The 72,089-nt window shown below is 40.6% G+C and overlaps 4 protein-coding genes across 4 annotated transcripts in view; 2 read left to right on the forward strand and 2 right to left on the reverse strand.

The window, feature by feature from the left end:
• Nucleotides 1-400: 400 nt before the first annotated feature.
• LOC128369717 (epimerase family protein SDR39U1-like) lies at nt 401-1,045 on the forward strand. The gene has a single exon (XM_053330795.1). The coding sequence runs from the start codon at nt 401-403 to the stop codon at nt 797-799; it is 399 nt and encodes a 132-aa protein (XP_053186770.1). The 3' UTR covers nt 800-1,045.
• Nucleotides 1,046-20,169: 19,124 nt separating this feature from the next.
• LOC128368601 (methyltransferase-like protein 17, mitochondrial) lies at nt 20,170-23,246 on the reverse strand. The gene is made up of 6 exons (XM_053329452.1): nt 23,099-23,246; nt 22,890-22,958; nt 22,734-22,784; nt 22,543-22,635; nt 21,118-21,314; nt 20,170-20,644 (listed from the first exon to the last, which is right to left on the reverse strand). The coding sequence occupies exons 1-6, from the start codon at nt 23,243-23,245 to the stop codon at nt 20,551-20,553; spliced, it is 651 nt and encodes a 216-aa protein (XP_053185427.1). The 5' UTR covers nt 23,246; the 3' UTR covers nt 20,170-20,550.
• A 33,640-nt stretch (nt 23,247-56,886) lies between these two features.
• Nucleotides 56,887-58,431, forward strand: LOC128369718 (epimerase family protein SDR39U1-like). The gene is made up of 2 exons (XM_053330796.1): nt 56,887-56,904; nt 58,003-58,431. Exons 1-2 carry the CDS (start codon nt 56,887-56,889, stop codon nt 58,429-58,431), a joined length of 447 nt encoding a protein of 148 aa, XP_053186771.1.
• Nucleotides 58,432-68,785: 10,354 nt separating this feature from the next.
• LOC128368600 (methyltransferase-like protein 17, mitochondrial) overlaps nt 68,786-72,089 on the reverse strand; it is a 7,529-nt gene continuing 4,225 nt past the window's right edge. The window contains exons 9-14 of the mRNA XM_053329451.1: nt 71,704-71,811; nt 71,495-71,563; nt 71,339-71,389; nt 71,148-71,240; nt 69,720-69,916; nt 68,786-69,188 (exon numbers count right to left, since the gene is read on the reverse strand). Of these exons, the coding sequence (XP_053185426.1) occupies nt 69,095-69,188; nt 69,720-69,916; nt 71,148-71,240; nt 71,339-71,389; nt 71,495-71,563; nt 71,704-71,811 (612 nt within the window). The 3' untranslated portion in view covers nt 68,786-69,094. The remainder of the gene's footprint in view (nt 69,189-69,719; nt 69,917-71,147; nt 71,241-71,338; nt 71,390-71,494; nt 71,564-71,703; nt 71,812-72,089) is intronic.

A 72,089-nucleotide genomic window follows, 5' to 3' on the forward strand; every position in this document is an offset into this window, starting at 1 on the left:
GCATTACTGAAAGTAAACAGACACACCACACAATAACCATAATGCAGTCGTGTAATTACTCACAGAAAGATTTTACTAGCGCTGTATTGAAGCAGTGTCGCTTTCTGTGCCGTTACCGGTTGTTGCTTGAATCGGTCCGTCCCTCAAACGGGTCCGACTAAAAACTAAACACTATAAGAAATGGTAAATGGTAAATCCTTTTTTCCTCCTTTATTCCCATCCACCTCATTTACACACATTTAAAAAGTGCAGTGGATGAGAAGAAAATGGAAGATTGATTACAACAAGTATCCACAACAACAAAAAAGTAAAACTAAATATATCAGTAAACTTTTATATCTTCATTGTCTGTCATTAAAAAGAAAAAGCAGGGGGGAGTGTTGGGTCGTGACGGTGTGCCATGAAGCAAATGCTGCTGCCCTTCTGGCTCGGCCTCGGGGGCACCCTGGGGTCCGGGACACAGCCTTTCCCCTGGATCCACGTCTCAGATTTAGCAGGGATCATCGCCCACGCCCTGGAGCCCCCTGCAGACACCCCCTCCCCTTCAGCACAGGTGTTAAACGGAGTTGCACCCGCCCTGAACACCAACTATGAGTTCACTAAAGAACTGGGACGGCTCCTGAGGCGGCCCACTATATTTCCTGTACCCGGCTTCGTTATGAATGCATTGTTGGGCTCGGAGAGGACTGTGGTCCTCACACAGGGCCAGAAAGTAATACCCAAGAGGACTTTAGAGGCCGGATTTCAGTACAAGTATCCAGACTTGACCTCGGCCCTGAAAGAGATCGTTGGGAGTTAACAGATGTTGAAATAATGTGACTTAAAATTTACTGTAATTATGTTTTTCTGTGTTACAAGAATATAAACGACAATGATAAATCAAATCCATCTACTGGTTGATGATATAAGTCCCAGATTTCTCAGATATTAATGAGTGTTTCATATCATATAAAACCAGTTTCTGAATTGGGTTTTAAAACCTGCAGATGTTTTTCACTGAAGGTCTTTTCATACTTAGCTTTAAAATAAATCTGAGCACCAGATATGCAACAAACAAGGTGTGATGGCATCCTTGCATACATTTAGTATCACATTGTACAAGCTGACTCAACAAGGACTTAATAGTTTTGAAGTCTATATCAGGGTAGTCCACTTCTCTCGCTGTATGGTGAATCACAGATGTGGATTTTCTTCTGTTTAGGGACGAGTTCACAATTTTTCAAGTCTTAAACAACATTCAGGAGCCAAAAATGAACATTGAAACAGCTTTTTCTTGCTGTAATCATGCCTGCTGTTCATATTGACCATTAGAAGATCCCTTCATAATGCACTTATAATGTACATGATGGAGGACTAAATCCACAAGAATGTATTTAAATCAAGTAGATATCTTTATCTCCTAAGTTGCAGTCTTTTTAAGTGCCAAAGTCCCTCTTTTTGTTACTATACTTCCACCACAGCTCAACAGGGAAACTGTCAAAACACAAGGAAATGGCAAAAATGTGTCTTTCATATGATCTCAACCTTAGAGCACCACCTTTATGAAGTTAGCTTTTGTATTCTGGTTCTATACCTGATTGAAATCCTGTTATCTGTTTGCCTGTGTTGTTAATTTCATGTTATCTATTTAAAAAAAAAAAAATTAATCACAAATAGCCATTATTTTTTTTATTTTTTATGCTTATTCATATTTTTAGTCCAATTTTTAGATGTGTTCAGCTGTACCCATAGACATATACAGTATACGTGAATAAGTGTCTATGGTTGTACCCCCCAAAAAACAGCAGAGGGCGCCCTGCTCCTCTCTGATTGTCTCTGCCCTCAAGGACAAAGGTTTCGCCTTCAGACAGCTGGAATTGTTTTGTTAAAGGATTGTGAAACACATATACATATATAAAATATAACACCAGACACACAGACAGTCATTATGAGCCACAGAAAGTTATGGGGTTTTAATTTCTCTTCACATATTAGTAAATTACGTCCAGGTCACCTTTTTTGGGGGGGGGGGGGGGTTGACCTTAAACAATTGTTAACCCTCAGCCTGCCTTGAAAATACCCGATCATATTTATCAAGGTTTTTTTTGTCTTTTTCCTCAGACATTATGATAAAGAGTAACGTTTAAACAGTGATGACTGACTCAGGCAATACTGTCAAAATATGCTCAATAATACTAGACTATTAATAAAATCAAACATTTGGTTCATTTCAGAGCAAAATTATAAACAATTTGCAGACTTCAGACAGACTTTTCACAGCTCATTGTTCACTGGGTTGGATTACCTATCAGGATCATTGATTACAGTTAATGATCAGGATGGACAGTTGTGCTGTCATCACCGGTTGAAAAGACACAGAAAAGTAATAACTTATCTTATAAAAGTACAAATTTATTTACAATATATACATATTATAAACTGTACACTAGGAAATATCATTCATTGCATAAATAAGATTTTAGGAAACCTTCCAAGTCATTAGCACAATAAGCTGCAGTGGACAGCCGTGTTGCCTGGAAACAGTCTTCAACAGCTCAGGCTGAACTTCATCATGCAGGTCAGCTGGCAGCATGAAGCTCGGTGGTCTCTCAAAACTCTCAATAACAAACAAACAGCTGAATCTTTGACTATCAGACAGGCGAGGTTTCTTCGCTCAGATAAAACCGGTGAATGTTGCTTTTAACGAAGCAAGAAGATGAGTCACATGACGATAAATGGAGGCAGACACACTGCTCAGAAGGTGACTGTTCAGATGTCTTTGGAAGTAATTTTTCTAAAACCGTCATTGTTTGTTACTTTTTTGTGGCAAAAATGGAGCATCCAGAACAAACATGTACATTGAAACATTATTAACAATATTATTTATATCCACCCTGGCAGAAAAGGGGGACACTTCAGAGTCCTGTTAGTCCTGATGGGTGTAATCAGATGTTGCTCTCCTCTCTCTCTCTCATCCTGCTGGGTTCTCCCAAAAGGTCAGAGGTCAGCTTGGATGTGCAGAGAAACATAACTTTCATACCTCTATATGCACTGTGGCCCGTTCCCATTTAATTGATTTACTTGAAGAGGAATGTGATCCAAGACCAAGTCCTGGCTTATCACAACATTTAGTAAAACGACGTCTGAAGGCAAAGTAGAGTCCAGCACAGACAGCGAGTCCAGCTGTCAGTCCAACGTAGAGGCCGATCCTTCTCTGAGTCTCTGGTTGTGGTCTCACAGTAGGTTTCTGAGGTTCTGGCTGATCAACAGCTGCTGTAAAGGACAGAGAAATGATAATAATTGTAGTTTTATTCCACATGTTCTGTTATACCAACATTCAACTCTCCAAACTGTCCAAAATTCAAGTCTGGACTGTTTGGGTTTGAACTTGGTGATGTTTGGGTTCACATACAGCATATTGTTAACAATACAAGGGCTGCTGAGTGCAACCACACCCAGTCTGTACATCACTGATAACATGCATTAAAAAGACTTTCTGACTTTCACTGAATCATCTTACCAGTGACATTGAGGCAGCATCTGTCAGAGCTCAAACTATAATCCGTGACCACCTGACACTCGTACCATCCCGAGTCTTCAGTCCTGAGTCTGGACACATGAAGTCTGATTCGTCCTTCTCTGAGAGCGTCTTTGTCACACTGAACTCGTCCTGCAAACTCTTCATCCTGAGACGCTGGGACCTCAACACCTTCATCTAAACGATACAGGACTGAGTCCTTCTGATCAGTGAACATGTAACAGTAGATGATCAGTGAGGTTGAGGATCTGTCAGGTTTGGTTGTAAACGTCCACTCCAGTGTGATGTTGTGGTTCTCCTCTGCCTGATAGGAGCTCTGTGTCACTTTCACTTCAAATGTTCCTGTTGTTGTTCTCAGAGAGGGAAAGCCTTTAAAAATAAGTTAAAGTAAAAAAGGTCATGCTTGATACCAATAATAAATACAATCTAAGCAATAATTTGTGTACAGATCATCTTCCAAATGTGATATATTTTAAAACTAAAGTCATCAAATCTTTTGACTTTTCTCTTGTTGGATGAGGAAGTGAGGAAGTAAACTAACCAGAGACACAGGACATCAGACTGATGAGCTGAAGGATCCTGCAGATCATCTTCTCCCTGTGAGAGGAGACAGAGGAGAGGAGTCATGAACACATGAGGTCATAAGTGGTTAGAGTACATGCCATATACGCAGCTGACCCTGTTTCGAATCCCGATAGGACGTTTTTTGCTGCATGTCACCCCCCCTCTCTCTCCCATGTTTCCTGTATGTCTACTGCTTAATAAAGGCGTCTATGCCAACAAAATCTTTCAAAAAAAAAAGTTCAGTCATCACAGATGTGAGAAGGAAAATCTACAACATCAAACCTCGATTCTCATATCAGAAACAATGTGGACTACAATCAGAGAGACTGCAGGCCAGTGAACATCAGGGCCCAGCCTCTATCAGACTAGTGGCACAGGACACCAGGGAGGGAAGAAACTACCTCAAGCCATAACTCATTTCACACTATCACAAAACGGACAATGTGCAATAAGTGTTTTGTACTCATAATGTGTCTTTTATTCATTTGTTGTGTTTTATTATTTATTTGTATTTATAATGTGACTAAGTGTCTATTTTATTAACCTCTGGGTTTGTTTTTAATGAAGCTAGGTCTGCTTGACTCGAGGAAACACACAAGTATTACAGTGTTCCCGTACTGTGATGTACCTGCATGTGCAAATGGCCATAAAACTCTAATCGCTAATATTTAATCTTGCCTTTGCTGTTTGTTTCATTCCCTGATGAGTGAAGAAAGAAAGTTTTGAGATAATTAAATCCGTTTTTTCATGTTTTACATTATCATTCCTTTCTTACCATTGTGTCTTTATTTTCTCCTCCTCCTTTTTAAAATATATTTGTGTCGGTTTCACCGGAAAATGTGTCGTTAGCAATAGAAGAAAATGTGCTTAGTATGATGATTTTATTTGATACATTTACTGTCCCCATCAAGCAGTTTTATGTATTAGTTTGTTGTGTTTTGCATTATAGTCTAACATCCTGATGCTGTTAATATTTTCTCTGTAATAAAAGTGTAAAACAATCACAACACAAAACTTTCTTTCTTCACGCATCAGGTTGGGAACTCAGCCCAACTATCACCAAAAACACCATTGTGTTCTTTTATTTCCTCCTTGTAGGATTACATTTAACTGACAGAAATACATTATATATATATTTTAAAAATGTAATCATACAAGGATTAAATAATAAAAACACAATGGAATGAAAGGAATGATAATGGAAAACCCCAAAAACTGATTTAATTATCTTAAAACTTTCTGAATACATATTGTAGTGTGTTGGAGATAGTTGGGCTGAGTTCCCAGCATGCCTTGAGACAATGTGTTTACAGACATAAGTTAAAATAAATGTTACAAGTCACCACAGATGTTATCTCATACACAATGATTAATGCTATTGTTCTTCACTAACTCTACACTCTTTATAATAGTTTACAGTTCGACATGATAGAAGAAAACATGCTGCACCCTGACTGAAGTTATTTTGGACCTTCCTTACATAACTGTGCGGTTGCTGTCTTTCATGAAACAGATTGTTGATGTGGTTTCAGATTGACAGTTTGAATGTGGTTAAGTCTCAACCTATTTTAGGACCTTGCAGCTTTCCCGGTAAAATACTGAACAGCTTCGATGAATGTGTCTCCTAACACAGCAATAATCTGTTTCATTTCTTTCTTTATAAACGATGCATCAACTTCAGATTTGTACTAAACCTCAACATATAACAATAATTAAGCCGTTATTCTCGAAAATAGGATTTTATTTTAAACTGGTGAATCACAAATGTGATTTTATAATTTAATGTCTGACCAAATCCCATGCTATATGATGATAGTGTAGGAAAGTAAAGATGCACATTAAAATATGATTTTTACATTGATGTACAACTGGTACTTTAACTTAAGTAAACGTAAGGATGTGAATATAAATCGTCCATATAAAGTCTTACCTTTGCTGTTTGTTTCATTCCCTGATGAGTGAAGAAAGTCCCAAACTCAAAGTGATCTTGTCCAGCTTTAAATCCTTTAGAGCTCTTATTAATATGCGACTAAAACCTGTTGACAGATCTGTTAAACTCGTTCACAACATGACAAACTACTTCAGCCTTAATGGTGTAGTTAGGATCACAATCCAATACACGTTTCTGTTACAATAATCTAATATCTCCTCACTGTCTGCAAACTGACGCATCTGAGCTCACTCTGCTGTGATCTGTGATACATCCCTAATCACTCCGATGTGTACGCAGATCCTTGTCTGATCAAAGTCTAGTCCTTCTACTTTTATTTTATATTCCTCTAACCCGCTCCTCTCTGGCTGTTTCTCTGCTTTCCTCCTGCTGTTACTGCCAACTCCTCTGGCTGGAGACGACTATCCTATAGACTGTATGGAGACGACACGCCCCCAAAACACGTAACCCCGCCCCATGAACTCCGCTTCATTCATTCAGTGCCATTTCCCCAAAGAGGTGAGTGCTGTTACTTGTGGGTTTATCAAGGCAAAAAAACCGACGTCATAAATATTAAAATCAAATCACATTTTCTGTGAAAGTTCCATATTATAAGGTTTCTTTCTGATTATTCATTCCTTGATGTGTTGCTGTATAAAAACAAAAACAGAGTGAGCACCACTTCTCTCTGTTCTCTTCTCTCCTATCTGCACTCTTACCTGGGGGAACAAAACAAAGGTTTCTGTTCTGTTATCCCTGTCGCCTTATTCCTTGCCCCCCTGACTAGGCCTATAGCTGTGTCCCTATTCGATGCAGTCCCTGGTCCTAGAGAAAAGTGAAGGTACTAAGATATACAGCCTATGTGTTTTTGCTATGTGTTCTTTATGAAGATTGAACATTTTCCACGTGTTTAATCAGGTGTAAGTTTTATTTTACTGATTGTTTATCAGATGAATCCAAGTGATTGTTTACTCTGATGTCCCCTTAATGGTATTAAACCCAATTATTCTCACTGTACCTGTTTGTTGAAATTTCACAATAAAATACTCTTCGCCGTGTAGGGAGTCAAATATAATCTCTTATCTCATCTCTGTGAGTGCTACTGGCTTTACCTTACCTGCTGGCTCCACAATCCTCCATCTGTCTACTCCGCTGCCTGCTGCTCTCCAACGAAATCTGTCAAGTACGTGTTCAGTTACCTTGCTGAGATTATTAATAAAGCTCATTACAAACTGCTTCTCTGGTGTGTTGTGCTGCAATTGGCGCCTCCGACCACCTCCAGTTTCTTCAATATGCTAATGTTGGAGAGCAGAAAACAGATTTTACATGTTTAATCACACACTTTAGAAAAATGTGACTTGAAATTTCAGTAGGCTAAATTTTTTGTATTACAGTAAAGAAATCAGTAAAGTCTATCTGAAAAATCCCCATCTTCAGTTTGAAAGTTTCATTTTTGGTTTCTCTTTTCACTATAGAGGTGGAAGACATCTGTGCTTTGAGTTACTTTTAATCTTCAGTCTCAAGAGAAGACGACTTCGTGTTGACACGTTTACCATTTCCTCACTGTGTCACAACCAGCAATGGCTCACATCGTGCTTCTAGCTGTTGTTTGTGTGCTACAGTCATTGGAAACACAAGGTAAAACCTTCTTTAAAATATATTTTCTGTTGTTGGTTGACTGTCTGGTTGTTGTAGTGAGGCACTGGTGGAAGTTGTTTTTGAAATAGACATTATTGATGCAATATACTGTAAATATGTACTGAAAATGTATATAATATAGTATAAAACCATGTGTTCAGTGATAATTTGAAAAAAAAGATATTTTTGGGCACTTTTGCCTCTATATGAAAGTAGATGGTATAGTGGCCAACAGGTAAAAGTGGGTGAGGGAGAGAGGAGAATGCGGCATGTGTGATCTCGAATACCAAAGTGCAACTAATTTAAACAGTTTTAGATGTTGACATTTATTACTCCATCCCTATTCATATGGGGTGCCGTTTGTAAAGCGGCTAACACTGAAAATAACAGCAACATTTTGTCACATTTAGCTTCAAACAATGTTTAAAAAACTGGTGAGAATTTTTGAGTCACTTTTTTGCACATTTACAACAATATTTGTCAACTTAGAGATATTTTAAATATTTAAATGCAAATGTTAAATGTTACATGTAAATGCTAAATCTAAATCTAAATGTTAAATCTAAATCTAAATGTTAAATCTAAATCTAAATGTTAAATGTAAATCTAAATCTAAATGTTAAATCTAAATGTTTTAGTCCAATTCCTTTGATGTGTTCAGCTATATAAAAACAAAAACAGAGTGAGCCTTACTTCTCTATATTTTCTTCTCTCCTATCTGTACTCTTACCTGAGGGAACAAAACAAAGGTTTCTGTTCCAGTATCCCTGTCGCCCCCCCCCCCCCCCCCGTTGTGGTCGGTAGCTCCAAATATAATCTCTTATCTTGCATGAAATCTGGAAATATTGTACTCGAATTTTGACTTTATGGTCAAAACCAACTCAAAAGATCTATATGTTATTCTGACTTTGACCTTTCACCGAACTAATTCCTTCATAGGTTAGTTCATCATTGTCTTTGCATCTTCTTCCTGATGTCTTACTCTATCACAGGTACACGTTTGGTTACATTTCATTGCACCAATGTGGATAAATCTCACCTCAAAAATCCACATAACATGGTTCTTGAGTATCAAAAGGAAGTTTGGGGAAAGAGCTTATAACCAGAGTTGGGAAGCTTACTTTAGAAATGTAATAGATTACAGATTACTAGTTACCTTATTTAAAATGTAATAAGTAATGTAACTATTTCAATTGATTACTTTTCTATTTTTCTATCAAATGTTTTCAACTGTACCAAAATCTTAGTTCAGGTGTTTTTCATGGAATAACTCAGTACTATTTCAGTAAGAGAACAAAGATATTCTGCTTCAGAGGGGGGTCTTATCACAGTTTCAGGGCGTTGCCATTGTTTCAAAAGTCTACAGAATGACTTCTTACTCGCTGAATCATCACTCCAAATTAGGCTAGTGACAATGCCCCCAAAATCTTGACATACCCCAACCGGAGGTAGAACTAAATGCAACATTGTTTTTCCTCATCACTAAGGTCTCCCATATATGAAATGGGTTCTTGGACAAAAATATTGTCCTGCGAAGATGGTTAAATTGATTGTTATATACCTCAAAACTAAAAAAGGGCTAAAACACAACTTGTCTGTATGGGGGCTAAGGCTAACACACATAAACTGATGTAGATTAATGACACAAGCTCTGAGAGCTTTAAGAATTGACATGTATGTAGTCAGGCTGTTGCTGTACCTACTAAAAAAGTAAGGTGTGAATATCATGAAGTGTGTGGGAGATAGAGGCCTTGGAACACACTCCTAAAATAGGTGGATATGAAAAAAATCATATTTGTGCTGAATGTTTACATTTAGTTTGTAACTGCTTTGCCATGGATTGTCATAGAAACACATATGATGCCTTGTTAGAAAGGTGAGGTTGTGCCGAATCCGGCAATACCAAATATGTGAATGTAGCATGCATAATCAGGGTGCAACATCATTCCATGTGGTGTCCCAAATGAAAGAAAGTGAATCATACTCATTGTTCACTGGGTTGGATTACCTATCAGGATCATTGATTACTGTCAATAATCAGGATGGACAGTTGTGCTGTTATCATCGGTTGAAAAGACACAGAAAAGTCATAATTTATCTCATAAAAGTACAGATTTATTTACAATATATACACATTATAAACATGTACATGTACATGAGTTGCATAAATAAGATTTTAGAAAACCTTCCAAGTCATTAGCACAATAAGCTGCAGCGGACGGCCGTGTTGTCTGGAAACAGAACAAACACGCCTTCTCAGACATCCAGACATTGTTTGTCATAGGCTGAAATGGTGACAGAGTATTTTGAGTATTACAGCGGCACTGGTAACCACACTAGTTCCTGTTTCGAACAGTGAATCTTCTCACAGTTTCCTGAAATGTGAGTTTCATGGTTTGGGTTACATGGGTTAGCCCACAAATGTTTTTGTGTGTTAACGCAAACTGAGATAGCTTGCATGCTTGCAATGAACAATCACAATTCCTCTCTACTCAACGTGTTGCACCTTTTTGAGACTTATGTAAAGTTTTTGGCAATAATCCACCAATCACATTTGTGTCTGAGTGTTTTGAGCGTGTGTGTGTTCATGTGTGTGCTGGCTGTCTTTATGGAGAGATGGTGCAATCGAATAAAATTAATATCCTTTTTGTCTGAGTGACATGTGTTGAAGTTTCTTCGCCTTTAATGTTATCGGAAAACGGGTGCATCATTCACCATTCTGGCATCATGCTGTAACCTTCCTGTTCAGCCTAAACAGAAACATGTGAGAACTGCATTAACATTGTCTCTCCATCTCTGCATCTCTCTTTTGTGCTTCGTCTATAATCAGCTCAGCAGCGTGGACCTCACACAGGCTCAAGATAGAGATACCACATCTTGTCTTTGCTGAGGCACATGCTGAATTTTGTCTTTCATATCAGGGATTAAAAGAAACACATGTACACCAGTTGTGTATATAATGTGTGTGTCTGAGTGAGCCAAGGGTCCTGCCGGGCCCTAATGTGTTTTTGCAGACTATGAGGTCGACTAAGATTTATATTCATCTGGCATTTTAACATAATAATACCGCTGTTGCTGGTATTTAAAAATGCCGGGTTTGATTCTTGTGTGGGACGGCTCATGACTCTTCTAGCGACAACTCTTCTGACCAATCAGCAGTCGGCAGTCTGTTGACGTCACATTTTGTATCGGCTCGGCTCGCTTGGAACCTCAGCAGAGCAGGTACTAAAAAAAGTAGCAGGTACCAGATACTATCCCTAGTGGAAACACAAAAAAAAACCGAGTCGAGTTGTGCTGGAACTGTGTAGTGCCACTAGAAACATTGTAATGTTGAAACATAGAAGATGAAAATTTGACTCATTTATACAGCAAGAAATGTTTTCATTATTAGCACAATAAGCTGCAGCGGACGGCCGTGTTGTCTGGAAACAGTCTTCAACAGCTCAGGCTGAACTTCATCATGCAGGTCAGAAAACAACAAACACGCCTTCTCAGACATCCAGACATCGTTTGTCATTGGCTGAAAGGTTGACAGAGTATTTTGCATATTACAGCTGGTAACTGCACTTCCTGTTACAGTGAATCTTCTCACAGTTTCCTGAAATGTGTCTGTCAAGTGTGTGTGCGCGTGTGGGGCAATACCAAATATGGGATGTAGCATACATAATCAGGGTGCAACGTCATTCCATGTGGTGTCCCAAATGAAAGAAAGTGAAACATTGGTATGAGTGTTTTGAGTGTTTTGAGCGTGTGTGTGTTCATGTGTGTATGTGTGCTGGTTGTCTCTTTTGTGCTTCGTCTATACTGTTTGTTTCATTCCCTGATGAGTGAAGAAAGTCCCAAACTCAAAGTTATCTTGTCCAGCTTTAAATCCTTTAGACTAGAGCTCTTATTAATATGCGACTAAAACCTGTTGACAGATCTGTTAAACTCGTTCACAACACGACAAACTACCTCAGCCTTAATGATATAGTTAGGATCACAATCTGTACCAAAAGGGCCGTCAGATCAGAGGCAGATACGCATAACAGTTACGCGCGGCGCATCGGGAGCGCGCACACGCGAGCCTGAAGACGAAAAGTGCAGAGTGGAGAGAGAGAGAGAGCTGACGCTGCCAGTCAGAAGCTGCCAGCCAGAGACTACGTGATTTAATTGATAATTGTGTGCGTGCGTCCATGAGACCTGTAAGTCGTATTATTTATGTTGCTAGTTCACTATCATTTGTTTTCATAAGTTGTTAATTATAGCCACCTAGCTTGGAGCTGCTTGCTACCATGAAAACATGTGGTTGTTAATTGATTAGCTAGGATGTGTAGCTATGTATTTTTCTGTAATAAGTTAGCAAGCGCACTGTTCATGCTAATTAGTTACACTGCTTATAATATGCAGAAAGGTGCGTTTATTACAATTATTAAAGGTGCATTATTTCAATATATTTTGTGTATGTAATGTGGGTCAGATAATATGTTTCTTTCTTTTTCTGGACAGAACCACTCACACAAACTATGCCCATGTTCTGTACTGTTGCTTGAGCTTAATTAAACAGTCAAACTAAAGAAGAGTTGTCAGCATCTGTGTTTTGACGGACACACCTGGGGCGAAGCTAGAGATCAGAATCAGCCAAACAGCAATTTATACAGTCCTTTATTATCACTCAGTAACATTGAGGTCCTTCGAGCCGGATTTCTGACCTTTACTCCAGGATAAGGATGCAACAGTACAGCAGTGGAGCCCGCCCTAAGAGGGATAGACATCCACCACGTCATCTAGATGATTACGAACTGGACTATCCAAGGGGTAAACCACGAAATACACATTACTCAAGCACAGTACCGTATGAACATGGGCATGAAGAGGATGAGTATCATCACCTGGAGGGAGCAGCCAAGATGACCTCTCTCACTCCTCCTAACCACTCACCTTATCACATCCGAGGTAAGAGAGATCAAGAAGAGCAGTATAGCTCCTTCGGCTTTTACCAGGAGCTGGAGACGATAAGGGAGGAGAACACACGGCTTCGTGAAGCTCAGTTGGCCATTCATAGGGATTTCGGGCAGCTTCACTCACTCAGAAAGGACATGAGGTCGCTTGTTGACTCAGTTCGCAGCCTCCAAGAAGCACAGGCAGCAACAGTAAGCCATGCCCCCATAAGGCCCCTCGATCTACAGCCAGGTTCAGGTGAGTGGCCTGACTACATACCCCCACCTGTCCAAGCTCCGCCCTCAGCAGGAGAACAATATGAAGAAGATGAATGGCCAGAACCCCCACCACCATGGCCGGAGCCTGAGGAGCAGCCACAGAGGAATAAGGTGGCACACATCCTGGACCAGGTGATGCATGAGCTCCAGGAAATCAGATTCAATACCCCCTCTGCCACTGCGACCCACAACAGACCGGCAGCGGTGAGTGCTCTTCCTCCAGACAGGGGACATCCATATCAGGTGAATCTGCTCCCTAAGCAGCTGGGTTATGGAGGCCCTCAGCGGCATCCTCCACAGTCCAGCTCCACCCCAATCCAGCGCCAGCCAGGCCTGCAGGCTGATACACCAGCAGCACAATGGGCCCCTCCTCAACCAGCGCTCCCTAGGCCAGGCACACCTGCACCTCAGCTAAGGCCGGCAGAGCCTTCCTACGGACAGTCCTACAGGGACCCCCCTCGAGCAGAGTCATCTTACAGGGGACCCAGGCCCACTGTACCAGACTTCAGCCAGCGAGACCCAAGTCAGTTCGCTCGATTGAAGATTGCGCTAGAGAACCTGTTACCAGCTGATGCAACAGAGCTCTTTAAATATCAGATCTTAACAGACCACCTAAAGCTGGAAGAGGCGTGCCTAGTGGCAGATTCATACCTCCATTCTCCCACTCCGTATTCAGACACCATGGCTGCTCTGAATGAGAAGTTTGGGCAGCCGTACCAGGTCGCATTAAAGAGGATAGACAGTGTTATGACCTCACCTGATGTCTGTCGTGGTGACACCGCCGCCTTCGAGAGGTTCGCCTTACAGGTTCAGTCTCTGGTGGGAATGCTGAAGACTCTGGGTCCTGCAGGTGAGATTGAACTGCGATGTGGATCGCATGTGGCGCGCCTGCTCAGTAAGCTGCCGCTGGAAATGAGATCAGACTTTCGACGCTGTATGTTTCGCAGTCCAGGAACCACATACACACTCCAGGACTTTGCAGATTGGCTCCAGTACGAGACATGGTGTCAAGACTTTGATGGCAATTCACCTAACAAAGGGCAGAAAGGAAACCAGGGACGGAGGTCAGAGGGTCGTTATGTAAATCGTATGACGTCTGTCTTCCATGGGGCTAAGGATGCAGTGGGAAGGGGAATCACCCCCTCCGCCCCTTCAGATAAGAGGAGGCCTAAAGCAAAGGCATATTGTCCTTATTGTGACAATGAAGCCCATTACCTCAATCAGTGCTCAGCCATCCAGAAGCTCACCAAAGCCCAGATCACTGAGTGGATACGGTCCAACAACAAATGCTGGCGCTGCGGAAGGTCCCATCAAGCCGCACAGTGTACCCTTAAGAAGCTCTGTGGCCTCTGCCAAGGCAAGCACTTGCAAGTACTCCATGAAGTTAACAGCAGAGCGCCTAAGGAGGAGTCAGAGACAAGTTGCCTTGTGAACACCTCCACCGAGGTACTCTACCTGGATCGACCAACGGACTGCAACCGTGTGCTGCTGAAAGTGATTAAGGTGATCCTGCGTAACGGTAAGCGCACCATGGACACTTACGCCATACTGGATGATGGGTCCGAGCGCACGATGCTCCTTTCCGCTGCTGCAGAGAAGCTGGGTCTGGAGGGGACGCCAGAAGACCTCGCTCTTCGAACCATCCGTCAGGACGTCCAGATCCTCCGGGGGGCGGCTGTATCATTCAGTGTATCTCCCGCCTCACAGCCCAAGAAGAGATTCTGCATTAACAGAGCCTTTACAGCTGCTCGCTTGGGTTTGTCTGACCACTCCTATCCGGTAGCTAGTCTGCAGAAAAGGTACAGACACCTAGCAGGTCTCTCCCTCCAGCAGTTTGAGAACGCCAGACCACTAATCCTCATTGGTGCGGATCACCCACATCTCATCACCCCCATCGAGCCAGTGAAGTTGGGTCCGCCGGGTGGACCAGCCGCCATCCGGACTAGACTGGGTTGGACGCTGCAGGGCCCGGCACGGCTTGTGGAGCAACAACTACGGCCGCAGCAGTGTCTCCTGACGTCCACAGTCCCTGCCAACACGGAGCTCTTCCGAAATGTTGAGAAGCTGTGGCAGCTCGATATACTGCCATATAGGAAGGAGAAAGTAGTGACCCGGTCTAGACAGGACCAAGAGGCGGTCAATCTACTGGAAATGAAGACCACCCGTGTGGATGTGAACGGAGTCCTGCGCTATGCCACACCACTTCTCCGTAAGAAGGACATGCCACACTTCCATGCCGCCAAGGAGGCAGTCATGCCAAGCCTTCGGAGCACAGAGAGGAGGTTGGCCAAGGATCCAGAGAGGACCACAGATTACAAAGCTGAGATACGGAAGCTGGTCGATGCGGGCTCAGTCCTCAAACTGGAGCCTGATGCACTCAGCGGAGAGGGGGAATCGTGGTACCTCCCGCACCACATGGTGACCCACAATGGAAAAAACCGCATTGTGTTTAACTGCTCGTACCAGTTTAAAGGCCTGAACCTCAACGAGTCTCTCCTGCCCGGACCGACGCTAGGCGCATCACTCCTGGGGGTACTGCTTCGTTTCAGGGAACATCCCGTGGCCATCAGCAGCGACATTAAAGGGATGTTCCACCAGGTTCGCCTCTTACCAGAAGATAGGCCTCTACTGCGGTTTCTGTGGCGTGACATGAGAAGAGACGACCCTCCAGATGTCTTTGAGTGGCAGGTACTACCATTCGGTACGACATGTAGTCCATGCTGCGCGATCTATGCTGTTCAGAAGCACGTTTTGGACCACAGTGAGCCTGGAGACAGTGTCCGGTCCTCAGTGGAACGATGTTTTTACGTGGACAACTGCCTCCAGAGCCTACCAACAATAGTGGAAGCCAGGGAGCTCGTGGACAGGCTGAGGACCCTCCTAGCCTCCGGCGGTTTCGAGCTGCGTCAGTGGGCCAGCAATAACCCCGACGTCGTTGGTCACCTGCCAAAGGAGGCCCGATCAGATAGCCTGGAGCTCTGGCTCACCCAGGATAGTGCAGAGGTCCCTGAATCGACGCTCGGGCTCAGTTGGCACTTCCAGTCAGACAGCCTAGGGTACAAGCAGCGGCCTGTGGAGTGCGAGGTGCCGACCATGCGGAACGTGTATAAAGTCCTGGCAAGCCAGTACGACCCTCTCGGGTACATCTTGCCTTATACAACCAGAGCCAAGGTTCTGGTCCAGCGACTCTGGGACAAGAACAGAGAATGGGATGACCCCCTCCTCCCCCAAGAGCTCCTAGATGCCTGGAACGAGTGGGTAGAGGAACTACATGTCCTACCATCCATCAGCCTGCCAAGGTGCTACACCCCTGAAGCAGTGGACAGTGCCAGCGTCACTCGGGAGGTCCACATATTCTGTGACGCCTCCGAGAAGGCATATGGGGCTGTGGCATACCTGCGGACAGAGGACAGTCAGGGCAACACCTACCTGGCGTTCCTCATGGCCAGATCGAGAGTGGCACCCAAACGTCTCCTGTCCATGCCAAGACTGGAACTGTGCGCAGCGGTGGTAGGAGCGCAGATAGCCACAGTGATTCAGCAGGAGCTCACCCTGAAGATCAGTGGCATCACTCTGTGGACTGATTCCACAACTGTACTGATGTGGTTGCAGTCCGATTCCTGCCGCTTTAAAGTTTTCGTTGGAACAAGGGTGGCTGAAATCCAGGAGCTCACAGATCTCCGGACGTGGCGCTACGTGGATTCAGCAAGGAATCCCGCAGATGATATCACCAGAGGAAAGACCCTGAGAGATCTGGCAGAGCCTAATAGGTGGAGTCAGGGGCCACCATTCCTCCTCCGAGCCCGGGAAGAGTGGCCAGGAAACCCTCCCCTTCCTGCCCAGGAAGAGGTAGCGGAACTCAGGAAGTCGACCTTCTGCGGAGTCACATCTACAGTGGGGGAGCCCCGAACCCAAGACGCAAGTAAGTGCAGCACATGGAGGGAGCTCGTAGAGATGACTGCGAAGGAGCTTCACGGGGCGGCAGATCAGCACAGCGGTCCTACATCTGCAGATTACCAGGAAGCAGAGACCCTCATCTTCCAACGAGCCCAACAGGACAGCTTTCCAGATGAGATGCGCCTTTTGAGAGCTGGTAAGCCTGTTCTGTCTAGTAGCCGCTTACTTACCTTGTCCCCAGAGTTCGACGAGTCAGATAAAGTCATCCGGGTTGGTGGGAGATTACGGAGATCGGCAGAGCTCGACTACGCTACCCTGCATCCTATCGTTCTGGACCCCAGCCACCCTGCCGTCAAACTCCTGATACAGGATTATGACAGCCGTTTGCGTCACCCTGGGCCGGAGCGGGTGTTCGCCGAAATTCGGCGTACTCTGTGGATCCTCAGGGGGCGTGAAGCTATCCGTCGCCAACAGCACACGTGCGCCGAGTGCCATCGGTGGAAGTCCAGACCTGTGGTCCCCAAGATGGCTGACCTACCAACCGCTCGCCTTCGCCTCTTCAAGCCAGTCTTCCACTCCACGGGTATGGACTGCTTTGGGCCGTTCCAGGTGAAGGTGGGCCGTCGACTCGAAAAGAGATGGGGGATCATCTTTAAGTGCCTCACCACGCAGGCCGTGCACTTAGATCTCCTTACCAACATTGACGCCGACTCCTTTTTGATGGCTCTGAGAAGGTTCGTTGCTCGCCGGGGGACCCCAGCAGAGCTATTCTCAGATCAAGGAACGAACTTCCGAGGCGGGGAGAAGGAGCTACGGGAGGCATTTGGAGCACTGTCGCCGGAACTACAACAGAGTCTTGCCAAGCAGAAGATAGCCTTCCATTTCAACCCACCTGCGGCTCCTCACTTTGGAGGAGTGTGGGAGAGGGAGATACGCTCGGTCAAACAGGCACTCTACACGACCGTTGGGGCTCAGGCACAGGCTGAGGAGGTGCTTAGGACGGTGCTAATAGAAGTGGAGGGCCTTCTGAACTCTAAGCCGTTGGGATACGTATCGTCCAGCGTTGCTGATCCGGACCCTGTGACCCCAAGTCTCTTATTGATGGGGCGGCGAGATGGTTCTCTTCCGCAGGTAGTGTATCCAGCTACCGAGCTCTTAAGCAGACGCAGATGGAGACACTCTCAGATCCTGACAGACCATTTCTGGTCAAGTTTCATCAGGTACTACCTCCCTGGTATGCAAGCTCGCCAGAAGTGGCACGCCATCCGAGTCAACCTCGCTGAGGACAAGGTTGTCATGCTGGTAGACCCCCAGCTACCAAGGGCACTCTGGCCTATTGGACGGGTAATCAAGGTGCATACCAGTGCAGATGGTCATGTGAGATCTGCTGACGTGAAGATAAAGGACAAGGTCTACACCAGGCCTGTCGCCCGCCTGGTCATCCTCCCAGCCATACCAGATGATAAAGATCAACCCACACCCTCCCAGGATGATTAGCCTTTCGTTGGTGCAAACAGCTACCGCTGTTTGGGGGCGGCTGTACAAAAGGGCCGTCAGATCAGAGGCAGATACGCATAACAGTTACGCGCGGCGCATCGGGAGCGCGCACACGCGAGCCTGAAGACGAAAAGTGCAGAGTGGAGAGAGAGAGAGAGCTGACGCTGCCAGTCAGAAGCTGCCAGCCAGAGACTACGTGATTTAATTGATAATTGTGTGCGTGCGTCCATGAGACCTGTAAGTCGTATTATTTATGTTGCTAGTTCACTATCATTTGTTTTCATAAGTTGTTAATTATAGCCACCTAGCTTGGAGCTGCTTGCTACCATGAAAACATGTGGTTGTTAATTGATTAGCTAGGATGTGTAGCTATGTATTTTTCTGTAATAAGTTAGCAAGCGCACTGTTCATGCTAATTAGTTACACTGCTTATAATATGCAGAAAGGTGCGTTTATTACAATTATTAAAGGTGCATTATTTCAATATATTTTGTGTATGTAATGTGGGTCAGATAATATGTTTCTTTCTTTTTCTGGACAGAACCACTCACACAAACTATGCCCATGTTCTGTACTGTTGCTTGAGCTTAATTAAACAGTCAAACTAAAGAAGAGTTGTCAGCATCTGTGTTTTGACGGACACACCTGGGGCGAAGCTAGAGATCAGAATCAGCCAAACAGCAATTTATACAGTCCTTTATTATCACTCAGTAACACAATCCAATACACTTTTCTGTTAAAAGCTGAGCGCACTCTGCTGTGCTCTGTCTCACAACACTAATCACTCCGATGTGTACACAGATCCTTGTCTGATCAAAGTCTAGTCCTTCTACTTTTATTTTACATTCCTCTGACCCGCTCCTCTCTGGCTGTTTCTCTGCTCTCCTCCTGCTGTTACTTTGCCATCGCCTCTGGCTCGAGACGCCCCCAACACGACCATAGACCGTAGACGCCGCATTGAATGTGCAGAGGCATGCCTAAAGCTTAATGTTAACGTTGCATGGATTTAACTTCAACATTATGAAAACAAATGTGAATATTACGTTTTTGTGTGTGTGTGACACACACACACACTCACAATGGGACTGAATAATGCCTAAGATTGAATTGAGTTCTCAGATTAAATAAAACGAGAACTAATAAAATATTTTAACAACCAAAGCATTTTCAGATTAGGCAGCAGTTGCAATATGCACTCACAGTGCATATCAAATGTCATACTTACTTTCACATGAATATTAATTTATCAATACTTAATATTTAATGTAATTTAATACGGTGCAATATCATTTCTCTCATTGTCCATTACTAACTGCATTATCACCATTATCAGTCATCTTTGCCAAAATGTAATACATTTATTTAAACTTATGTCTGTAAACACATTGTCTCAAGGCATGCTGGGAACTCAGCCCAACTATCTCCAACACACTATAATATGTATTCAGAAAGTTTTGAGATAATTAAAAAATGTGTTTTGGTTTTTCCATTATCAATCCTTTCTTTCCATTGTGTTTTTATTATTTCCTTCTTGTATGATTAATTTTTTGTATGCATCTCTGTCAGTTTCACCTGCTAATGTGTTTTTAGCAATAGAAGAACATGTGCTTAGTATGACAATAACTCAGAATGGGTTCAAACTAGGCAGCATGTTTGTATGAGAACTTAAAGTAGGGAATGGGTGGAGGCTTCGAGGTCAGACGTCAGTCTTTACAGCAGAGCTGTTTGCCATCCTCTGTGCTCTTAGTAGTGACTCTATCAGTGTTACAGTCTATAGAAAACCGAAAGTCAACAGAAATAACAGAAATAATGCTGACTAAGAATTCAGTGGGAGGCAGTGTGTGCAACCCAGAAGGAAAAGATTCAAATCTCTATTGGGCTCGGGGTAATGGAGGAAACAGTCATGGCAGCAGGGTGGGATAGGGAACAAAAAGGAAGACACTTTTATTCAATACAACCATCCGTAACTCATGGGGCTCCGAAAACAAGTGGGGGGAAAGGAGGATGAGGTCAAGCTATTGAGGCTAAGACTTGGACACTGCAGGGTAAAGAGTGGGCTGGCACTGATCAGGAAGCATCCAGACAGGAAGTGTCAGTGTGGACAGATGGAAACAGTTAAACATGATCTGTCGGACATTGGAGAATCAAAACTGAATATGTCAACCATACTATAGCCAGTGGAGATCTGGAGAAAATGAGAAAAACTGGTCTGCTTCAGACGGGGGTCTTATCAGAGTTTCAGGGCGTTGCCATGGTTTCAATAGTCTACAGAGTGATTTGTGTCTGTTTCTTTCTTCCTCGCTGAATCATCACTCCGAATCACTTTGGATGTCTTCCTCAACTTGCTGAGGTATCGGCAGCTGATCTCCCCAGTCGCTGTTCCGGGCGCAGCGGTACACGTCTCTGAATGAAGACCGGGAAACACAAAAGTCGTGATCAGAAAACACAAAAGTTGGAAAACAGATGGAGATAGTTCAGTGACGGATTTAAGCGTAACAGTAACATGACTACAGATCTGTGTAACGCTCAACAAACAGAAACATGTCGAGTATCAGAAACCACGAATCCAAAGCTGGTGTGATTTTTAACCGTATTGACTTATTCTTTGATTAGATAGTTCCTCTGGTTTATTTTGTTAAATGAAAAAAGGTATTTTATTGGCACCAGTACGAAAATAATCCAATATTCAGCTCAGGATAGAGTCTGAAAAACTGTCACAGGCCAAGTGCTGGTAAGAATTTGACTCAGTTACACACATTTCTTTCTGGAAAGTGATTAATGTTTGCACTTCATGCAAAAATGATACTAAAAGTAGGCTGTATCATTCTGACTTGTGGTTATTAGTTTTTAGTATTTGTGTGTTGCAGGAGCCTCACCTGCTGTGTTTTCGGGCCGTCACCACCAGGTGTTGTATTTGTCCGTCTGGGCAGCACATCCTGCAGTGGACGTGTCTTGTTCTGCGCTGCACCGGAGCTACAATCCTCGCCCAGTCCACGTCGTCTGTCTCTGCCTCTGTCGGGTCTGTCCGAGCCATAATCAGGTAGCTGAACTTCTCCGTCTGACGGTCGTTGTGCTAAAAAAAGAAAAACAAGTCCAGGAGATGCGTCTTTAAAATAGACCTAAAAACTTATCTCTTTACTAAAGCATTTTGCTAAGTGTCTTTTATATGTTCATCGTTTTTTGCTCTGTAGCACTTTGATATTGTTGAAATGTAAAGTGCAATACAAATTAAATTTATTATTATTATTATTATTGAAACACTGTGAATAGACACAAGACGATATTGTAAGTGTTACTTACAGAGTCACATTCAGAATCAGAAAGGTGGAGGAGCTAGGAGCTAAGTGTCGTCTATAAATGCCAGATTCTCACGCATGTAACCGAGGAGCCACATTTTGTGAATCTTAGTTTCAAAGTCTGATTCTTTTTTAGTCTGACTGTCTGCTGACTAATTTATGTAGAAATTGAAAGTACTGAAAGAAAATATGAGGGAGTAGAGAACAGAGAACAAAGAACGATATTGGAGCACACAGATAAATTCCCAGCCTTTTTTTTTGCTGTTTTGTTGAGTTTTGCATCAACGGCTGTGAATTGATCCGCTACGTACTCAAACTGAGAAGAGTCAGCTGCTTTTTTAATAGATGCACAGGGAACCAAACTAAAACTGAAGGACAGTGACACCTGCTGGAGAAAGTTGGTACACACGTTATATTCATGTGAAAAGAATGAACAGTTGTGGGAAGGGGTTACTACTCTCCTAAATAAATTGTTTATAATAATTGTTTAGTAGAGAACATTTCACTAAGTCCCCATCTTTATGTATTCTGGGTGTGTTACCACTCTGACTGGAAGACAAAGGAAACGTTTGGCAACTACAACAGGATGTAGAATAATACTGAGACACTGGAAGTTGTTTAGACAGTGTTGTTTTAAGGAATGGATCAAACGTACAGAGTGATCAAGTCTGGGTCTTTTTTTTGATATTAATAGAGAGGATGTCTGATTAAGTAAGGGGCACATGATGTAAAAGATGCAACCAATTGGTCAACTCATAGGTCAAATGTAAATTATAGATGTAAGGCACTTATTTTGTTTTTTATTGATCTGTTTTCTGGTTTTTAATGTATATGTTTTTATTCAAAAGAGGACAGTGACCATTATATATGTTTGCATTTTTGTATGATGATGATGTTATTTATGTTTATTCTACTGTCTGTCAAACATATTAATAAAAAAAGGGAAAGGATTTAAAGTTATATTCCAAAAATCAAGTCCAATAAATAAGAGAATTTCCGTCTTACCCCCGAGAGAGGCAGAGGATGGTACAGCTGGTTGAAGTTGCAGGGGTTGGTGGTCTCTCTGGTCATCTTCGGACACTTCAGCTCATGCGGACACTAAAAAAAACACAAAATGGTAAAAGAGAAATATAAAAGATGAATGTGACGCTGCTTTTTTAATAAACAATTTTTAACCAGCTGGGATTTAAACGTACCGGCGCGAACACTGAAGCCGGTCTGGTGTCGAGGACGGTCTTCTCTCGTTTCTGGAATTAGAGATTATAAATCATCAATCTGCTTTTAATTAAGTGTTTAAAACTATTCACATGATAGTTTTAATAGGTGCTATCTCCTCTGCTGTATTTAAATACCTTCAGTAAAGTGTCTCTGGCCTCCATAAGCATCTGATGTCCTTCTTTGGTCCCATTTTCCACCAACACCTAGAATAAGAAATATAAAAAGCATCATTAACTAAATTTTCTGTAATTTGGCAGAAGGACAATAATATCATACACTTCACTAAAGATATATTTAAGTATAAGACTTCTATAATTATTGTTAAGTCATTATTTCAACCCACCAGATAGGAGCTTGTTTTCCTCCACAGAGTCATCACCGCCTCTTCTCGCTCCTTCGCATGAGGAAGCTCTGACAGTGTGAACGCTGCGACCACCAAGTCAAACTGCACCTGAGAGAAGAAACACACAACTGTCAGAGCTTCATGCATTTGAGAATTTGAGAGAACAGAAAGGATCCTTATTTCATTGCATGTGGGAATGCCCTCTTATACTCTCTTTTTGGAAGAAAGTGCTGAACTTGTCCAGTCAAATTTTATTCTTTTATTATTTATTATTATTCTTTTATTCTCCATTTTATTCTATTTATTCATTTTTGAGTGTGTTTGTTTTTATTTTATTTATTTTATATTTATTTATCCTTTTTATGTGTTTTTAAATAATTTTTTTTTAACTTTTACTATCTTTTTTTTGTTGTTGTTAATTTTATTTATTCATTTATTTATTCACAGTTAATTGTATTTATTTTTATCTACTGTATTTCTATTTGATTATCATTATTATTGCTATTATAATTACCTGTATGTGCCTTGTTCTGTATTGTTCTCTGTAAAACAAAATGTAATAAACAGATGTTTAAAAAAAAAGAAAAAGTGTGTCTTACTTTAGGAGAGACGGGGAGGAACTGTCGGAAATAGACTTGTTTGATGTGCGGTTCGCCTCTTTCATCATCACCTGCTCGACAAAGAACCAAAACAAGTGTTTAGACGTCCTGATGAAGCAACTGAGAAAAACTCTAAACTAGCAAAGTCAAAATGAAAACAAAGATTTGCACCTTTGAGAAGTTGCTCTGCCAGAACGTTCATCGGCCCCGAGCTGTCCACACACACCATCTCCTTCAGAGAGTCGCCCCAACACGAGTGAGACGCCCTGCAGGAAGAAAACACACAAGAATCAACTTTTACACTCGTCTCGTCATTAATATGAAAACTCTTGTAAACTTGGACCACTGTCGTCAACTAACCAGACGACCGATCCAAGCCCAGAACCAAAATCCAGGAGAGTCTGAGGGGCGAAAGAGGGTTTTCTCTTCTTTATCTGAAATAACAGAAAAAATCATTTAGATCTCCAACACACTTTAATAATTCTCTTCTTTTCCAAGCTTTACTGTTATAAGAGTGGCTAGATGAAGTGACTCACATACCCCTTTTCCACCGAGCTGGAGCTGGTGCTGGTTCGGAGCCAGAGCCTGGCTAAGCACCGGTTCTTTGCTTTTCCACCTCCGAGTCTCAGAACGGTGCCAGAGCAAGCACCAACTCTGTGCTGGTCAAGAACCGATTACATCAGCGGACTGGGAGCGAGGCTAACGTTTATTAGCCGGCTAGTGGGGCTAACGCGGGCTAACGTTTATTAGCCTGCTAGTGGGCTAACGTTTATTAGGCGGCTAGCATAGCATTTACAGAGGGTTAAAGATTTGTTTATTAAAAGTACTATTTTTATCATTTTTTTGCCAGAGCTGTCTTCTTCTTCTTCTTCGTTTCTGGCAGGCTAGATGCCTTACGCCATGTTGCTGCCTCTCACTGATGAATCATGGAAGTTCTTCAAAGGCGCGCACTGGCTACGTTATACAGTGACGTAATAACGTGGCTCCTTGTCGGTGGGAAAAGCAACAGGTTTGTAAGAGGTGCTTGGATTAGCACCAACTGAGCACTGGCTCTAGCACTAGCTCCGAACCAGCACTGGCTCCAGCTCGGTGGAAAAGGGGTAATAGAGGAAAGTCCTGGTATAATCAGTTAAATCAGAAGAAATATCTGAGGCACTAAATTAGGTGATAAATTTAAAAAGCCTTCATCACTATTAGTCATAGTATAAAATATGCCAACATGTTTCAGCCATTAAAGCCTAAAATACAAAATGTTAATGCCTTTAGTCTGCTTCTGTGGCAAGTAATGACATCATCATTATGGACAAGTGTCACATGATTAATGAAGACACGTTAAGTCTCAGTTCAGCGGAGGAAACCACACATTAAAACATTTACATAATATCAAAGCACTTTACCTCGTTTAGAGCTCTCCTCACCGCCGCGTAGCCTCCGGCCAGCCGAGAAGCCATGTACACCACACCTAACTCTTCATCATACCTGGAGAAACAGAGAGTGAGCTGCATGTAGCATCGTCTTCATCACACACAGTCACACAGGAGACTTCATCAGCTGTAGAAACTCCGTCTTTCCACTTCTGGGTTTGTTCAGAGTTTGATTTACTGAAGTGACTCAGCTTTTTATAGCAATATTGTCAGCATGAAAATTCAAAGTGTATAGAATAATAATGTAATAAGTTAAAAAAATGTCAGCACTGGAACAAATAAGACTTGTATCTTGTATCATTGTTAGAAATGTGTATAATTAATTTAGAGCATATCTGAAAACACCCATCATTTGAAAGAAAGTGTAGATAAAAGTCGTTGTTACTTCATGGGAGTCCAGTGATATGTTGTTTTTTTGAGCTCTGAGACGACTTTCCTCTTGATGCGGTCGTCCAGCGCCTGCTCATCGATGTCTGAAATATAAAACACACTTTTATTTATCTTCAGCACACAAACACTTCTATAATATAATTCATGTTAATTTAATATTCATTCTCTACCCACCTCCTCTCTTCTCCATCTCTTTCTCCCAGAGCTTCTTCTCCAGACTCATAGCTTTCTGTCTCAGAGTTGAATCCTCCACCGCTCGTTTCCTGCTCCACAGGAAGTTGGTGAGGCTGAGAACGCGAGCAGGAAGCCGCGACACCTGAGCTTCTGCAGGTGGAGAGATTCACAGCATTGTGACTGATTTCAGGACCTTTAACACCACAGAAACATTTAGTATATGAACTCATGGCTGCAACTAAGGATTGTTTGTGTTAGAAATTGATCTATTGATTATTTGTTTGATTAATCAATGAGTTGTTTGGCCTATGAAATTCAGAAAATGGTAAAAAAAAAAAAAAATGCCAATTACTGTTTTCTGAAGCTCAAAATGCAGCCTGAGATGTGTTGAACTCTCACACATGAGTAAATTAAGCAGAAAATATTCAGTTAAGAAGCTTGAACCAGACAAATTTGGCTTTTCTTTCGAAAATTACTCAAAACAATTAATCAGTTTTCAAAATATTAGTAATTACATTTCTGTCAGTCGAGTACTTGAATTAAACTATATTATACTTGTTGTAAAGCACTTTGAGCTGCATTTCTTATATTAACCACTTAACATACGTTGTTCCGTCTACGGGACGGGACGGATGTTAGGAGGTAGCCACACGTTCTTCTGAATGTTTTAAACACCAACCCTTAAGCATATATACTCATGCCGTACATTGTTGGAAAGCTTAGATTGTTCTGATTCATTCAAGACCACTCACGACTTATATGGTTGCTCACAGCCGTAATAGTATTAGCGATTAGCTCGGCTAGCCACTCAGCTAAGTAAGAAAAGCTATAATGCTACATACCTTCAAAGTCTTCCCTTTATCCACAACGATCATCTTATGACTCAGGACTTTCTGTACAGCTCGCCAAGTATCCATTCTTGTGAAATATGAAATCCGTTTCCATAAAACCGGAATACTTTCCTCAATATGTCCATGAATTTAGTCCAACACGTAACGTAATAACACAAATAACAAACCATACGGTCCGTTTACGTCATTTCCTGACCTGCACGTCCATCTCAGAGTACACGTGACTAGATGTTTACGACCGTGAGCCTCTCCTGCTTCTGACGACACCACACACAAACTAATCGGTGTTTAGGATTAGGCAGTACACGTCTCCAAAGCCAATGAGGACATGTGACCGACATGGCTTTGATTGACTGCTGTTCTAGCCTATGGAAATATTCGGTGAAATGAAGTTGATAACCTTTTAGCCAATAGTCTGAGGTTTCCAACGGTGTATGACACTAAGCTATTCAGTTTGGCTGTCCATAAACAAACTCCAAGCGTAACCGGCGTGCGCCCTGTGCTTAAAAGAGTTGAACCATATATCATTACGCACTCGGCATTTTGGTACAAGGTTGGTTCATCTTCGACTTGACATATGACTTATACCAAAATAAACAGATAGATAGATAGATAGATATGGCCAAACAAAAAAAAATATGGTTATATGTATTAATAATAATAATAATAATAATAATATGGTGTCAGCTTTCATTAGAGACCAAGATTTTGACTGTAGGCAAAGGGGATGTGAAGTTATAGGTGTTTGATTGCGGTTATACAGCTTTGGTAACCATGGTAACCAAGTGTCCATTTGGAGTCTCCAAAAAGGACCTGAGGAAAACGCATGGACATACCTGTTGAAAAATAATTCTGAAAAATTCATCTTTTGGTCTTTTGACTCCAAATTTGGACTGCATGAAGCCAAGACCTGTGGCTGTGGCCTCATTGTGTCTATATCTCGCTGAGAGGTCCCTGAACTGTACACATGTCATTATAAAGGCAAACCTATGGGCGAGTAAACAACCCCATCATTGTAACCTCTGCCACTCTTTGTCAGTAAGTCACAGAATCACACAGACACTTTTACAAGAATCCCGAGAGTGTTTCCTTTCCAATGATACCAGACACATCTCTGAGTCTCAAACTATGTGGGATCTGTGCTGCTCACGTTTAGGCTAACAGCATAAAAAACAGGGGCGTGTGTTAAGTGGTTAATATGAGGCAAAAGGGCAGGGGCTCAAGCACTCCTAGGGCCCTATGTGTGCACGTGCCTGTCGGAGAGGGCTGTGGTCCTCACACAGAGCCAGAAAGTCATACCCAAGAGGACTTTAGAGGCCGGATTTCAGTACAAGTATCCAGACTTGACCTCGGCCCTGAAAGAGATCGTTGGGAGTTTACAGATGTTGAAATAATGTGACTTAAAATTTACTGTAATTATGTTTTCCTGTGTTACAAGAATATAAACGACAATGATCAAATCCATCTACTGGTTGATGATATAAGTCCCAGATTTCTCAGATATTAATGAGTGTTTCATATCATATAAAACCAGTTTCTGAATTGGGTTTTAAAACCTGCAGATGTTTTTTCACTGAAGGTCTTTTCATACTGAGCTTTAAAATAAATCTGAGCACCAGATATACAACAAACAAGGTGTGATGGCATCCTTGCATACATTTAGTATCAAATTGTATAAGCTGACTCAACAAGGACTTAATAGTTTTGAAGTCTATATCAGGGTAGTCCACTTCTCTCGCTGTATGGTGAATCACAGATGTGGATTTTCTTCTGTTTAGGGACGGGTTCACAATTTTTCAAGTCTAAAACAACATTCAGGAGCCAAAAATGAACATTGAAAGAGCTTTTTCTTGCTGTAATCATGCCTGCTGTTCATATTGACCATTAGAAGATCCCTTCATAATGCACTTATAATGTACATGATGGAGGACTAAATCCACTAGAATGTATTTAAATCAAGTAGATATCTTTATCTCCTAAGTTGCAGTCTTTTTAGGGTCAAAGTCCGTTTTTTTGTTACTATACTTCCACCACAGCTCAACAGGGAAACTGTCAAGTCACAAGGAAATGGCAAAAATGTGTCTTTCATATGATCTAAACCTTAGAGCACCACCTTTATGAAGTTAGCTTTTGTATTCTGGTTCTATACCTGATTGAAATCCTGTTTTCTGTTTGCCTGTGTTGTAAATTTCATGTTATCTATTTAAAAAATTAATTAATTAATCACAAATAGCCTTTTTTATTATTATTCATGCTTTATTCATTTTAGTCCAATTCTTAGATGTGTTCAGCTGTACCCATAGACATATACAGTATACGTGAATAAGTGTCTATGGTTGTACCCCCCAAAAACAGCAGAGGGCGCCCTGCTCCTCTCTGATCGTCTCTGCCCTCAAGGACAAAGGTTTCGCCTTAACAGAAAGCTGGAATTATTGTTAAAGGATTGTGAAACACATATACATATATGAAATATAACAGTTGTGCTGTCATCACCGGTTGAAAAAACCCAGAAAAGTCATAACTTATCTTACAGTACAGATGTATTTACATTATATACACATTATAAACTGTACATGAGGAAAGACCATTCATCACATAAATAAGATTTTAGAAAACCTTGCAAGTCATTAGCACAATAAGCTGCAGCGGACGGCCGTGTTGACTAGAAACACTCTTCAACAGCTCAGGCTGAACTTCATCATGCAGGTCAGCTGGCAGCATGAAGCTCGGTGGTCTCTCAAAACTCTCAATAACAAACAAACCGCTGAATCTTTGACTATCAGACAGGCGAACTCCTCGCTCAGATAAAACCGGTGAATGTTGCTTTTAACGAAGCAAGAAGATGAGTCACATGACGATAAATGGAGGCAGACGCACTGCTCAGAAGGTGACTATTCAGATGTCTTTGGAAGTAATTTTTCTAAAACCGTCATTGTTTGTTACTTTTTTGTGGCAAACATGGAGTATCCAGAACAAACGAACAAACATTTACAGCGAAAAATTATTAACAATATTTACATCCACTGACAGAAAAGGGGGATACTTCAGAGTCCTGTTAGTCCTGATGGGTGTCATCAGATGTTGCTCTCCTCTCTCACTCTCATCCTGCTGGGTTCTCCCAAAAGGTCAGAGGTCAGCTTGGATGTGCAGAGAAACATAACTTTCATACCTCCATATGCACTGAGGCCCGTTCCCATTTAATTGATTTACTTGAAGAGGAATGTGATCCAAGCCCAAGTCATGTCTTATCACAATATTTAGTAAAACGACGTCTGAAGGCGAAGTAGAGTCCAGCACAGACAGAGAATCCAGCTGTCAGTCCAACGTAGAGGCCGATCCTTCCCTGAGTCTCTGGTTGTGGTCTCACAGTAGGTTTCTGAGTCTCTGGTTGTGGACTCACAGTAGGTTTCTGAGGTTCTGGCTGATCAACAGCTGCTGTAAAGGACAGAGAAAAGATAATAATTGTACTTTTATTCCACAAATTCTGTTATCCCAACATTCAACTCTCTGACTTGTGACACTTCACACTGTTCATGTCCAAAATTCAAGTCTGGACTGTTTGGGTTTGAACTTGGTGATGTTTGTGTTCACATACAGCATATTGTTAACAATACAATGGCTGCTGAGTGCAACCACACTCAGTCCAGTCTGTACATCACTGATAACATGCATTAAAAAGACTCTCTGAGTTTTACTGAATCATCTTACCAGTGACATTGAGGCGGCATCTGTCAGAGCTCAAACTATTATCCGTGAGCACCTCACACTCGTACCAACCCGAGTCTTCAGTCCTGAGTCTGGATACATGAAGTCTGAGTCGTCCTTCTCTGAGAGCGTCTTTGTCACACTGAACTCGTCCTGCAAACTCTTCATCCTGAGACGCTGGGACCTCAACACCTTTATCTACATGATACAGGACTGAGACCTTGTGATCAGTGATCAGTAGACAGTAGATGTAATGTGAGGATCTGTCAGGGTCGGTTGTAAACGTCCACTCCAGTGTGATGTTGTGGTTCTCCTCTGCCTGATAGGAGCTCTGTGTCACTTTCATTTCAAATGTTCCTGTTGTTGTTCTCAGAGAGGGAAAGCCTTTAAAAATCAGTTAAAGTAAAAAAGGTCATGCTTGATACCAATAATAAATACAATATAAGCAATAATTGAATAGAGATCATCTTCCAAATGTAATGAAGAGTTTCTACTCGCTTCGATAGACTTTTCTCTTTTTGGATGAGGAAGTGAGGAAGTAAACTAACCAGAGACACAGGACATCAGGCTGATGAGCTGAAGGATCCTGTAGATCATCTTCTCCTTGTGAGAGGAGACAGAGGAGAGGAGTCATGAACACATGAGGTCAAAGTTCAGTCATCACAGATGTGAGAAGGAAAATCTACAACATCAAACCTCGATTCTCATATCAGAAACATTGTGGACTACAATCAGAGCGACTGCAGGCCAGTGAAGTCTCTGTGATGTACCTGCATGTGCAAATGGCAATAAAACTCTAATCTAATCGCCAAAATTAAGTCTTACCATTGCTGTGACTGTCCCCATCAAGTAGTTGTAGGTATTAGTATGTTATGTTTTGCATTATATTCTAACATCCTGATGATGTTATAATATTAATATTAATAATATTTTCTCTGTAATAAAAGTGTAAAAAAATCACAACACACCTGTTTGTTAGATTTCAACTATGTAAGTTTTAAGAAGAGAAGTAGTGTTAACATGCAGAAAACACAACTGTGTAGTGAGAGGATTTACTTCAGAGTTGAGTTTTGAAGAAATGAACAAGAAAATATCTCAGTAGTTTGATGTGATTTTAGCTCTCCATTCAGAAGTTGATGTTATAATGTGTGTATCACTCTCTCTGATACACACAGACTTGAGGATAACCTAATCTGTTGACCCACATGAAGCTTATTTCATCGTTGTTGGTGTTGTTGAGTTATATTTTATTAATTAGCCTATCTGAATACATATTGTAGTGTGTTGGAAATAGTGGGGCTGATTTCCCAGCATGCCTTGAGACAATGTGTTTACAGACATAAGTTAAAATAAATGTTATAAGTCACCACAGATGTTATCTAATACACAATGATTAATGCTACTGTTCTTCACTAACTCTACAATCTTTATAGTAGTTTACAGTTTAACATTATAGAAGAAGACATGTTGCACCGTGACTGGAGGTATTTGGGACCTTCCTCAAATAATCACTTCCGCAGCCGACAATCAGTGCCTTAATCATTCCACTTCAACACTGACTTTGCTATTCCGCCTTTAAAGGGCGGGGCTTATTAAACTGTGAGTCAGTTAGTGTGGCTATGAGTGCTTGTCAGAAAGTTAATGGAAATTGTTCCATAGTTTTTCACCATGCCACTGTCACTTTGGCTGCTGCTATAATGATACTAAGATCTGACTAGAAATTGATCAAATAAGTAGCGTACTGTAAAAGTCTCTTAAGAATAGTGTGTCCCACGCAGAACCCCACTGCTCTGTTCACCGTTAATAAACAAATATTGACAGCAGTAGTCTATTTCTTTTCTTTGTTTGCTTGTTTTTAAACAATGCATCACCTTGAGATTTGTACCAAACCTCAACATATAACAATGATGACATCGTTATTTTCGAAAATAGGATTTTATTTTAAACTGGTGAATCAGTAATGTGATTTTATAATTTAATGTCTGACCAAATCCCATGCTATATGATGACAGTGTAGGAAAGTAAAGATGTACATTAAATATGATTTTTACATTGATGTACAACTGGTACTTTAACTTAAGTAAATGTAAGGATGTGAATATACATCGTGCATATAAAGTCTTACCTTTGCTGTTTGTTTCATTCCCTGATGAGTAAAGAAAGTCCCAAACTCAAAGTTATCTTGTCCAGCTTTAAATCCTTTAGAGCTCTTATTAATATGCGACTAAAACCTGTTGACAGATCTGTTAAACTCGTTCACAACACGACAAACTACTTCAGCCTTGATGGTATAGTTAGGATCACAATCCAATACACTTTTCTGTTAAAATAATCTAATATCTCCTCACTGTCTGCAAACTGTCGCATCTGAGAACACTCTGCTGTGATCTCTGCATAGACTGTATGGATCCCTGTCACAAACTCACAACACTAATCAGTCCGAGCAGCCGTCCTATCAGCAACGAGCCGCCTCGCAAACCGCGCCCACTCCATAGACTACATGACAGTATGTTCCTGGAAATCACTTGTGTCAATATGGCGAGTCGGCAGCCCAACAGAAAACCAAAACAGGACTCAGGGCCGGCTCTTGGCATAGTAGATATAGGTGGGTGGTCGCCTAGGACGCTAAATGCTGGAGGGGCGCCGGTGGGAGCTCACACGCACTCACGCCACGCTGCTATTTCTCACTCTTTCTTTTACCATGTCAAAAATCAGTACAGCAGTCTATCCACTCAGCGCTGTTTTCAGTATTGAATCCGTTCCGCTTGTTTATTGAGAGAAAACCCAAATCAATGAAACTCCGCTCCATGTTTTCACTGATACCGGCTCACACACACCGGGTAGCTTCAGGGGATTGAACACTATCCCAACTACACGTTCAGGACATTATTAACCCTAACCCCTAACCCTTACTGAAGCTACATGTTATTTATGTTTCTCTCTCTACACAAACTGCTGAGTTGGCTACGAAGCGCTAATGCTACGTTATTAATAGTGAAAAAATGAGGTGGTTAGTTTTTATTTGATTGTTAGTGTAGAGGGGACTGGACTGTTTTTGGCTGGTTTGATGTTTGCTCCTCCAGACAACATGGACATAACGGTTTTTTTCAAAGAAGAGTAAAGTAAGTCATCACTGGTAGTAATCGATTAGCTAACTACAGCTGAGTCTTTTATGGAGTGACTAATAAAAGCCTGGCTGACTCATTTATAAACTGGCTCATAAAACTGACAATTATTCTACTTTTTGAGGAGCAATCTTTGGCCTGCTACTGAGGATTTGTATTTATACTCTGTATCATTTGTTCTGATTACAAATGTGAAAGAATGGATACTGCTCACTAAATAATGATCACTCAACCTGCTCTCCTGACATTTAGGAGCATGAGAGTGAGTCAGAGACAGGAGCAGGATGCAGGGACAGAGCAGAGATCCTTTGCTGTGGTGAGTGATGAAAGAGATTTAACAGTTTAGAATAATTTGTCAATGGGAAACATTTCAGTCAAGGTGTCCTATATGTGGGTAAATCTCACCTGAAAAATCCACATAACATGGTTCTTGAGCATCAAAAAATAAAAAAACGCAGCCAATGAAACATGGAGACGGCTGGAGACGGCTATTCATTCCACCTCCCTGTTATTTATAAAAGTTCAAAACACTGAATGGAGGACAGAGTTGCTCCGTCAGAGAGCGGCTACAAGAAGATGTTGTGTTAACTGTGGTGGAGTGAGGTAGAGAGGATGAAGAGGGAGGGAGCAGTGAGTGAGGTAGAGAGGATGAAGAGGGAGGGAGCAGTGAGTGAGGTAGAGAGGATGAAGAGGGAGGGAGCAGTGAGTGAGGTAGAGAGGATGAAGAGGGAGGGAGCAGTGAGTGAGGTCCAGAGGATGAAGAGGGAGGGAGCAGTGAGTGAGGTAGAGAGGATGAAGAGGGAGGGAGCAGTGAGTGAGGTAGAGAGGATGAAGAGGGAGGGAGCAGTGAGTGAGGTAGAGAGGATGAAGAGGGAGGGAGCAGTGAGTGAGGTAGAGAGGATGAAGAGGGAGGGAGCAGTGAGTGAGGTAGAGAGGATGAAGAGGGAGGGAGCAGTGAGTGAGGTAGAGAGGATGAAGAGGGAGGGAGCAGTGAGTGAGGTAGAGAGGATGAAGAGGGGGGGAGCAGTGAATGAGGTAGGGTAGATTAGAGTGCCTTTAGAGAAAAGCATAGATTGTATAGGAGAAAAGGCACTCTGAAGGGTGGATGCAAGGGACACAGCCTTTCCCTTGGATCCACGTCTCAGATCTAGCAGGGATCATCGCCCACGCCTTGGAGCCCCCTGCAGACACCCCCTCCCCTTCAGCACAGATGTTAAACGGAGTCGCACCCGCCCTGAACACCAACTACGAGTTCACTAAAGAACTGGGGAGGCTCATGAGGCGGCCCACTATATTTCCTGTACCCGGCTTCCTTATGAATGCATTGTTGGGCTCGGAGAGGGCTGTGGTCCTCACACAGGGCCAGAAAGTCATACCCAAGAGGACTTTAGAGGCCGGATTTCAGTACAAGTATCCAGACTTGACCTCGGCCCTGAAAGAGATCGTTGGTAGTTAACAGATGTTGAAATAATGTGACTTAAAAATGACTGTAATTATGTTTTCCTGTGTTACAAGAATATAAACGACAATGATAAGTCAAATCCATCTACTGGTTGATGATATAAGTCCCAGATTTCTCAGATATTAATGAGTGTTTCATATCATATAAAACCAGTTTCTGAATTGGGTTTTAAAACCTGCAGATGTTTTTTCGCTGAAGGTCTTTTCATACTTAGCTTTAAAATAAATCTGAGCACCAGATATGCAACAAACAAGGTGTGATGGCATCCTTGCATACATTTAGTGTCAAATTGTACGAGCTGGCTCAACAAGGACTTAATAGTTTTGAAGTCTATATCAGGGTAGTCCACTTCTCTCGCTGTATGGTGAATCACAGATGTGGATTTTCTTCTGTTTAGGGACGGGTTCACAATTTTTCAAGTCTAAAACAACATTCAGGAGCCAAAAATGAACATTGAAACAGCTTTTCCTTGCTGTAATCATGCCTGCTGTTCATATTGACCATTAGAAGATCCCTTCATAATGCACTTATAATGTACATGATGGAGGACTAAATCCACTAGAATGTATTTAAATCAAGTAGATATCTTTATCTCCTAAGTTGCAGTCTTTTTAGGGCCAAAGTCCGTTTTTTGTTACTATACTTCCACCACAGCTCAACAGGGAAACTGTCAAGTCACAAGGAAATGACAAAAATGTATCTTTCATATGATCTAAACCTCAGAGCACCACCTTTATTAAGTTAGCTTTTGTATTCTGGTTCTATACCTGATTGAAATCCTGTTATCTGTTTGCCTGTGTTGTAAATTTCATGTTATTATTAATTAATCACAAATAGCCATTGTTTTTTTATTCTTTATGCTTTATTCATTTTAGTCCAATTCTTAGATGTGTTCAGCTGTACCCATAGACATATACAGTATACGTGAATAAGTGTCTATGGTTGTGCCCCCCAAAAAACAGCAGAGGGCGCCCTGCTCCTCTCTGATCGTCTCTGCCCTCAAGGACAAAGGTTTCACCTTAACAGAAATGCGAATGGTTTTGTTAAAGGATTGTGAAACACATATATAAAATATAAAATATAATATATATATATATATATATATATATATATACATATACTTCCACCACAGCTCAACAGGGAAACTGTCAAGTCACAAGGAAATGACAAAAATGTGTCTTTCATATGATCTCAACCTTAGAGCACCACCTTTATTAAGTTAGTTTTTGTATTCTGGTTCTATACCTGATTGATATTTATATATATATATAATACATTTATTTACACTATATACACATTATAAACAGTTCAGAGTCCTGTTAGTCCTGATGGGTGTAATCAGATATTGCTCTCCTCTCTCTCTCTCATCCTGCTGGGTTCTCCCAAAAGGTCAGAGGTCAGCTTGGATGTGCAGAGAAACATAACTTTCATACCTCCATATGCACTGAGGTCTGTTCCCATTTAATTGATTTACTTGAAGAGGAATGCGATCTAAGACCAAGTCCTGTCTTATCACAACATTTAGTAAAACAAAGTCTGAAGGCAAAGCAGAGTCCAGCACAGACAGAGAATCCAGCTGCTGTCAGTCCAACGTAGAGGCCGATCCTTCCCCGACTCTCTGGTTGTGGTCTCACAGTAGGTTTCTGAGGTTCTGGCTGATCAACAGCTGCTGTAAAGGACAGAGAAATGATAATAATTGTACTTTTATTCCACAAATTCTGTTATCCCAACATTCAACTCTCCAAACTGTCCAAAATTCAAGTCTGGACTGTTTGGGTTTGAACTTGGTGATGTTTGTGTTCACATACAGCATATTGTTAACAATACAATGGCTGCTGAGTGCAACCACACTCAGTCCAGTCTGTACATCACTGATAACATGCATTAAAAAGACTTCCTGAGTTTCACTGAATCATCTTACCAGTGACATTGAGGCTGCATCTGTCAGAGCTCACACCATAATCCGTGAGCACCTCACACTCGTACCAACCCGAGTCTTCAGTCCTGAGTCTGGACACATGAAGTCTGATTCGTCCTTCTCTGAGAGCGTCTTTGTTACTCTGAACTCGTCCTGCAAACTGTTCATCCTGAGACTCTGGGACCTCGACACCTTCATGTACACGATACAGGACTGAGACCTTGTGATCAGTGAACCTGTAACAGTAGATGATCAGTGAGGTTGAGGAACTGTCAGGGTTGGTTGTAAACGTCCACTCCAGTGTGATGTTGTGGTTCTCCTCTGCCTGATAGGAGCTCTGTGTCACTTTCACTACAAATGTTCCTGTTGAGGAGACAGAGAGGGAAAGCCTTTAAAAATAAGTTAAAGTAAAAAAGGTCATGCTTGATACCAATAAAAAATACAATCTAAGCAATAATTGAACATACATCATCTTGCCAAATGTAATGAAGAGTTTCTACTCGCTTCAATAGTGAGGATGTAAACTAACCAGAGACACAGGACATCAGGCTGATGAGCTGAAGGATCCTGTAGATCATCTTCTCCCTGTGAGAGGAGACAGAGGAGAGGAGTCATGAACACATGAGGTCAAAGTTCAGTCATCACAGATGTGAGAAGGAAAATCTACAACATCAAACCTCGATTCTCATATCAGAAACAATGTGGACTACAATCAGAGAGACTGCAGGCCAGTGAACATCAGGGCCCAGCCTCTATCAGACTAGTGGCACAGGACATCAGGGAGGGAAGAAACTACCTCAAGCCATAACTCAGTTCACACTATCACAATACGGACAATGTGCAATAAGTGTTTTGTACTCATAATGTGTCTTTTATTCATTTGTTGTGTTTTATTATTGATTTGTATTTATAATGTGACTCAGTGTCTATTTTATTAACTCTGGGTCTTGTTTTTAATGAAGCTAGGTCTGCTTGACTCAAGGAAACACACACGAATTACAGTGTTCCCGTACTGTGATGTACCTGCATGTGCAAATGGAAATAAAACTCTAATCTAATCGCCAATATTAAGTCTTACCATTGCTGTTTGTTTCATTCCCTGATCAGTGCAGAAGTATATATTCAGAAAGTTTTGAGGTAATTAAATCAGTTTTGCTGTTATATTATCATTCCTTTCTTACCTATGTGTTTCTATTATTTCCTCCTTGTATGATTAAATTTAACTGACAGAAATATGTTTAAAAACTGAATCAAGGAGGAAATAATAAAAACACAAAGGTAAGAAAGGAGTGATAATATAACAGCAAAACTGATTTAATTATCTCAAAACTTTCTGAATACATACTGTAGTGTGTTGGAGATAGCTGAGCTGAGTTCCCAGCATGCCTTGAAACAATGTATTTACAGACATAAGTTAAAATAAATGTTATAAGTCACCACAGATGTTACCTCATACACAATGATTAATGCTATTGTTCTTCACTAACCCTACAATCTTTATAGTAGTTTACAGTTTGACATTATAACTGACTGAATTGTGTGTTATTTGGGACATTCCCCACGAAGCTATGTAACTGCTAAGAAACGACAGTGAAGAAGCTTCTGGTAGTGAGAGGTGTGACTGACGAGTACCAATCTTTTTCATTAAAATAATTGAATATCTCCTCACTATCTGCAAACTGTCGCATCTGAGCGCACTCTGCTGTGATCTGTGATACAACACTAATCACTCCGATGTGTACGCATATTTCAACGTGCTGAAGGTCCCAAATATGTTCAGTCAGCGTGCAACGCGCCTTCTTCTATAATGTCAAACTGTAAACTATTATATAGACTGTAGGATAAATGAAGGACAGTAGCATTAATCATTGTATATCATATAGGCCTACCATCTGGTGTGACTCATAACATTATAAGAACCATAAACGAACCACAATCCAATACACTTTTTTGTTAAAATCTGAGCGCGCTCTGCTGTTCTCTGTCACAACACTAATCACTCCGATGTGTACACAGATTCTTGTCTGGTCGAAGTCTAGTCCTTCTACTTGTATTTTATATTCCTCTAAACCTCTCCTCTCTGGCTGTTTCTCTACTCTCCTCCTGCTGTTCCTTTGCCATCGCCTCTGGGCTCGAGAAGGAACGCCCCCCAACACGACCATAGACCGTAGACGCTGCATTGACTGTGGAGAGGCGTGCCTAAATTTTAGTGTCGAAGTGTCAGTCTATGGTCAGGAGTCGCAACCTAGACACCGCATTGACTGTGGAGAGGCGTGCCTAAAGTTTAGTGACGAGGGGGGGGGGGGGGGGGGGATTCACACACACACACGCTCACAATGGGACTGAATAATAACTAAGATTGAATAGAGTTCTCAGATTAAATAAAACGAGAATTAACAAAAATATTTTAACAACCGAATTAACTGAGCACTTTCAGATTAGGCAGCAGTTGCAATATGCACTCACAGTGCATATCAAATGTCATACTTACTTTCACATGAATATTAATTTATCAATACTTAATATTTAATGTAATTTAATACGGTGCAATATCCGTATTCTGTGCAATATCATTACTCTCATTGTCCATACCCATTACTAACTACATTATCACCATTATCAGTCATCTTTGCCAAAATGTACATTGACATAACATTTATTTAAACTTATGTCTGTAATCACGTTGTCTCAAGGCATGCTGGGAACTCAGCCCTACTATCTCCAACACACTACAATATGTATTCAGAAAGTTTTGAGATAATAAAAAAATGTGTTTTGGTTTTTACATTATCATTCCTTTCTTTCCATTGTGTTTTTATTATTTCCTTCTTGTATGATTTTTTTTTTTTTATGTATCTCTGTCAGTTTCACCTGCTAATGTGTTTTTAGCAATAGAAGAAAATGTGCTTAGTATGACAATAACTCAGAATGGGTTCAAACTAGGCAGCATGTTTGTATGGGAACTTAAAGTAGGGTGGAGGCTTCAAGGTGAGACGTCAGTCTTTAGAGCAGAGCTGTTTGCCATCCTCTGTGCTCTTAGGTGGACTGAAAAGAAAAGATCTCAGTCGACAGTCATTTGTAGTGACTCTCTATCAGCGTTACAGTCTATAGAAAACCACAAGTCAACAGAAATAACAGAAATAATGCTGACTATACTAAGAATTCAGTAATTGGGATGCAGTGTGTGTTTCATTTGGATACCAGCACATGTCTGAATTCAGGTGAATGAAGCAGCAGATCAAATAGCAAAGAACACAATCCAGAAGGAAAAGGTTCAAATCTCAATTGGGCTCGGGGTAATGGAGGAAAAAGTGCTAATGCCGTTATTCTCGAAATTAGGATTTTATTTTAAACTATATGTGAATAGTTCATCCACCACTGATGATGATGAGTATATAAATCGTGCATATAAAGTCTTACCTTTGCTGTTTGTTTCATTCCCTGATGAGTGAAGAAAGTCCCAAACTCAAAGTTATCTTGTCCAGCTTTAAATCCTTTAGAGCTCTTATTAATATGCGACTAAAACCTGTTGACAGATCTGTTAAACTCGTTCACAACACGACAAACTACCTCAGCCTTAATGGTATAGTTAGGATCACAATCCAATACACTTTTCTGTTAAAATAATCCAATATCTCCTCACTATCTGCAAACTGTCGCATCTGAGAGCACTCTGCTGTGATCTGTCACAACACTAATCACTCCGATGTGTACACAGATCCTTGTCTAGTCGAAGTCTAGTCCTTCTACTTTTATTTTATATTCTTCTGGAGAGGCGTGCCTAAAGTTTAGTGTCGAATTTCAACCTAGAGTAGACACCGCATTGACTGTGGAGAGGCGTGCCTAAAGTTTAGTGTCGAATTTCAACCTAGAGTAGACACCGCATTGACTGTGGAGAGGCGTGCCTAAAGTTTAGTGTTGAAGTGCAACCTAGAGTAGACACCGCATTGACTGTGGAGAGGCGTGCCTAAAGTTTAGTGTCGAATTTCAACCTAGAGTAGACACCGCATTGACTGTGGAGAGGCGTGCCTAAAGTTTAGTGTTGAAGTGCAACCTAGACACCGCATTGACTGTGGAGAGGCGTGCCTAAAGTTTAGTGTTGAAGTGCAACCTGGACACCGCATTGACTGTGGAGAGGCGTGCCTAAAGTTTAGTGTCGAATTGCAACCTAGAGTAGACACCGCATTGACTGTGGAGAGGCGTGCCTAAAGTTTAGTGTTGAAGTGCAACCTAGACACCGCATTGACTGTGGAGAGGCGTGCCTAAAGTTTAGTGTTGAAGTGCAACCTGGACACCGCATTGACTGTGGAGAGGCGTGCCTAAAGTTTAGTGTCGAAGTGCAACCTAGAGTAGACACCGCATTGACTGTGGAGAGGCGTGCCTAAAGTTTAGTGTTGAAGTGCAACCTGGACACCGCATTGACTGTGGAGAGGCGTGCCTAAAGTTTAGTGTCGAAGTGCAACCTAGAGTAGACACCGCATTGACTGTGGAGAGGCGTGCCTAAAGTTTAGTGTCGAAGTGCAACCTAGAGTAGACACCGCATTGACTGTAGAGAGGCGTGCCTAAAGTTTAGTGTCGAGGGGGGAATTCACACACACACACACACACACACAATGGGACTGAATAATAACTAAGATTGAATAGAGTTCTCAGATTAAATAAAACGAGAATTAATAAAATATTTCAACAACCAAATTAACTGAGCACTTTCAGATTAGGCAGCAGTTGCAATATGCACTCACAGTGCATGTTCTGCTCTCAGAATATTTTTTATGATTTAAAGTAAGCCTACTTGAATTAGCCTACTTGATTTAATGAATGTATTAGATTCGATTTAATGGTAAGAAATTCTGCATAAGACACACACTCGATCTGGAACTTTATTTTGAAGGCTACATAACGGTTTATAACGTAACAGTAACGTAGCAACCAGCAGTTAAGAAAGACGGCTGGTCAATCTGAATCGTCTTTGTCATACTTACGAAAGCAATGGCTGTAAATTTGTTAATTTGAAGTAATATATAATATGTAATGATAAGTTTATACGTTTAGTATTGAAATGTGTGATGTTTATTAACTAACTTAAGTCAAAAGTAATTTGTGAACTGATGTTAAGTCATAGACTGTATATAAGAAAGTGTAAAGTGAGCGTTGCTTAGCAACAATGTATCTGTTAAGGTAAACGGTTATTTTTTATGCCGTGTCGTTTTTCAGCTATTCTTTAAATATTATTACTGTTTATTAGTTTTCTTTACAGCGTGTCGCTAAGGTTTTGTATTGTTTTTCATTTGCAGTTTCACTCGTGGTATTACTATTATATCTAAGGAAATAAAGGGAGAAAGACGCTCCGATCCTGGCTCAAGTGTACCTGAGTTTGGCTAACTGTTAAACTGTGTTAACGTACTCAAAGCACACAACACAGGGAGAACAGTACAGTGCATATCAAATGTCATACTTACTTTCACATGAATATTAATTCATCAATACTTAATATTTAATGTAATTTAATACGGTGCAATATCTGTATTCTGTGCAATAGCATTACTCTCATTGTCCATACCCATTACTAACTACATTATCACCATTATCAGTCATCTTTGCCAAAATGTACATTGACATAACATTTATTTAAACTTATGTCTGTAATCACGTTGTCTCAAGGCATGCTGGGAACTCAGCCCTACTATCTCCAACACACTACAATATGTATTCAGAAAGTTTTGAGATAATAAAAAAATGTGTTTTGGTTTTTACATTATCATTCCTTTCTTTCCATTGTGTTTTTATTATTTCCTTCTTGTATGATTATTTTTTTTGTGTATCTCTGTCAGTTTCACCTGCTAATGTGTTTTTAGCAATAGAAGAAAATGTGCTTAGTATGACAATAACTCAGAATGGGTTCAAACTAGGCAGCATGTTTGTATGGGAACTTAAAGTAGGGTGGAGGCTTCAAGGTGAGACGTCAGTCTTTAGAGCAGAGCTGTTTGCCATCCTCTGTGCTCTTAGGTGGACTGAAAAGAAAAGATCTCAGTCGACAGTCATTTGTAGAGACTCTCTATCAGCGTTACAGTCTATAGAAAACCACAAGTCAACAGAAATAACAGAAATAATGCTGACTATACTAAGAATTCAGTAATTGGGATGCAGTGTGTGTTTCATTTGGATACCAGCACATGTCTGAATTCAGGTGAATGAAGCAGCAGATCAAATAGCAAAGAACACAATCCAGAAGGAAAAGGTTCAAATCTCCATCGGGCTCAGGGTAATGGAGGAAAAAAATCATCAAGTCATGGCAGCAAGAGTGGGATAGGGAACAAAAAGGAAGACACTTTTATTCAAATACAATCATCCATAACTCATGGGGCTCCGAAAACAATTGGGGGGGGGGGGTGAGGTCTCTAGAGTCCGTTCATTAAAATGATTCGTTCAAAAGATTTGTTCACCGAATTGTTCAGTGCTCTCCAACTCCCTGAACTGATAAACAGCCAAATGATCCGTCATTCAGTTCATGATTCAGCCCTGAGGTTCACGTTCACTTACTGAGGAACGGTGCGTTCACGGACTATAGTACACAATCATTCGCAGAGATGCAGCGCTGCTTATACATGCACTAAAATTATTACACGGTGAAAGTGTCCTCTGTGCATAGTAAAATAACATAACATGATGCTACACAAATATTAGCAACACAGCCCTAACGTTAGCAGTACAGTTACTGAATGTGAATCAACTCCTCTGCCCTGAGTCAGTGAGCGACTGAAACAGCGTCACTTTCAGCACAGTACGTGAACGAGCATCACGTCCTCAGCAGATCGTTTAATGAACGAACTGAGGAGGAAACAGAATCACCCAGAGTCAGAGTGTTGTCGTTCACTGAGTGATACATGTCGTTCGTACGAAGTGAATCAACAGTCCCTCCCCACCCGCACGCTGGCTGCGTCGTTCGCCGAAGATTCACGAGTGAGTCGCGGCAGTTCCACTCCCGACCGGCATGCTCGCGGCTGAGCTCAACTGAACTGAGAAAGTAGCGAATCACTTCATGAAGTGATTCCGTTCAGTTCGTTCACTCAAAGGATTAGTTTGTTCGACCGACACGTTCGCGACCAACACAACACTACCCTGATCAGGAAGCATCCAGACAGGAAGTGTCAGTGTGGACAGATGGAAACAGTTAAACTATGGAGTTTATTCCCTATCTTAATTCAAGAGCATATTAAATGCATTTGAGAGCAGTATTTATTGATTTCATGCTCAGATTTTGTGATATTTTCTCTCAAAACTCTGCTCTAGCACTCAAATTTGCTCTGCGCATGCTCGCACTGTGTCCTCGCACTCAGTTACAACGCTGCTCGCACAGATTTCCTGCGCTGACACTCGAGTTCTTCCTCTCGCGCTCAAGTAGCTTGTGCTCGCGGATCTCTGCTCTGCTCTCGGATTTTTTGTGGATCAAAGCTGTCAACCAATAGAAGTTTCACTCTTTCAACCGGATTTATCCACTCCTGACCTCCGGTGCTGTAATAAATGGGGTTTCTTTCATTTTTTTGACCACTGTTGGTCAGTGTTTTGGTTTATGCTTTTGGTTCACTGTCAGTGCTCAGCTGTTTTAAGAGAGAAAGCTCTAAAAATCCACTCTACAAAACCCCAAAATATTGAGCTGTTAATTATGTTTGAGGATAATTTAGGAGCTAAAGAGCTGAATATTTCCCTCAGGAGTTGTTAGAGAGCAAAAACAAAGAGAAAAGAGAGTGAATATTGGACGTACAGTCACCGGTGTCATGACTCCAAATAAATGATAATGTTGATCATTTACTGCTGATGTGAAAATAAACAAGTGTTTTATATGACAAAGATGATTGTTTTGTGTTTGAACAGGTTAGAAGCATAGACATATATATATGTCTGTGGTTAGAAAGGTCCAAGAACAGCGAACGCACCCGTAAACAAACAGGGACAGTCTGATTGGTCAATACTAGCCGGCCTTCTATTGGTTGACAGCTTTGATCCACAAAAAATCCGAGAGCAGAGCAGAGATCCGCGAGCACAAGTTCCCTGAGCGCGAGAGGAAGAACTCGAGTTTGAGTGCATGAAATCTGCGAGAAGCATTGTAACCGAGTGCGAGGACACAGTGTGAGCATGTGCAGAGCTAATTTGAGCGTGAGAGCAGTTTTGAGAGAAAATATCACAAAATCTGAGCATGAAATCAATAAATACTGCTCTCAAATTCATTTAATATGCTCTTGAATTAAGATAGGGAATAAACTCCATATTAAACATGATCTGTCAGACATTGGAAAATCAAAATTGAATATGTTTTGCAAACGTAGACCTAAAAAATATAGATGTGTAATGTTTTAGTCTTTTATCTGAGCGAGGTCCTCGCTCAGATAAAACCGGTGAATGTTGTTTTTAACGAAGCAACAAGATGAGTCACATGACGATAAAACGGAGGCAGACACACTGCTCAGAAGGTGACTGCTCAGATGTCTTTGGAGGTAATTTCTCTAAAACCGTCATTGTTTGTTACTTTTTTGTGGCAAACATGGAGCATCCAGAACAAAAGAACAAACATGTACACTGAAACATTATTTACACTATTATTTACATCCACCGTGGCAGAAAAGGGGGACACTTCAGAGTCCTGTTAGTCCTGATGGGTGTAATCAGATGTTGGTCTCCTCTCTCTCTCATCCTGCTGGGTTCTCCCAAAAGGTCAGAGGTCAGCTTGGATGTGCAGAGAAACATAACTTTCATACCTCCATATGCACTGGGGCCCATTCACATTTAACCAGAGACATTATAATAAGAGGAGACATATCACTGAAAAAATCTCCCATTGAAATGCATAGGGAAACTTCGTAACGCCAAGATGGCCGGTGTTTGCACATGTCCCGCCTCTTCCAGTGCCGTTGCTCCAATCATTTTGCTGGTCCTACGCGGTCACGTTTTTTGCGACACTTGGAAGTCATTTTCAACAGAGACATTTCAAAACACATGATCAGCAGTTTATACTACTTTGTGTACCTATATTTTTTAATGCTTTATCCAAAATTGTGGCATGATCTGGGAAAGTTGACTGTGAGCAAACTCCTGTCTCTGCTGTAAGCGTGCGATGACGTCTTGCTGTCAGTGCCTGCCGTAAATGAAGACTGTCGTGAAGTATTGCGCATGCGCAGTCCAAGATTGCCTGTAAGGAAAAAGGCTTTTAAAACGTTAATTTGATACCAAACCATCAAACCCTTTCAGCGATTATAGTTTGATTTTCATCATGATTTCAAAACATGTGTTTTTTATGTCCCTTAGACCTCGGAAAATGGAGATACAGCTCTCTCCCTATTCATTTAGATAGCTGGTTGGTCTTCCTATGACCAAATAGCTGCCCGGAGGCGTGGCCAATTTTGCCGCCGAGTGAGACGACTTGCCTTAGAAGGACTTTGATTTAACTGAGTTACTTGAAGAGGAATGTGATCCAAGACCAAGTCCTGTCTTATCACAACATTTAGTAAAACGACGTCTGAAGGCAAAGAAGAGTCCAGCACAGACAGAGAATCCAGCTGTCAGTCCAGCGTAGAGGCCGATCCTTCCCTGACCGAGGTTTCTGAGGTTCTGGTTGATCAACAGCTGCTGTAAAGGACAGAGAAATGATAATAATTGTACTTTTATTCTACAAATTCTGTTATCCCAACATTCAACTCTCTGACTTGTGACACTTCACACTGTTCGTGTCCAAAATTCAAGTCTGGACTGTTTGGGTTTGAACTTGGTGATGTTTGTGTTCACATACAGCATATTGTTAACAATACAATGGCTGCTGAGTGCAACCACACTCAGTCCAGTCTGTACATCACTGATAACATGCATTAAAAAGACTTTCTGAGTTTCACTGAATCATCTTACCAGTGACATTGAGGCTGCATCTGTCAGAGGTCAAACCATAATCTGTGTGCACCTCACACTCGTACCAACCCGAGTCTTCAGTCCTGAGTCTGGATACATGAAGTCTGATTCGTCCTTCTCTGAGAGCGTCTTTGTCACACTGAACTCGTCCTGCAAACTGTTCATCCTGAGACTCTGGGACCTCGACACCTTCACGTACACGATACAGGACTGAGACCTTGTGATCAGTGAACATGTAACAGTAGATGATCAGTGAGGTTGAGGATCTGTCAGGGTTGGTTGTAAACGTCCACTCCAGTGTGATGTTGTGGTTCTCCTCTGCCTGATAGGAGCTCTGTGTCACTTTCACTTCAAATGTTCCTGTTGAGGAGACAGAGAGGGAAAGACTTTAAAAATAAGTTAAAGTAAAAAAGGTCATGCTTGATACCAATAATAAATACAATCTAAGCAATAATTGAATATAGATCATCTTCCCAATGTAATGAAGAGTTTCTACTCGCTTCAATAGACTTTTCTCTTTTTGGATGATGAAGTGAGGAAGTAAACTAACCAGAGACACAGGACATCAGGCTGATGAGCTGAAGGATCCTGCAGATCATCTTCTCCTTGTGAGAGGAGACAGAGGAGAGGAGTCATGAACACATGAGGTCAAAGTTCAGTCATCACAGATGTGAGAAGGAAAACATCAAACCTCGATTCTCATATCAGAAACAATGTGGACTACAATCAGAGAGACTGCAGGCCAGTGAACATCAGGGCCCAGCCTCTATCAGACTAGTGGCACAGGACATCAGGGAGGGAAGAAACTACCTCAAGCCATAACTCAGTTCACACTATCACAATACGGACAATGTGCAATAAGTGTTTTGTACTCATAATGTGTCTTTTATTCATTTGTTGTGTTTTATTTGTTATTTGTATTTATAATGTGACTTAGTGTCTATTTTATTAACCTTTGGGTTTGTTTTTAATGAAGCTAGGTGCTAGCTAGAATCCCAGTGTACCCGTACTGTGATGTTCCTGCATGTGCAAATGGAAATAAAACTCTAATCTAATCGCCAATATAAAGTCTTACATTTGCTGTTACTGTCCCCATCAAGCAGCTTTATGTATTAGTATGTTATGTTTTGTGTTATATTCTTACATCCTGATGCTGTTATAATATTAATATTTATAATATTTTCTCTGTAATAAAAGTGTAAAACAATCACAACACACCTGTTTGTTAGATTTCAACTATGCATGTTTTAAGAAGAGAAGTAGTGTTAACATGCAGAAAACACAACTGTGTAGTGAGAGGATTTACTTCAGAGTTGAGTTTTGAAGAAATGAACAAGACTCAGAAAATATCTCAGAAGTTTGATGTGATTTTAGCTCTCCATTCAGAAGTTGATGTTATGATGTGTGTATCACTCTCTCTGATACACACAGACTTGAGGATAACCTAATCTGTTGACCCACATGAAGCTTATTTAATCGTTGTTGGTGTTGAATTATATTTTATTAGTTATCTGAATACATATTGTAGTGTGTTGGAAATAGTAGGGCTGAGTTCCCAGCATGCCTTGAGACAATGTATTTACAGACATAAGTTAAAATAAATGTTATAAGTCACCACAGATGTTATCTGATACACAATGATTAATGCTGCTGTTCTTCACTAACTCTACAATCTTTATAGTAGTTTACAGTTCGACATTATAGAAGAAGACATGTTGCACCCTGACTGAAGGTGTTTGGGACCTTCTTCAAATAATCACTTCCGCGACTGTCAATCAGTGACTTCTGGCTGTGCTATTACATTATTAACGTGCGGGGTTGTGAAAGTCACTTGTCGTTGTTATGTCTGCTTATGAAAACGTCGTCGGAAATTCATCCGTGGTTTCTCACTTTGCCACTGTCATTTTGGCTACTTCCATAATGAAACTAAGATCTAACCAGAAGCTGACAAAATAATTAACGTACTGTAAAAATCTCTAAAGATTAGTGTGTTCCACGCAGAACCCCACTGCTCTGTTCGCCATTAATAAACAAATACTGACAGCAGTAGTCTATTTCTTTTCTTTGTGTGTTTGTTTTTTAAACAATGCATCACCTTGAGATTTGTACCAAACCTCAACATATAGCAATGATAAAACTGTTATTCTCGAAAATAGGATTTTATTTTAAACTGGTGAATCAGAAATGTGATTTTATAATTTAATGTCTGACCAAATCCCATGCTATATGATGACAGTGTAGGAAAGTAAAGATATATAATATACTATGACTTTTACATTGATGTACAACTGGTACTTTAACTTAAGCAAATGTAAGGATGTGAATATAAATCTTGCATATAAAGTCTGTTAAACTCGTTCACAACATGACAAACTACCTCAGTCTTAATGGTATAGTTAGGATCACAATCCAATACACTTTTCTGTTAAAATAATCTAATATCTCCTCACTGTCTGCAAACTGTCGCATCTGAGAACACTCTGCTGTGATCTGTGATACAACACTAATCACTCCGATGTGTACGCAGATCCTTGTCTGGTCAAAGTCTAGTCCTCCTACTTCTTTTTTATTTTATTTTATTCTTCAAATCCTATCCTCTCTGATTGTTTCTCTGCTCTCTTCTCTCTTCTGTGCTACCGTTGTCGCTCCGGCAGTAAGATGATAGCGTCCTATCAGCAACGAGCCGCCTCGCAAACCGCGCCCACTGGATTGAGATATAAGGAAGTATGTTCTTGGAAAACATGTGTGTCAGTGCAGCGAGTCGGCAGCCCAACAGAAAGCCAAAACAGGACTCACAGCCGGCTCTTGGCATAGGAGATATAGGTGGGTGGTCGCCTAGGGCGCTCAATGCTGGAGGGGCGCCGGTGGGAGCTCATACGCACTCACGCCACGCTGCTATTTCTCACTCTTTCTTTTACCATGTCAAAAATCAGTGCAGCAGTCTATCCACTCAGCGCTGTTTTCAGTATTGAATCCGTTCCGCTTGTTTATTGAGAGAAAACCCAAATCAATGAAACTCCGCTCCATGTTTTCACTGATACCGGCTCACACACACCGGGTAGCTTCAGGTAAGTGGAAAACTATCCCAACTACATGTTTAGGACATTATTAACCCTAAACCCTAACCCTTACTGAAACTACATGTTGTTTATGTTTCTCTCTCTACACAAACTGCTGAGTTGGCTACGAAGCGCTATTGCTACGTTATTAATAGTGAAAAGATGAGGTGGTTAGTTTTCATTTGGTTGTTAGTGTAGAGAGGACTGGACTGTTTTTGGCTGGTTTGATGTTTGCTCCTCCAGACAACATGGACATAAAGGGTTTTTTTTTTTCAAAGAAGAGTAAAGTAAGTCATCACTGGTAGTAATCAGTTAACTAAAGCTAACTACAGCTGAGTCTCTAATGGACAGGAGCTTACTAATAAAGCCTGGCTGCCTCATTTATAAACTGGCTCATAAATGACAGATATTCTACTTTTTGAGGAGCAATCTTTGGCCTGCTGCTGAGGATTTGTATTTATACTCTGTATCATTTGTTCTGATTACAAATGTGAAAGAATGGATACTGCTCACTAAATAATGATCACTCAACCTGCTCTCCTGACATTTAGGAGCATGAGAGTGAGTCAGAGACAGGAGCAGGATGCAGGGACAGAGCAGAGATCCTTTGCTGTGGTGAGTGATGAAAGAGATTTAACAGTTTAGAATAATTTGTCAATGGGAAACATTTCAGTCAAGGTGTCCTATATGTGGGTAAATCTCACCTGAAAAATCCACATAACATGGTTCTTGAGCATCAAAAAATAAAAAAACGCAGCCAATGAAACATGGAGACGGCTGGAGACGGCTATTCATTCCACCTCCCTGTTATTTATAAAAGTTCAAAACACTGAATGGAGGACAGAGTTGCTCCGTCAGAGAGCGGCTACAAGAAGATGTTGTGTTAACTGTGGTGGAGTGAGGTAGAGAGGATGAAGAGGGAGGGAGCAGTGAGTGAGGTAGAGAGGATGAAGAGGGAGGGAGCAGTGAGTGAGGTAGAGAGGATGAAGAGGGAGGGAGCAGTGAGTGAGGTAGAGAGGATGAAGAGGGAGGGAGCAGTGAGTGAGGTAGAGAGGATGAAGAGGGAGGAAGCAGTGAGTGAGGTAGAGAGGATGAAGAGGGAGGGAGCAGTGAGTGAGGTAGAGAGGATGAAGAGGGAGGGAGCAGTGAGTGAGGTAGAGAGGATGAAGAGGGAGGGAGCAGTGAGTGAGGTAGAGAGGATGAAGAGGGAGGGAGCAGTGAGTGAGGTAGAGAGGATGAAGGGGGGGGGCAGTGAGTGAGGTAGGGTGGATTTGAGTGCCTTTAGAGAAAAGCATAGACTGTATAGGAGAAAAGGCACTCTGAAGGGTGGATGCAAGGGACACAGCCTTTCCCCTGGATCCACGTCTCAGATCTCGCAGGGATCATCGCCCACGCCCTGGATCCCCCTGCAGACACCCCCTCCCCTTCAGCACAGGTGTTAAACGGAGTCGCACCCGCCCTGAACACCAACTACGAGTTCACTAAAGAACTGGGGCGGCTCCTGAGGCGGCCCACTATATTTCCTGTACCCGGCTTCGTCATGAATGCATTGTTGGGCTCGGAGAGGGCTGTGGTCCTCACACAGGGCCAGAAAGTCATACCCAAGAGGACTTTAGAGGCCGGATTTCAGTACAAGTATCCAGACTTGACCTCGGCCCTGAAAGAGATCGTTGGGAGTTAACAGATGTTGAAATAATGTGACTTCAAATTTAATGTAATTATGTTTCCCTGTGTTACAAGAATATAAACGACAATGATAAGTCAAATCCATCTACTGGTTGATGATATAAGTCCCAGATGTCTCAGATATTAATGAGTGTTTCATATCATATAAAACCAGTTTCTGAATTTTGTTTTAAAACCTGCAGATGTTTTTTCACTGAAGGTATTTTCATACTTAGCTTTAAAATAAATCTGAGCACCAGATATACAACAAACAAGGTGTGATGGCATCTTTGCATACATTTAGTGTCAAATTGTACGAGCTGGCTCAACAAGGACTTAATAGTTTTGAAGTCTATATCAGGGTAGTCCACTTCTCTCGCTGTATGGTGAATCACAGATGTGGATTTTCTTCTGTTTAGGGACGGGTTCACAATTTTTTAAGTCTAAACAACATTCAGGAGCGAAAATGAACATTGAAACAGATTTTTCTTGCTGTAATCATGCCTGCTGTTCATATTGACCATTAGAAGATCCCTTCATGATGCACTTATAATGTACATGATGAGGACTAAATCCACTAGAATGTATTTAAATCTTTATCTCCTAAGTTGCAGTTTTTTTAGGGCCAACTTCCCTTTTTTTGTTACTATACTTCCACCAAAGCTCAACAGGGAAACTGTCAAGACACAAGGAAATGGCAAAAATGTGTCTTTCATATGATCTCAACCTTAGAGCACCACCTTTATGAAGTTAGCTTTTGTATTCTGGTTCTATACCTGATTGAAACCCTGTTTTCTGTTTGCCTGTGTTGTAAATTTCATGTTATCTATTTAAAAAAGTAATTAATTAATCACAAATAGCCATTGTTTTTTATTCTTTATGCTTTATTCATAATTTTAGTCCAATTCTTAGATGTGTTCAGCTGTACCCATAGACATATACAGTATACGTGAATAAGTGTCTATGGTTGTACCCCCCAAAAAACAGCAGAGGGCGCCCTGCTCCTCTCTGATTGTCTCTGCCCTCAAGGACAAAGGTTTCGCCTTCAGACAGCTGGAATTGTTTTGTTAAAGGATTGTGAAACACATATATAAAATATAATAGATAATTTATATAATATATGTATTAACAATATATACACATTATAAACTGTACATGAGGAAAGATCATTAATTACATAAATAAGATTTTAGAAAACCTTCCAAGTCATTAGCACAATAAACTGCAGCGGACGGCCGTGAAACAGTCTTCAACAGCTCAGGCTGAACTTCATCATGCAGGTCAGAAAAGAACAAACATTTACACTGAAGCAGCTGACAGAAAAGGGGGACACTTAAGAGTCCTGTTAGTCCTGATGGGTGTAATCAGATGTTGCTCTCCTCTCTCTCTCTCTCATCCTGCTCCCAAAAGGTCAGAGGTCAGCTTGGATGTGCTGAGAAACATAACTTTCATACCTCCATATGCACTGGGGCCCGTTCCTATTTAATTGATTTACTTGAAGAGGAATGTGATCCAAGCCCAAGTCCTGTCTTATCACAACATTTAATAAAACAACGTCTGAAGGCAAAGCAGAGTCCAGCACAGACAAGTCCAGCTACTGTTAGTCCAATGTAGAGGCCGATCCTTCCCTGACTCTCTGGTTGTGAACTCACAGTAGGTTTCTGAGGTTCTGGCTGATCAACAGCTGCTGTAAAGGACAGAGAAATAATAATTGTACTTTTATTCCACTTTTATTCCACATGTTATAAATAAAGTTGAGTTGAGTTCTGTTATACCAACATTCAACTCTCTGACTTGTGACACTTCACACTGTTCATGTCCAAAATTCAAGTCTGGACTGTTTGGGTTTGAACTTGGTGATGTTTGTGTTCACATACAGCATATTGTTAACAATACAATGGCTGCTGAGTGCAACCACACTCAGTCCAGTCTGTACATCACTGATAACATGCATTAAAAAGACTTTCTGACTTTCACTGAATCATCTTACCAGTGACATTGAGGCGGCATCTGTCAGAGGTCAAACTATTATCCGTGAGCACCTCACACTCGTACCATCCCGAGTCTTCAGTCCTGAGTCTGGACACATGAAGTCTGATTCGTCCTTCTCTGAGAGCGTCTTTGTTACTCTGAACTCGTCCTGCAAACTGTTCATCCTGAGACGCTGGGAGCTTGACACCTTCACGTACACGATACAGGACTGAGACCTTGTGATCAGTGAACATGTAACAGTAGATGATCAGTGAGGTTGAGGATCTGTCAGGTTTGGTTGTAAACGTCCACTCCAGTGTGATGTTGTGGTTCTCCTCTGCCTGATAGGAGCTCTGTGTCACTTTCACTTCAAATGTTCCTGTTGAGGAGACAGAGAGGGAAAGCCTTTAAAAATAAGTTAAAGTAAAAAAGGTCATGCTTGATACCAATAATAAATACAATCTAAGCAATAATTGAACATACATCATCTTGCCAAATGTAATGAAGACTCGCTTCAATAGTTCTGTTGAAGTTTTCACTGATATATTTTACAACTAAAGTTATCAAATCTTTTGACTTTTCTCTTTTTGGATGATGAAGTGAGGATGTAAACTAACCAGAGACACAGGACATCAGGCTGATGAGCTGAAGGATCCTGTAGATCATCTTCTCCCTTTGAGAGGAGACAGAGGAGAGGAGTCATGAACACATGAGGTCAAAGTTCAGTCATCACAGATGTGAGAAGGAAAACATCAAACCTCGATTCTCATATCAGAAACAATGTGGACTACAATCAGAGAGACTGCAGGCCAGTGAACATCAGGGCCCAGCCTCTATCAGACTAGTGGCACAGGACATCAGGGAGGGAAGAAACTACCTCAAGCCATAACTCATTTCACACTATCACAATACGGACAATGTGCAATAAGTGATTTGTACTCATAATGTGTCTTTTATTAATTTGTTGTGTTTTAATTATTTATTTGTATTTATAATGTGACTTAGTGTCTATTTTATTAACCTCTGAGTCTAGTTTTTAATGAAGCTAGGTCTGCTTGACTCAAGGAAACACACAAGATTTCCAGTGTTCCCGTACTGTGATGTTCCTGCATGTGCAAATGGCAATAAATCTCTAATCGCCAATATTAAGTCTTACCATTGCTGTTTGTTTCATTCCCAGATGCGTGAATAAAGAAAGTTTTGTGTTGTGATTGTTTTACACTTTTATTACAGAGAAAATATTAACAGCATCAGGATGTTAGAATATAACACAAAACACAACAAACTAATACATAAAACTGCTTGATGGGGACAGTAAATGTATATCAAATAAAATCATCATACTAAGCACATTTTCTTCTATTGCTAACGACACTTTTTCAGGTGAAACTGACAAAAATATATTTTAAAAAGGAGGAGGAGGAAGGAATAATAAAAACACAAAGGTAAGAAAGGAATGATAATGTGAAACTAGTTTAATTATCTGAATACATATTGATTAATGCTACTGTTCTTCACTAACCCTACAATCTATATAGTAGTTTACAGTTTGACATCATAGAAGAAGACACGCTGCACCCTGACTGAAGTTATTTGAAGTATTCCAGACTTTGAAAACTTAATGAGTCGACAATGAAGTCTATCTAATTTAACTAAAAAAAACTGCTGCTGCGGTGAGGGAAGCTGTACAGCAAGACCGATAACACATCTGATGTAACCACAGTGTGTTATAAAAAGTTGACTCTGACTGATAGGACGATATTCACTGATCCCTACACTCTCACTCACAGAATGGACGAATTGACATGACTGTCCACTGTACAATAGCCAGACATTTACACCTACCTAATTGAGAAACCGAGCTTCTACACGAAAGAAACACTGAATGCATATAAATCGTTAGACGCCTATAATAACTACGTCTTGAATGGACATGTTCAAGATTTGCGGTATAGCTATTTGAGCGATGACTTTTGTGTCGTGCGGTCTCATATTTTCAAGTTTGAGAGTTAACTAAGTAATCGCTGCGGATGTGACAGAAGTTATACTGAGATCTAAACAAAAGCTGGGTAAATAAGTGGCGTGCTATAAAAATCACTCAGCACCCCACGACTCTGTTCACCATCAATAACACAACCTTACCCGACTATTCACAGCAGTATTAACAATGTTAATGCAATTATTCTCAAAAATATTATTTTATTAACTGGTGAATCAGAAATGTGTGAATAGTTCATCCACCACTGATGATGAATGATATAAATCGTGCATATAAAGTCTTACCTTTGCTGTGTTTCATTCCCTGATGAGTGAAGAAAGTCCCAAACTCAAAGTTATCTTGTCCAGCTTTAAATCCTTTAGAGCTCTTATTAATATGAGACTAAAACCTGTTGACAGATCTGTTAAACTCGTTCACAACATGACAAACTACTTCAGCCTTAATGGTATAGTTAGGATCACAATCCAATCTCCTCACTATCTGAAAAATTGTCGCATCTGAGCTGCTGTTCTCTGTCACAAAATCACAACACTAATCACTCCGATGTGTACGCGTATCCTTGTCTGGTCAAAGTCGAGTCTAGTGTTCTCCCTCTTATAGGCTATTCTAGAAAGTGTCACTTTTTTTGCCGTATCGTCACTAGACACGGCACGCCCATTTCAACACGAAACTACACGGTACACAGTGTGTCAGATGATGTGACTGTCAAACAAAGGCAACACAATTCACCAGCGGAAGCGTCTATGTGTGAGGAAGCTTTGAACAAATTTCAAGAGTGTTTTTCCACCAGAGAAAAGTGAAAGTGAAAGTTTCCTATGTCGAAGATACATATAGCATATATGTGTTGTTTATATATAAACATAGCTAAAGTATGTAGGCTATATGTATCAAAATGTTCAATCTTTATAAAGATTGAACATTTTCCTCATGTTTAATCAGGTGTAAGTTTTATTTTACTCATCGTTTATCAGACGAATCCAAGTGATTGTTTACTCTGATGTTCCCTTAATGGTATTAAACACAATTATTCCCACTGTACCCGTTTGTTGAAATTTCACAATAAAATACTCTCTTCGCCCTGTAGGGAATCTGCTGTGTTTGTTTCTCATAGAGGCTTTATAGGGGTAGGCTTTTATTAAATTCTTTTGTTGGTTGTTAATAGTTGTTGTGGTCAGTAACTAATATAATCTCTTATCTTGCATGAAATCTGGAAATATTGTACTTGAATTTTGACTTTATGGTCAAAACCAACTCAAAAGATCTATACCTTATTCTGACTTTGACCTTTCACCAAACTAATTCCTTCATAGGTTAGTTCATCATTGGCTTTGCATCTTCTTCCTGATGTTTTACTCTATCACAGGTACACATTTGGTTACATTTCACTGCACTAATGTGGATAAATCTCACCTCAAAAATCCACATAACATGGTTCTTGAGCATCAAAAGGAAGTGTGGGGAAATAGGTTACACATCTTTACTGATGGTTCTAGAGACCTTTCTACAGGAAGAGCAGCATTTGGGTTTTTTGTTTGGGAACTTAAAGTAGGGAATGGGTGGAGGCTTCCAGGTCAGACGTCAGTCTTTACAGCAGAGCTGTTTGCCATCCTCTGTGCTCTTAGGTGGACTGAAAAGAAAAGATCTCAGTCGACAGTCATTTGTAGTGACTCCCTATCGGCGTTACAGTCTATAGAAAACCGCAAGTCAACAGAAATAACAGAAATAATGTTGGCTATACTAAGAATTCAGTGGGATGCAGTGTGTGTTTCATGTGGATACCAGCACATGTCTGAATTCAGGTGAATGAAGCAGCAGATCAAATAGGAAAGAACACAATCCAGAAGGAAAAGGTTAAAATCTCTATTAGGCTCGGGGTAATGTCAGTGTGGACAGATGGAAACAGTTAAACATGATCTGTCGGAAATTGGAGATCAAAATAGAATATGTCAACATACTAACCAAAGGAGATCTGGAGAAAATGAAAAAAGTGCTGTCTAAAACAGGTTGGGTGTGTGTTTCACTGTTAGCTAATTAGCTGCTTTAAAAACAAACATCACTTCAGGAAAGAAAGAGGAGAGCTATAAATAGATATATATAGACAACTGTTCAATGCTAAGCTCAGTGAGTGTGATGGTATTTATTGTAGCTGTATAGGATAGATGTTTTAATGCATGATGATGAAGCGCTTTCAGGTGGTACAACTCTTTGTTGAGGTGCTTCAAAGAGAAGTTTAAAATACAGTTAAACAACTAAAAGAGAAAAAAAAGATTAAATAAATGAAATAAAGTTAACTTATCCTTTTTTTCTCCATTATCCCCCGCCCCCCCCCCCCCCCCCCCCCCCAACATTTCCCATCATCTGATAAACAGTGTAGCACTAATATAAATCAAGTAGTTGTTCAAGTCAACATAACTTTCAATTACACTCATTTACATACATTTAAAAAGTGCAGTGGATGAGAAGAAAATGGAGGATTGATTAAAACAAGTATCCACAAAACAAAAAAATTATCAATAAATATATCAGTGTACTTTTATGTATCTTCATTGTCTGTCATTAAAAAGAAAAAGCAGTGTATTTCCCCTTTTAATGCAGTAAAGTCACCTGATCTGCAGCTATGAGAACAAACATATGATTACTTCATGCTGTTCCTGATTATGTCCACCAGGGGGCAGTGCTGGGTCGTGACGGCGGTGCCATGAAGCAAATGCTGCTGCCCTTCTGGCTCGGCCTGGGGGGCACCCTGGGGTCCGGGATACAGCCTTTCCCTTGGATCCACGTTTCAGATCTAGCAGGGATCATCGCCCACGCCCTGGAGCCCCCTGCAGACACCCCCTCCCCTTCAGCACAGGTGTTAAACGGAGTTGCACCCGCCCTGAACACCAACTACGAGTTCACTAAAGAACTGGGTCGGCTCCTGAGGCGGCCCACTATATTTCCTGTACCCGGCTTCGTTATGAATGCATTGTTGGGCTCGGAGAGGGCTGTGGTCCTCACACAGGGCCAGAAAGTAATACCCAAGAGGACTTTAGAGGCCGGATTTCAGTACAAGTATCCAGACTTGACCTCGGCCCTGAAAGAGATCGTTGGGAGTTAACAGATGTTGAAATGATCTGACTTAAAAATTACTGTAATTATGTTTCCCTGTGTTACAAGAATATAAACGACAATGATAAGTCAAATCCATCTACTGGTTGATGATATAAGTCCCAGATTTCTCAGATATTAATGAGTGTTTCATGTCATATAAAACCAGTTTCTGAATTGGGTTTTAAAACCTGCAGATGTGTTTTTCACTGAAGGTCTTTTCATACTTAGCTTTAAAATAAATCTGAGCACCAGATATGCAACAAACAAGGTGTGATGGCATCCTTGCATACATTTAGTATCAAATTGTACGAGCTGACTCAACAAGGACTTAATAGTTTTGAAGTCTATATCAGGGTAGTCCACTTCTCTCGCTGTACGGTGAATCACAGATGTGGATTTCCTCCTGTTTCCTGTTTAGGGACGGGAAAATAAACATTGCAACAGCTTTTTCTTGATGTAATCAGGCCTGCTGTTCATATTGACCATTAGAAGATCCCTTCATAATGCACTTATAATGTACATGATGGAGGACTAAATCCACTAGAATATATTTAAATCAAGTAGATATCGTTATCACCTAATTTGCAGTCTTTTTAGGGTCAAAGTCCCTTTTTTTGTTACTATACTTCCACCACAGCTCAACAGGGAAACTGTCAAGACACAAGGAAATGGCAAAAATGTGTCTTTCATATGATCTCAACCTTAGAGCACCACCTTTATTAAGTTAGCTTTTGTATTCTGGTTCTATACCTGATTGAAATCCTGTTTTCTGTTTGCCTGTGTTGTTAATTTCATGTTATCTATTTTAAAAACTAATTAATTAATCACAAATAGCCTTTTTTCATTATTCTTTATGCTTTATTCATTTTAGTCCAATTCTTAGATGTGTTCAGCTGTACTCATAGACATATAGGCTACAGTATATGTGAATGGCTGTAACCCCCCAAAAACAGCAGAGGGCGCCCTGCTCCTCTCTGATCGTCTCTGCCCTCAAGGACAAAGGTTTCGCCTTCAGACAGCTGGAATTGTTTTGTTAAAGGATTGTGAAACACATATATAAAATATAATAGATAATACATATAATATATGTATTTACAATAATTACACATTATAAACTGTACATGAGGAAAGATCATTCATTACATAAATAAGATTTTAGAAAACCTTCCAAGTCATTAGCACAATAAGCTGCAGCGGACGGCTGTGTTGTCTGGAAACAGTCTTCAACAACTCAGGCTGAACTTCATCATGCAGGTCAGCTGGCAGCATGAAGCTCAGTGGTCTCTCAAAACTCTCAATAACAAACAAACAGCTACATTTTTGACTATCAGACAGGCAATCTGATACAGATTTCCTGTCTGATTGTCAAAGATTATCAGACTGGAAATCTGAGACAGATCGCCTGTTTGATGCAGTCCTCGCTCAGATAAAGCCGGTGAATGTTGCTTTTAACAAAGCAAGAAGATGAGTGACATGATAAATGGAGGCAGACACACTGCTCAGAAGATGACTGCTCAGATGTCTTTGGAAGTAATTTTTCTAAAACCGTCTTTGTTTGTTACGTTTTTGTGGCAAAAATGGAGCATCCAGAACAAATGAACAAACATTTACATTGAAACATTAGTAACACTATTATTTACATCCAAACTGACAGAAAAGGGGGACACTTCAAAGTCCTGTTAGTCCTGATGGGTGTAATCAGATGTTGCTCTCCTCTCTGACTCTCATCCTGCTGGGTTCTACCAAAAGGTCAGAGGTCAGCTTGGATGTGCAGAGAAACATAACTTTCATACCTCTATATGCACTGTGGCCTGTTCACATTTAATTGATTTACTTGAAGAGGAATGTGATCCAAGCCCAAGTCCTGTCTTATCACAACATTTAGTAAAACAAAGTCTGAAGGCAAAGCAGAGTCCAGCACAGACAGAGAATCCAGCTGTCAGTCCAGCATAGAGGCCGATCCTTCCCTGAGTCTCTGGTTGTGAACTCACAGTAGGTTTCTGAGGTTCTGGCTGATCAACAGCTGCTGTAAAGGACAGAGAAATGATAATAATTGTACTTTTATTCCACAAATTCTGTTATCCCAACATTCAACTCTCTGGCTTGTGACACTTCACACTGTTCGTGTCCAAAATTAAAATCTGGACTGTTTGGGTTTGAACTTGGTGATGTTTGTGTTCACATACAGCATATTGTTAACAATACAATGGCTGCTGAGTGCAACCACACTCAGTCCAGTCTGTACATCACTGATAACATGCATTAAAAAGACTTTCTGATCTTACCAGTGACACTGAGGCGGCATCTGTCAGAGCTCAACCCATAATCCGTGAGCACCTCACACTCGTACCAACCCGAGTCTTCAGTCCTGAGTCTGGACACATGAAGTCTGATTCGTCCTTCTCTGAGAGCGTCTTTGTCACACTGAACTCGTCCTGCAAACTGTTCATCCTGAGACTTTGGGAGCTCAACACCTTCATGTTCACGATACAGGACTGAGACCTTGTGATCAGTGAACATGTAACAGTAGATGATCAGTGAGGTTGAGGATCTGTCAGGGTTGGTTGTAAACGTCCACTCCAGTGTGATGTCGTGGTTCTCCTCTGCCTGATAGGAGCTCTGTGTCACATTCACTTCAAATGTTCCTGTTGAGGAGACAGAGAGGGAAAGCCTTTCAAAATAAGTTAAAGTAAAAAAGGTCACACTTGATTCCAATAATAAATACAATCTAAGCAATAATTGAATATAGATCATCTTCCCAAATGTAATGAAGAGTTTCTACTCGCTTCAATAGACTTTTCTCTTTTTGGATGATGAAGTGAGGATGTAAACTAACCAGAGACACAGGACATCAGGCTGATGAGCTGAAGGATCCTGCAGATCATCTTCTCCTTGTGAGAGGAGACAGAGGAGAGGAGTCATGAACACATGAGGTCAAAGTTCAGTCATCACAGATGTGAGAAGGAAAATCTACAACATCAAACCTCGATTCTCATATCAGAAACAATGTGGACTACAATCAGAGAGACTGCAGGCCAGTGAACATCAGGGCCCAGCCTCTATCAGACTAGTGGCACAGGACATCAGGGAGGGAAGAAACTACCTCAAGCCATAACTCAGTTCACACTATCACAATACGGACAATGTGCAACAAGTGTTTTGTACTCATAATGTGTCTTTTATCCATTTGTAGTGTTTTATTATTTATTTGTATTTATAATGTGACTTAGTGTCTATTTTATTAACCTCTGAGTCTAGTTTTTAATGAAGCTAGGTCTGCTTGACTCAAGGAAACACATAAGATTTCCAGTGTTCCTGTACTGTGATGTACCTGCATGTGCAAATGGCAATAAAACTCTAATCGCCAATATTAAGTCTTACCATTGCTGTTTGTTTCATTCCCAGATGCGTGAATAAAGAAAGTTTTGTGTTGTGATTGTTTTACACTTTTATTACAGAGAAAATATTAACAGCATCAGGATGTTAGAATATAACGCAAAACACAACATACTAACACATAAAACTGCTTGATGGGGACAGTAAATGTATATCAAATAAAATCATCATACTAAGCACATTTTCTTCTATTGCTAACGACACATTTTCAGGTGAAACTGACAAAAATATATTTTAAAAAGGAGGAGGAGGAAGAAATAATAAAAACACAAAGGTAAGAAAGGAATGATAATGTGAAACTAGTTTAATTATCTGAATACATATTGATTAATGCTACTGTTCTTCACTAACCCTACAATATATAGTAGTTTACAGTTTGACATCATAGAAGAAGACATGTTGCACCCTGACTGAAGTTATTTGAAGTATTCCAGACTTTGAAAACTTAATGAGTCGACAATGAAGTCTATCTAATTTAACTAAAAAAAACTGCTGCTGCGGTGAGGGAAGCTGTACAGCAAGACCGATAACACATCTGATGTAACCACAGTGTGTTATAAAAAGTTGACTCTGACTGATAGGACGATATTCACTGATCCCTACACTCTCACTCACTGAATGGACGAATTGACATGACTGCCCACTGTACAATAGCCAGACATTTACACCTACCTAATTGAGAAACCGAGCTTCTACACGAAAGAAACACTGAATGCATATAAATCGTTAGACGCCAATAACTACGTCTTGAATGGACATGTTCAAGATTTGCAGTAGGCTATAGCTATTTGAGCGATGACTTTTATGTGGTGCGGTCTCATATTTTCAAGTTTGAGAGTTAACTATGTAATCGCTGTGGATGTGACAGAAGTTACTGAGATCTAAACAAAAGCTGGGTAAATAAGTGGCGTGCTCTAAAAATCACTCAGCACCCCATTATCATACAAAAAAATCATATTTTCAGTTTTACAAATTGACCTAACTTTAAGTCAATTGTAACCTGACTATTCTAAAATATAATTTATCTACATTAATTGATTATAAATGTATAAAAATAACATGCAGCACATATCTGGTTAGAAAAATATAAAGAAACTTACCTCCATATTAGCCACTCGTTAATGATTCAACTTCAGCACTTGTGAACGCGTTTGACCGCATCTAACGTAAAGTGATTTCTGAGAGTCAGACGCGAGTGTTTTTACCATACAGTCTATGTGTGGTACATGAGCAAAACTTCTGAGAGATCTGTCAGGCTGTACACCCCGGCGTCTACCAGCACAGAGAGAGAGAGCAGTAGCACACAGGCTACACACAGGCTAGCATCAGCTATAGTGTGGTGATCTGAATTTAGCTCATGAGAGGTGGAGCTGAATTCTCTCTCTCTCTCTCTCTCTCTCTCTCTCAGGTGTGGAACATGAGCAAAACTTCTGAGAGATCTGTCAGGCTGTACACCCCGGCGTCTACCAGCACAGAGAGAGAGAGCAGTAGCACACAGGCTTGAAGAAAGCAGGAGGAAAAAAAAAAGAGAATCTAGTCTTTTACTTCCTGAACTTCAAAGGTGCCTCTCCCCTCTCAGCGTTGGCCATCTAAAGGCTCCGTGGTGTTTGACCCTTCTCTCTACTTTCCTCTCTAAAACATGTGTTTTTTATGTCCCTTAGACCTCGGAAAATGGAGATACAGCTCTCTCCCTATTCATTTAGATAGCCGGTTGGTCTTCCTATGGCCAAATAGCTGCCCGGAGGCGTGGCCAATTTTGCCGCCTTGCCTTAGGACTTTAGTTATACTGAGATCTGAATAAAAGCTGACTAAATAAATGGTGTGCTGTAAAAATCTCTTAAGATCAATGTGTCCCACGCAGCACCCCACGGCTCTGTTCACCATTAATAAACACATATTGTATCTGCTACTAACAGCAGTAGTCTATTTCTTTTATTTGTTTGTTTGTTTTTAAACAACGCATCACCTTGAGACTTGTACCAAACCTCAACATACAACAATGATGAAACTGTTATTCTCGAAAATAGGATTTTATTTTAAACTGGTGAATCAGAAATGTGATTTTATAATTTAATGTCTGACCAAATCCCATGCTATATGATGACAGTGTAGGAAAGTAAAGATGTATATTATACTATGATTTTTACATTGATGTACAACTGGTACTTTAACTTAAGTAAATGTAAGGATGTGAATAGTTCATCCACCACTGATGATGAGTTATATAAAGTCTTACCTTTGCTGTTTGTTTCATTCCCTGATGAGTGAAGAAAGTCCCAAACTCAAAGTGATCTGGTCCAGCTTTAAATCCTGAAGAGCTCAGACTGAATTTCCTCATGCAGGTCAGAAAAGAACAAACACGCATAGTATTTTGCATAGTACAGCTGGTAACCGCACTTCCTTTTTCGAACAGTGAATTTTTTCAGTTTCCTGAAATGTGTCAGGTGCGTGTGTTTTTGTGTGTTAACGCAAACTGAGATAGCTTGCATGCTTGCAATGAACAATCACAATTCCTCTCTACTCAACGTGTTGCACCTGTTTGAGATTTATGTAAAGTTTTTGGCAATAATCCACCAATCACATTTGTGTCTGAGTGTTTTTAGCGTGTGTGTGTTCATGTGTGTATATGTGCTGGCTGTCTTTATGGAGAGATGGTGCAATTGAATAAAATGAATATCCCTTTTTGTCTGAGTGACATGTGTTGAAGTTTCTTCGCCTTTAACGTTATCGGGAAACGGGTGCATCATTCACCATTCTGGCATCATGCTGTAACCTTCCTGTTCAGCCTAAGCAGAAACATGTGAGAGCTGCATTAACATTGCCTCTCCATCTCTGCATCTCTCTTTTGTGCTTCGTCTATAATCAGCTCAGCAGCGTGGACCACCTCACACAGGCTCAAGACAGAGATACCACATCTTGTCTTTGCTGAGGCACATGCTGAATGTTGTCTTTCATATCAGGGATTAAAAGAAACACATGTCCACCAGTTGTGTATATAATGTGTGTGTCTGAGTGAGCCAAGGGTACTGCCGGGCCCTAATGTGTTTTTGCAGACTATGAGGTCGACTAAGATTTATATTCATCTGGCATTTTAAGATAATAATGCCGCTGTTGCTGGTATTTAAAAATTCCGGGTTTGATTCTTGTGTGGGACGGCTCATGACTCTTCCAGCGACAACTCTTCTGCCCAATCAGTGGCCGGCAGAAACTGTTTGTTTCTGTTTCTGTCTATACTGTTTGTTTCATTTCCTGATGAGTGAAGAAAGTCCCAAACTCAAAGTTATCTGGGTCATTCCAGAATTGGAGGACAATTTAGGCATCAATATTAGTGAAACATTGACCATTTATTTTTGTATTTTCTGTTATGTCTTCATGAAAAATAGGTAGTAAACCATCAAATAATTTGATTCGTCCAACTCAGACATCAAAGGTGCACTTTTTATTAGATGTTTTATTTGTTGTGTGCTGTGTTTGGCGCAACCCTGTTACGGATATACTCAGATAGCCTACCTGAAAAACATATTTTAAAATATTGTTTAATAAATACTTTGCTATTACATAAAGAAAGTTACATTCAGATTGAATACTCATTTAATTTCAGGTAAGACTTGATTTACGTTAATTTAAGTGTGAATAAATGAATAAATACTTAAAATCACAGAGAAGAAAAAAGGCTTTCTACAACCCCAATTCCAATGAAGTTGGGACGTTGTGTAAAACATAAATAAAAACAGAATACAATGATTTGCAAATCCTTTTCAACCTATATTAAATTGAATACATTACAAAGACAAGATATTTAAGGTTCAAACTGATAAACTTTATTGTTTTTTTTTGCAAATATTCACTCATTTTGAATTTGATGCCTGCAACACGTTCCAAAAAAGCTGGGACAGGGGCATGTTTACCACTGTGTTACATCACCTTTCCTTTTAACAACACTCAATAAGCGTTTGGGAACTGAGGACACTAATTGTTGAAGCTTTGTAGGTGGAATTCTTTCCCATTCTTGCTTTATGTACAACTTCAGTTGCTCAAGAGTCCGGGGTCTCCGTTGTCTTATTTTGCGCTTCATAATGCGCCACACATTTTCAATGGGAGACAGGTCTGGACTGCAGGCAGGCCAGTCTAGTACCCGCACTCTTTTACTACGAAGCCACGCTGTTGTAACACGTGCAGAATGTGGCTTGGCATTGTCTTGCTGAAATAAGCAGGGACGTCTCTGAAAAAGATGTTGCTTGGATGGCAGCATATGTTGCTCCAAAACCTGTATGTACCGTTCAGCATTAATGGTGCCTTCACAGATGTGCAAGTTACCCATGCCATTGGCACTAACACACCCCCATACCATCACAGACGCTGGCTTTTGAACTTTGCGCTGATAACAATCCGGATGGTCCTTTTCCTCTTTGGCCCGGAGGACACGACGTCCATAATTTCCAAAAACAATTTGAAATGTGGACTCGTCAGACCACAGCACACTTTTCCACTTTGCTTCAGTCCATCTCAGATGAGCTTGGGCCCAGAGAAGCCGGCGGCGTTTCTGGGTGTTGTTGATATATGGCTTTCGCTTTGCATGGTAGAGTTTTAACTTGCACTTGTAGATGTAGCGACGAACTGTGTTAACTGACAATGGTTTTCTGAAGTGTTCCTGAGCCCATGTGGTAATATCCTTTACACATTGATGTCGGTTTTTAATGCAGTGCCGCCTGAGGGATCGAAGGTCACGGGCATTTAGTGTTGGTTTTCGGCCTTGCCGCTTACATGCAGAGATTTCTCCAGATTCTCTGAATCTTTTGATAATATTATGGACCGTAGATGATGAAATCCCTAAATTCCTTGCAATTGCACGTTGAGAAACGTTGTTCTTAAACTGTTGGGTTATTTGCTCACGCAGTTGTTCACAAAGTGGTGAACCTCGCCCCATCCTTGCTTGTGAATGACTGAGTCTTTCGGGGATGCTCCTTTTATACCCAATCATGACACTCACCTGTTTCCAATTAACCTGTTCACCCGTGGAATGTTCCTAACAGGTGTTTTTTGAGCATTCCTCAACTTGTCCTCAGTTCCCAAACGCTTATTGAGTGTTGTTAAAAGGAAAGGTGATGTAACACAGTGGTAAACATGCCCCTGTCCCAGCTTTTTTGGAACGTGTTGCAGGCATCAAATTCAAAATGAGTGAATATTTGCAAAAAAAACAATAAAGTTTATCAGTTTGAACCTTAAATATCTTGTCTTTGTAATGTATTCAATTGAATATAGGTTGAAAAGGATTTGCAAATCATTGTATTCTGTTTTTATTTATGTTTTACACAACGTCCCAACTTCATTGGAATTGGGGTTGTATATTCTGACAACATATTAGTACATTTAAAACATGATTATGCTACATTATACATTCAAATTTAATTTTCTATAGATAATATATAGTCTTTTCTGAAAGAGATGCAACCCTGTTACTCTAATTACGGTAACAGGGTTGCAAATGAATGCTAATGCTCAAGCTTTTTCTCAAGAGTAGATGCTAGCTGTGCCAGCTGCTATGATAGCTGGCCAAGGACAAACTTAGCTATATAAATAAAAGAGAAAAACTTTTAAATCTGTGCACTGGTTTGAGTAACACACTCAATTAAGGCTGATAATATCAAGAAAATATGAAAAATAGAAGATAGGACTCAACTTTTTTCTAACCATGGTGTTAGCCCATGGCTTGATGATGTCATTTCTTATGAGTCACAAAGCTCACTGTTTTTGCTCTTCTTTTGGAAGGCTAAAACAACTTCGATAACAGGGTTGCACGCATCTTGAGGGACACAACTTCATTTTCACACACACACACACACACACACACACTCACAATGGGACTGAATAATAACTAAGATTGAATAGAGTTCTCAGATTAAATAAAACGAGAATTAATAAAATATTTTAACAACCAAATTAACTGAGCACTTTCAGATTAGGCAGCAGTTGCAATATGCACTCACAGTGCATATAAAATGTCATTACATTTTAATGTGTTACTTTCACATGAATATTAATTTATCAATACTTAATATTTAATGTAATTTAATACGGTGCAATATCCGTATACTGTGCAATATCATTACTCTCATCTCTCATCATTACTCTCATTGTCCATACCCATTACTAACTGCATTATCACCATTATCAGTCATCTTTGCCAAAATGTACATTGACATAACATTTATTTAAACTTATGTCTGTAAAAACATTGTCTCAAGGCATGCTGGGAACTCAGCCCAACTATCTCCAACACACTACAATATGTATTCAGAAAGTTTTGAGATAATTAAAAAATGTGTTTTGGTTTTTCCATTATCATTCCTTTCTTTCCATTGTGTTTTTATTATTTCCTTCTTGTATGATTAATTTTTTTTATGTATCTCTGTCAGTTTCACCTGCTAATGTGTTTTTAGCAATAGAAGAAAATGTGCTTAGTGTGACAATAACTCAGAATGGGTTCAAACTAGGCAGCATGTTTGTTTGGGAACTTAAAGTAGGGTGGAGGCTTCCAGATCAGACGTCAGTCTTTACAGCAGAGCTGTTTGCCATCCTCTATGCTCTTAGGTGGACTGAAAAGAAAAGATCTCAGTCGACAGTCATTTGTAGTGACTCTATCAGCGTTACAGTCTATAGAAAACCACAAGTCAACAGAAATAACAGAAATAATGTTGGCTATACTAAGAATTCATAAATTGGGATGCAGTGTGTGTTTCATTTGGATACCAGCACATCTCTGAATTCAGGTGAATGAAGCAGCAGATCAAATAGCAAAGAACACAATCCAGAAGGAAAAGGTTAAAATCTCTATTGGGCTCGGGGTAATGGAGGAAAAAGTCATCAAGTCATGGCAGCAAGAGTGGGATAGGGAACAAAAAGGAAGACACTTTTATTCAATACAACCATCCGTAACTCATGGGGCTCCAAAAACAAGTGGAGGATGAGGTCAAGCTATTGAGGCTAAGACTTGGACACTGCAGGGTAAAGAGTGGGCTGGCCCTGATCAGGAAGCATCCAGACAGGAAGTGTCAGTGTGGACAGATGGAAACAGTTAAACATGATCTGTCGGACATTGGAGAATCAAAACTGAATATGTCAAGCATACTATAACCATGGAGATCATGAGAAAATGAAAAAAACTGGTCTGCTTTGGACGGGGGTCTTATCACAGTTCCAGTTTCAGGGCGTTGCCATGGTTTCAAAAGTCTACAGAATGATTTGTGTCTGTTTCTTTCTTCCTCGCTGAATCATCACTCCGAATCACTTTGGACGTCTTCCTCAACTTGCTGAGGGATCGGCAGCTGATCTCCCCAGTCGCTGTTCCGTGCGCAGCGGTACACATCTCTGAATGAAGAACGGGAAACACAAAAGTCGTGATCAGAAAACACAAAAGCTGAAAACCGATGGAGATAGTTCAGCGACGAATTTAAGTGTAACAGTAACATGACTACAGATCTGTGTGACACTCAACAAACAGAAATGTGTCAAGTATCAGAAACCAGGAATCCAAAGCTGGTGTGATTTTTAATCGTATTGACTTATTCTTTGATTAGATAGTTGCTTATTTAAACTCTGGTTTATTTTGTTAAATGAAAAAAGTTACTTTTATTCATATTTACATGCTGGAAAAACTTTAGCTCAGGTGCTGTATTTTATTGGCATCAATACAAAAACAATCCAATATTCAGCTCAGGATTGAGTCTGAAAAACTTTCACAGGCCAAATGCTGGTAAGAATTTGACTCAGTTACACACATTTCTTTCTGGAAAGTGATTAATGTTTGCAGTTCATGCAAAAAATGATACTGAAAGCAGGCAGTATCATTCTGACTTGTGGTTATTAGTTTTTAGTATTTGTGTGTTGCAGGAGATTCACCTGCTGTGTTTTCGGGCCGTCACCACCAGGTGTTGTATTTGTCCGTCTGGGCAGCACATCCTGCAGTGGACGTGTCTTGTTCTGCGCTGCACCGGAGCTACGATCCTCGCCCAGTCCACGTCGTCTGTCTCTGCCTCTGTCGGGTCTGTCCGAGCCATAATCAGGTAGCTGAACTTCTCCGTCTGACGGTCGTTGTGCTAAAAAAGAAAAAAAAGCCAGACAAAAGTCCAGGAGATGAGTCTTTAAAAGAGACCTAAACACTTAAGTGTCTTTTATATGTTTTCTTTTAACCTTTTCTTTTCTTTTTTCTTTTTCTGCTCTGTAGCACTTTGAGATTGCTGAAATATAAAGTGCAATACAAATTAAATTTATTATTATTATTATTATTATTATTATTATTATTAAAACACTGTGAATAGTTACTTTCAGAGTCACATTCAGAATGGTGGAGGAGCTAGAAGCTTTGCTCCAAGTGTCGTCTATAAATGCCAGATTCTCAGGAATGTAACTGAGGAGCCCCATTTTGTGAATCTTAGTTTCAAAGTCTGATTCTTTTTTTTTGTCTGACTGTCTGCGACTAATTTATGTAGAAATTGAAAGTACTGAAAGAAAATATGAGGGAGTAGAGAACAGAGAATAATATTGGAGCACACAGATAAATTCCCAGCCTTTTTTTTGCTGTTTTGTTCAGTTTTGCATCAACGGCTGTGAATGTACCGCTATACTCAAACTGAGAAGAGGCAGCTGCTTTTTTTCCCAAGATGCACAGGGAACCAAACAAAAACTGATGGACAGTGACACCTGCTGGAGAAAGTTGGTACACATGTTATATTCATGCGAAAAGAATGAACACCTGTGGGAAGGGGTTACTAGTTACTACTCTCCTAAATAAAGTGTTTATAATAATTGTTTAGTAGAGAACATTTCATTAAGTCCCCATCTTTATGTATTCTGGGTGTGTTACCACTCTGACTGGAAGACAAAGGAAACGTTTGGCAACTACAACAGGATGTAGAATAATACTGAGACACTGGAAGTTGTTTAGACAGTGTTGTTTTAAGGAATGGATCAAACGTACAGAGTGATCAAGTCTGGGTCTCTTTTTTGATATTAATAGAGAGGATGTCTGATTAAGTAAGGGGCACATAATGTAAAAGATGCAACCAATTGGTCAACTCATAGGTCAAATGTTAATTATAGATGTAAGGCACTTATTTTGTTTTTTATTGATCTGTTTTCTGGTTTTTAATGTATATGTTTTTATTCAAAAGGGGACAGTGACCTTTATGTATGTTTGCATTTTTGTATGATGATGATGTTATTTATGTTCATTCTACTGTCTGTCAAAAAATATTAATAAAAAAGGGAAAGGATTTAAAGTTATATTCCAAAAATTAAGTCCAACAAATAAGCTAATTTCCGTCTTACCCCTGAGAGAGGCAGAGGATGGTACAGCTGGTTGAAGTTGCAGGGGTTGGTGGGCTCTCGGGTCATCTTCGGACACTTCAGCTCATGCGGACACTAAAAAAAACACAAAATGGTAAAAGAGAAATATAAGAGATGAGCGTGACTTTGCTTTTTTAATAAACAAGTTTTAACCAGCTGGGATTTAAACGTACGGGCGCGAACACTGAAGCCGGTCTGGTGTCGAGGACGGTCTTCTCTCGTTTCTGGAATAAGAGATTATAAATCATCAATCTGCTTTTAATTAAGTGTTTAAAACTATTCACATGATAGTTTTAATAGGTGCTATCTCCTCTGCTGTATTTAAATACCTTCAGTAAAGTGTCTCTGGCTTCCATAAGCATCTGATGTCCTTCTTTGGTCCCATTTTCCACCAACACCTAGAATAAGAAATATAAAAAACATCATTAACTAAACTTTGTGTAATTTGGCACAAGGACAATAATATCATACACATCACTAAAGATATATTTAGGTATGAGACTTCTATAATTACTGTTAAGTTATTATTTCAACCCACCAGATAGGAGCTTGTTTTCCTCCACAGAGTCATCACCGCCTCTTCTCGCTCCTTCGCATGAGGAAGCTCTGACAGTGTGAACGCTGCGACCACCAAGTCAAACTGCACCTGAGAGAAGAAACATACGACTGTCAGAGCTTCATGTATTTGAGAATTTGAGAGAACAGAAAGGATCCATATTTCATTGCATGTGGGAATGCCCTCTTATACTCTCTTTTTGGAAGGAAGTGCTGAACTTGTCCAGTCAAATTATATTCTTTTATTATTTATTATTATTCTTTTATTCTCTATTTCATTCTATTTATTCATTTTTGAGTGTGTTTGTTTTTATTTTATATATTTTATATTTATTTATCCTTTTTATGTGTTTTTTTAAATATATTTTT

This window comes from Scomber japonicus, chromosome 12 (assembly GCF_027409825.1).
Source record: "Scomber japonicus isolate fScoJap1 chromosome 12, fScoJap1.pri, whole genome shotgun sequence".
NCBI classification, from domain to species: Eukaryota; Metazoa; Chordata; class Actinopteri; order Scombriformes; family Scombridae; genus Scomber; species Scomber japonicus.

Excerpts from the sequence above, each read along its gene's own strand:
- LOC128369717 (XM_053330795.1), top strand. The coding sequence starts at position 401 with ATGAAGCAAATGCTGCTGCCCTTCTGGCTCGGCCTCGGGGGCACCCTG.
- LOC128368601 (XM_053329452.1), bottom strand. The coding sequence starts at position 23,245 with ATGCATGAAGCTCTGACAGTTGTGTGTTTCTTCTCTCAGGTGCAGTTT. Across the intron at positions 22,959-23,098 it reads GGAAAACAAGCTCCTATCTG|GTGTTGGTGGAAAATGGGAC; the intron begins GTGGGTTGAAAT and ends TTCTTATTCTAG. Across the intron at positions 21,315-22,542 it reads ATCCTCTGCCTCTCTCGGGG|CACAACGACCGTCAGACGGA; the intron begins GTAAGACGGAAA and ends TTCTTTTTTTAG.